Consider the following 72,089-nt stretch of genomic DNA (forward strand, 5'->3'; position numbering starts at 1 on the left):
CTTAATGTGCTTCTTCTTGAGCCACTCCTTTGTTGCCTTGGCCATGTGTTTTGGGTCATTGTCATGCTGGAATACCCATCCACAACCCATTTTCAATGCCCTGGCTGAGGGAAGGAGGTTCTCACCCAAGATTTGATGATACATGGCCCCGTCCATCGTCCCTTTGATGAGGAGAAGTTGTCCTGTCCCCTTAGCAGAAAAACACCCCCAAAGCATAATGTTTCCACCTCCATGTTTAACGGTGGGCATGGTGATCTTGGGGTCATAGGCAGCATTCCTCCTCCTCCAAACACGGCGAGTTGAGTTGATGCCAAAGAGCTCCATTTTGGTCTCATCTGACCACAACACTTTCACCCAGTTGTCCTCTGAATCATTCAGATGTTCATTGGCAAACTTCAGACGGGCATGTATATGTGCTTTCTTGAGCAGGGGGACCTTGCGGGCGCTGCAGGATTTCAGTCCTTCACGGCGTAGTGTGTTACCAATTGTTTTCTTGGTGACTATGGTCCCAGCTGCCTTGAGATCATTGACAAGATCCTCCCGTGTAGTTCTGGGCTGATTCCTCACCATTCTCATGATCATTGCAACTCCACGAGGTGAGATCTTGCATGGAGCCCCAGGCCGAGGGAGATTGACAGTTCTTTTGTGTTTCTTCCATTTGCGAATAATCGCATCAACTGTTGTCACCTTCTCACCAAGCTGCTTGGCAATGGTCTTGTAGCCCATTCCAGCCTTGTGTAGGTCTACAATCTTGTCCCTGACATCCTTGGAGAGCTCTTTGGTCTTGGCCATGGTGGAGAGTTTGGAATCTGATTGATTGATTGCTTCTGTGGACAGGTGTCTTTTATACAGGTAACAAGCTGAGATTAGGAGCACTCCCTTTAAGAGTGTACTCCTAATCTCAGCTCGTTACCTGTATAAAAGACACTTGGGAGCCAGAAATCTTTCTGATTGAGAGGGGGTCAAATACTTATTTCCCTCATTAAAATGCAAATCAATTTATAACATTTTTGACATGTGTTTTTCACACACACACACACACACACACACACACACACACACACACACACACACACACACACACACACACACACCTTGTAGAGAACAAACAGTTGACAGATTGCATCACCCATCATTCTCTTTCCATTCCTCCTCAAAACAAAGTACCATTCTCATCTATCACTGCTGTTCCCATCAAACTGCACCTCTACTGTGTCAATGCTAACCCCAGTAAGACTAGCTGTCGCCATTGGCAGAGAGAGACCGGAGAAGGCAAAGAGGGAACGAGAGACCGGAGAAGGCAGAGAGAGAACGAGAGACCGGAGAAGACAAAGAGAGAACGAGAGAACAGAGAAGATAGAGAGAGAAAGGAGACGGTAGAGAGAGAAAGAATGGAGGTAGAGAGAGAGAGAGAGAAAGAACGGGGTGGAAAAATGGACGCTGAAATGAGGAAGAAAGCACTGTTTTCTGCTTAAAGAAGGTCCTATGTCATCGCCTATGTTATCGTCTACGTTAAGGCTTTTGTCGATGTAAGACGTTCGCTAATTAAGTAACTTCAATTAAGTGTGTGCTGTCAACAAGGGAATTCCCATGGGTAAGAGAGGGAAATGTAAAATGTACTCTCCTCCTCTCCCTCATCACTCGCACGCAAAACAAGTAATTTATTCCCTGTCAAGTGGTAGGACTCTTTGTTTTGGTTCCTCTTTGTTTTCTAGTGGGACCGAGTTTAGTGTCGCACCGCAACCTCAAGTGTGTGGATGTGCGTCAGAGAATGCTGGGAATGTTCCAGAAGCGCCAGCTGCAGGTCAAATAGCTAGAGTCCCCTAGTTGGTTACTGACGTCACAAAATATAATGTTGGCGAACACAGAACTACAGTCCCCTAGCTGGTTACTGACGTCACTAAATACAGTTGAAGTAGGAAGTTTACATACACTTAGGTTGGAGTCATTAAATCTCGTTTTTCAAGCACTCCACACATTTCTTGTTAACAAACTATAGTTTTGGCAAGTCGGTTAGGACATCTACTTTGTGCACGACACAAGTCATTTTTCCAACAATTGTTTACCGACATATTATTTCACTTATAATTCACTGTATCACAATTCCAGTGGGTCAGAAGTTAACATACACTAAGTTGACTGTGCCTTTAAACAGCTTGGAAAATTCCAGAAAATGATGTTATGGCTTTAGAAGCTTCTGATAGGCTAATTGACATAATTTGAGTCAATTGGAGGTGTGCCTGTGGATGTATTTCAAGGCCTACCTTCAAACCTCAGTGCCTCTTTACTTGACATCATGGGAAAATCAAAAGAAATCAGCCAAGACCTCCACAAGTCTGGTTCATCCTTGGGAGCAATTTCCAAACATATGAAGGTACCACGTTCATCTGTACAAACAATAGTACGCAAGTATAAACATCATGGGATCACGCAGCCGTCATACCGCTCAGGAAGGAGATGCATTCTGTCTCCTAGAGATGAACGTACTTTGGTGCGAAAAGTGCAAATCAATCCCAGAACAACAGCAAAGGACCTTGTGAAGATGCTGGAGGAAACAGGTACAAAAGTATCTATATCCACAGTAAAACGAGTCCTATATCGACATAACCTGAAAGGCCGCAAGCAAGGAAGAAGCCACTGCTCCAAAACCGCCATAAAAAAGCCAGACTACACATGAGGACAAAGATCGTACTTTTTGGAGAAATATCGTCTGGTCTGATGAAACAAAAATAGAACTGTTTGTCCATAATGACCATCATTATGTTTGGAGGAAAAAGGGGGAGGCTTGCAAGCCGAAGAACACCATCCCAACCGTGAAGCACGGGGGTGGCAGCATCATGTTGTGGTGGTGCTTTGCTGCAGGAGGGACTGGTGCACTTCACAAAATAGATGCATCATGAGGAAAGAAAATGATGTGGATATATTGAAGCAACATCTCAAGACATCAGTCAGGAAGTTAGTTGCAAATGGGTCTTCCAATGACCCCAAGCATACATCCAAAATTGTGGTAAAATGGCTTAAGGACAACAAAGTCAAGGTATTGGAGTGGCCATCACAAAGCCCTGACCTCAATCCTACAGAAAATTTGTGGGCAGAACTGAAAAAGTGTGTGCGAGCAAGGAGGCCTACAAACCTGACTCAGTTACACCAGCTCTGTCAGGAGGAATGGGCCAAAATTCATCCAATTATTGTGGGAAGCTTGTGGAAGGCTACCTGAAACATTTGACCCAAGTTAAACAATTTAAAGGCAATGCTACTAAATAGTAATTGAGTGTATGTAAACTTCTGACCCACTGGGAATGTGATGAAAGAAATAAAAGCTGAAATAAATCATTCTCTCTACTATTATTCTGACATTTCACATTCTTAAATAAAGTGGTGATCCTAACTGACCAAAGACAGGGAATTTTTTTATAGGAATTAAATGTCAGGAATTGTGAAAAACTGAGTTTAAATGTATTTGGCTAAGATGTATGTAAACTTCCGACTTCAACCGCTTGACATTGGAGAACAGAGAACTAGAGTCCCCTGATTGGTTACTTCAGATTGTCAGGAAGAGAAGAGGTTGAGAGATAAACGGTAAAGGGATGAGGGAGAAAAGGATGAGTAAAAGTGGGACTGTTTATTCTGACAAGATTATTTGTCAAAGAGTAGCTTTGAGAGGCAAGACACACGTCACACACAGAGTGTGTGTGTGTGTGTATGTGTGTGTGTGTGTGTGTGTGTGTGTGTGTGTGTGTGTGTGTGTGTGTGTGGTAACTAGAGACAGGTGATCAATCTTCCTCCACTTCACAGACGGAGAATGTGGTTCCCATTAGTGTCTGTGGAACTACTGAAAATGCACTACTGGCATTGAACTTAGAGAGACAGAGGAAAAGAGAGGAGGGAGAGAAAGAGAGCGAGAGGGAGGAGAGAGACGGAATGGAGAGATGGAAATAGAATGAATGAAAAAGACACTGCAGGAACGAGAGAGAGAGAGAGAGGAAGAGAGAGAGCGAGAGAGAGAGCGAGAGAGAGAGAGAGAGAGAGAGAGAGAGAGAGAGAGAGAGAGAAGGGAGGATACCTTTCAGGAGAAGACAAGATGACAGGACTGATGAAGACAACAAAAATGAATAAAGAGCAAGTGAGCAAAAAAACTAAGGAAAAGAAGGTTGCATAATTTAGACATGAGCGCTCCAGCTTGATCCCCTTTCCCTCCCTCATCTGAACCCTCATCCTCCCTCCTCTCCTCCCTTATCTGAACCCCGGTCCTCCACCCCTCCTCTCTCCCTTATCTGAACCCCGGTCCTCCACCCCTCTTCTCTCCCTCATCTGAACCCTGGTCCTCCACCCCTCCTCTCTCCCTCATCCTCCACCCCTCCTCTCCCCCTCCTCTCTCTCCTCCCTCCTCCCTCCTCCTCTCTCCCCCTCCTCCCCTCCCCTCTCCTCCCCTCCTCCCTCCTCCCCCTCCTCCCTTCCCCTCTCCTCCCCTCCTCTCTCCTCCTTCCTCCTTCCTCCTCCCCCCTCTCTCCTCCTCCCCTCCTCACTCCTCCCCTCCTCTCTCCTCCTTCCTCCTCCCCCTCCTCCCTCCTCTTTCCTCCCCTCCTCTCTCTCCTTCCTCCTCCCCCTCCTCCCCTCCTCTCTCCTCCTCCCCTCCTCTCTCAGCCTGTAGACAATGGCTCCATTATAAGGAGGTCTGGATGGATGCTACTATTTATTTTCTGAGGGTGCATCCCAAATGGCACACTATCCCCTATGTAGTCCACTAATTTTGACCAGGGTCCTATGGGGCAGTGGTCACACTAGTGCACTACATAGGGAATAGTGTGCCATTTGGGATGGACCCAGACCCTTCGTTAGAGAAATGAAAACAATTATAGAGCCAGAATCAGTCCATCTCTGTGTGTGTGTGTGTGTGTGTGTGTGTGTGTGTGTGTGTGTGTGTGTGTGTGTGTGTGTGTGTGTGTGTGTGTGTGTGTGTGTGTGTGTGTGTGTGTGTGTGTATGTGTGTGTGTGTTTGTGCTAACAGCCTACTGCTACAAGGTATGATGGGGGGGAGGAGGAAAAGAAAGTGCTTGAGTGAGACAGGAAAGCAGACAGAATAGAGACGTGGAAAGTATAGAATATTATAGTAGGAGACAGACAGACAGACAGACAGACAGACAGACAGACAGACAGACAGACAGACAGACAGACAGACAGACAGACAGACAGACAGACAGACAGACAGACAGACAGACAGACAGACAGACAGACAGACAGGCACACAGGACAGACAGACAGACAGACAGACAGACAGACAGACAGACAGACAGACAGACAGACAGACAGACAGACAGACAGACAGACAGACAGACAGACAGACAGACAGACAGACAGACAGACAGACAGACAGACAGACAGACAGACAGACAGACAGACAGACCCCAGGAAGGAGAGTAGCAGTTGTTGTTCTGTTCTATGATGTTACCTGAGTTTAAATGTGGGTCTAACATCAGATATTATAGATCACATCAAATGTTATTAGTCACATGCGCCAAATACAACAGGTGTTGACCTTACAGTGAAATGCTGAATACAACAGGTGTAGTAGACCTTACAGTGAAATGCTGAATACAACAGGTGTAGTAGACCTTACAGTGAAATGCTTACTGACAAGCCCTTAATTAACCAACAATGCAGTTTTAAGAAAATACCTACAAAATAAAATTACAAAAAAGTAAGAGATAAGAAAAACTAATAATTATAGATCAGAGATATATAACCTATCCCTAACTAATAGATATTATAGATGAGAGTTATATAAAAACTGTTCACTGCTCTGGCACCCCAATGGTGGAACAAGCTCCCTTACGACACCAGGACAGCGGAGTCAATCACCACCTTCTGGAGACACCTGAAACCCCACCTCTTTAAGGAATACCTGGGATAGGATAAAGTAATCCTTCTAACACCCCCCCCCCCCCAAAAAAAAAGATTTAGATGCACTATTGTAAAGTGGTTGTTCCACTGGATATCATAAGGTGAACGCACCAATTTGTAAGTCGCTCTGGATAAGAGTGTCTGCTAACTGACGTAAATGTACATGTAAATATAGCCTATCCCTAATTAACAGATATTATAGATCAGATATTATAGATCAGAGATATATAGCCTATCCCTAACTAATAGATATTATAGATCAGAGATATATAGCCTATCCCTAACTAATAGATATTATAGATCAGAGATATATAGCCTATCCCTAACTAATAGATATTATAGATCAGAGTTATATAGCCTATCCCTAACTAATAGATATTATAGATCAGATATTATAGAGAGATATATAGCCTATCCCTAACTAATAAATATTATAGATCAGATATTATAGATCAGAGATATATAGCCTATCCCTAACTAATAGATATTATAGATCAGATATTATAGATCAGAGATATATAGCCTATCCCTAACTTACAGATCTAGGATCAGATATTATAGATCAGAGATATATAGCCTATCCCTAACTAACAGATATTATAGATCAGAGATATATAGCCTATCCCTAACTAATAGATATTATAGATCAGAGATATATAGCCTATCCCTAACTAACAGATATTATAGATCAGAGATATATAGCCTATCCCTAACTAACAGATATTATAGATCAGAGATATATAGCCTATCCCTAACTAATAGATATTATAGATCAGAGATATATAGCCTATCCCTAACTAATAGATATTATAGATCAGAGATATATAGCCTATCCCTAACTAATAGATATTATAGATCAGAGATATATAGCCTATCCCTAACTAATAGATATTATAGATCAGATATTATAGAGAGATATATAGCCTATCCCTAACTAATAGATATTATAGATCAGAGATATATAGCCTATCCCTAACTAATAGATATTATAGATCAGAGATATATAGCCTATCCCTAACTAATAGATATTATAGATCAGAGATATATAGCCTATCCCTAACTAATAGATATTATAGATCAGAGATATATAGCCTATCCCTAACTAATAGATATTATAGATCAGAGATATATAGCCTATCCCTAACTAATAGATATTATAGATCAGAGATATATAGCCTATCCCTAACTAATAGATATTATAGATCAGATATTATAGAGAGATATATAGCCTATCCCTAACTAATAGATATTATAGATCAGAGATATATAGCCTATCCCTAACTAATAGATATTATAGATCAGAGATATATAGCCTATCCCTAACTAATAGATATTATAGATCAGATATTATAGAGAGATATATAGCCTATCCCTAACTAATAGATATTATAGATCAGAGATATATAGCCTATCCCTAACTAATAGATATTATAGATCAGAGATATATAGCCTATCCCTAACTAATAGATATTATAGATCAGAGATATATAGCCTATCCCTAACTAATAGATATTATAGATCAGAGATATATAGCCTATCCCTAACTAATAGATATTATAGATCAGAGATATATAGCCTATCCCTAACTAATAGATATTATAGATCAGAGATATATAGCCTATCCCTAACTAATAGATATTATAGATCAGAGATATATAGCCTATCCCTAACTAATAGATATTATAGATCAGAGATATATAGCATATCCCTAACTTACAGATCTAGGATATTATTTGAGCCCTCTAATGGTCCAGGGTGAGATTATAGGGTTAGATTATCTGATCATAGATCTGTGGTTAGGTAATAGCTACAGCTACTTCTATATGATGCTACAGCTCTACCGCTGTGCTCTACTGACACCTATAGGAAAATAGGGGAATTACACCAGAGATCACCTGAAAGACAATTAACAAGGTACTGTGGGCAGAGATCTCTCTCTCTCAATTTAAGGGGCTTTATTGGCATGGGAAACATATGTTAACGTTGCCAAAACAAGTGAAATATATAAACAAAAGTGAAATAAACAAAAATGAACAGTAAACATTACACTCACAGAAGTTCCAAAATAATAAAGACATTTCAAATGTCATATGTCTATATGCAGTGTTGTAACGATGTGCAAATGGTTGAAGTACAAAAGGGAAAATAAATAAACATAAATATGGGTTGTATTTACAATGGTGTTTGTTCTTCACTGGTTGACCTTTTCTTGTGGTAACAGGTCACATATCTTGCTACTGTGATATTTCACCCAATAGATACGGGAGTTTATCAAAATTGGATTTGATTTTGAATTCTTTGTGGGTCTGTGTAATCTGATGGAAATATGTGGCTCTAATATGGTGTCTAGGAAGAGGGAGAGCAACGCCCTGCTACAACTCAACTACCCGTGGAGTGAAAGAGGGATGGGACTGTAGGTGGAGGTATAGGACTGTAGGTGGAGGTATAGAGGTATGGGACTGTAGGTGGAGGTATAGAGGTATGGGACTGTAGGTGGAGGTAAAGAGGTATGGGACTGTAGGTGGAGGTATAGAGGTATGGGACTGTAGGTGGAGGTATAGAGGTATGGGACTGTAGGTGGAGGTATAGAGGGATGGGACTGTAGGTGGAGGTATGGGACTGTAGGTGGAGGTATGGGACTGTAGGTGGAGGTATAGAGGTATGGGACTGTAGGTGGAGGTATAGAGGTATGGGACTGTAGGTGGAGGTATAGAGGTTTGGGACTGTAGGTGGAGCTATGGGACTGTAGGTGGAGGTATAGAGGTATGGGACTGTAGGTGGCGGTAAAGAGGTATGGGACTGTAGGTGGAGGGATAGAGGTATGGGACTGTAGGTGGAGGTATAGAGGTATGGGACTGCAGGTGGAGGTATAGAGGTATGGGACTGTAGGTGGAGGTATAGAGGTATGGGACTGTAGGTGGAGGTATAGAGGTGTGGGACTGCAGGTGGAGGTATAGAGGTATGGGACTGTAGGTGGAGGTATAGAGGTATGGGACTGTAGGTGGAGGTATAGAGGTATGGGACTGTAGGTGGAGGTATAGAGGTATGGGACTGTAGGTGGAGGTAGAGGTATGGGACTGCAGGTGGAGGTATAGAGGTATGGGACTGTAGGTGGAGGTATAGAGGTATAGGACTGCAGGTGGAGGTATAGAGGTATGGGACTGTAGGTGGAGGTATATAGGTATGGGACTGTAGGTGGAGGTATGGGACTGTAGGTGGAGGTATAGAGGTATGGGACTGTAGGTGGAGGTATAGAGGTATGGGACTGCAGGTGGAGGTATAGAGGTATTGGACTGTAGGTGGAGGTATAGAGGTATGGGACTGTAGGTGGAGGTATAGAGGTATGGGACTTCAGGTGGAGGTATAGAGGTATGGGACTGTAGGTGGAGGTATAGAGGTATAGAACTGCAGGTGGAGGTATAGAGGTATGGGACTGTAGGTGGAGGTATATAGGTATGGGACTGTAGGTGGAGGTATAGAGGTATGGGACTGTAGGTGGAGGTATGGGACTGTAGGTGGAGGTATAGAGGTATGGACTGTAGGTGGAGGTATAGAGGAATGGGACTGTAGGTGGAGGTATAGAGGTATGGGACTGTAGGTGGAGGTATAGAGGTATGGGACTGCAGGTGGAGGTATAGAGGAATGGGACTGCAGGTGGAGGTATAGAGGTATGGGACTGCAGGTGGAGGTATGGGACTGTAGGTGGAGGTATGGGACTGTAGGTGGAGGTATAGAGGTATGGGACTGTAGGTGGCGGTAAAGAGGTATGGGACTGTATGTGGAGGTATGGGACTGTAGGTGGAGGTTTGGGACTGTAGGTGGAGGTATGGGACTGTAGGTGGAGGTATGGGACTGTAGGTGGAGGTAAAGAGGTATGGGACTGTAGGTGGAGGTATAGAGGTTTGGGACTGTAGGTGGAGGTTTGGGACTGTAGGTGGAGGTATGGGACTGTAGGTGGAGGTATGGGACTGTAGGTGGAGGTATGGGACTGTAGGTGGAGGTATGGGACTGTAGGTGGAGGTATGGGACTGTAGGTGGAGGTATATAGGTGGAGGTATGGGACTGCAGGTGGAGGTATATAGGTATGGGACTGTAGGTGGAGGTATAGAGGTATGGGACTGTAGGTGGAGGTATAGAGGTATGGGACTGTAGGTGGAGGTATAGAGGTATGGGATTGTAGGTGGAGGTATAGAGGTATGTGATTGTAGGTGGAGGTATAGAGGTATTGGACTGTAGGTGGAGGTATAGAGGTATGGGACTTCAGGTGGAGGTATAGGACTTCAGGTGGAGGTATAGAGGTATGGGACTGTAGGTGGAGGTATAGAGGTATAGGACTGCAGGTGGAGGTATAGAGGTATAGGACTGCAGGTGGAGGTATAGAGGTATGGGACTGTAGGTGGAGGTATATAGGTATGGGACTGTAGGTGGAGGTATAGAGGTATGGGACTGTAGGTGGAGGTATGGGACTGTAGGTGGAGGTATAGAGGTATGGGACTGTAGGTGGAGGTATAGAGGTATGGGACTGTAGGTGGAGGTATAGAGGTGTGGGACTGTAGGTGGAGGTATAGAGGTATGGGACTGTAGGTGGAGGTAAAGAGGTATGGGACTGTAGGTGGAGGTATGGGACTGTAGGTGGAGGTATAGAGGTATGGACTGTAGGTGGAGGTATAGAGGAATGGGACTGTAGGTGGAGGTATAGAGGTATGGGACTGTAGGTGGAGGTATAGAGGTATGGGACTGCAGGTGGAGGTATAGAGGTATGGGACTGTAGTGGAGGTAAAGATGTATGGGACTGTAGGTGGAGGTAAAGAGGTATGGGACTGTAGGTGGAGGTATAGAGGTATGGGACTGTAGGTGGAGGTATAGAGGTATGGGACTGTAGGTGGAGTGAAAGAGGGATGGGACTGCAGGTGGAGGTATGGGACTGTAGGTGGAGGTATGGGACTGTAGGTGGAGGTATGGGACTGTAGGTGGAGGTATGGGACTGTAGGTGGAGGTATAGAGGTATGGGACTGTAGGTGGCGGTAAAGAGGTATGGGACTGTAGGTGGAGGTATGGGACTGTAGGTGGAGGTTTTGGACTGTAGGTGGAGGTATGGGACTGTAGGTGGAGGTATGGGACTGTAGGTGGAGGTAAAGAGGTATGGGACTGTAGGTGGAGGTATAGAGGTTTGGGACTGTAGGTGGAGGTATGGGACTGTAGGTGGAGGTATGGGACTGTAGGTGGAGGTATGGGACTGTAGGTGGAGGTATGGGACTGTAGGTGGAGGTATGGGACTGTAGGTGGAGGTATGGGACTGTAGGTGGCGGTATATAGGTGGAGGTATGGGACTGCAGGTGGAGGTATATAGGTATGGGACTGTAGGTGGAGGTATAGAGGAATGGGACTGTAGGTGGAGGTATAGAGGTATGGGACTGTAGGTGGAGGTATTGGACTGTAGGTGGAGGTATAGAGGTATGGGACTGCTGGTGGAGGTATAGAGGTATGGGACTGCTGGTGGAGGTATAGAGGTATGGGACTGTAGGTGGAGGTATAGAGGTATGGGACTGTAGGTGGAGGTATAGAGGTATGGGACTGTAGGTGGAGGTATTGGACTGTAGGTGGAGGTATAGAGGTATGGGACTGTAGGTGGAGGTATAGAGGTATGGGACTGTAGGTGGAGGTATAGCGGTATGGTACTGCAGGTGGAGGTATAGAGGTATGGGACTGTAGGTGGAGGTATATAGGTATGGGACTGTAGGTGGAGGTATGGGACTGTAGGTGGAGGTATAGAGGTATGGGACTGTAGGTGGAGGTATAGAGGTGTGGGACTGCAGGTGGAGGTATAGAGGTATGGGACTGTAGGTGTAGGTAAAGAGGTATGGGACTGTAGGTGGAGGTAAAGAGGTATGGGACTGTAGGTGGAGGTAATGAGGTATGGGACTGTAGGTGGAGGTAAAGAGGTATGGGACTGTAGGTGGAGGTATAGAGGTTTGGGACTGTAGGTGGAGGTATGGGACTGTAGGTGGAGGTATGGGACTGTAGGTGGAGGTATGGGACTGTAGGTGGAGGTATAGAGGTATGGGACTGTAGGTGGCGGTAAAGAGGTATGGGACTGTAGGTGGAGGGATAGAGGTATGGGACTGTAGGTGGAGGGATAGAGGTATGGGACTGTAGGTGGAGGTATAGAGGTATGGGACTGCAGGTGGAGGTATATAGGTATGGGACTGTAGGTGGAGGTATAGAGGAATGGGACTGTAGGTGGAGGTATAGAGGTATGGGACTGTAGGTGGAGGTATAGAGGTATGGGACTGTAGGTGGAGGTATTGGACTGTAGGTGGAGGTATAGAGGTATGGGACTGTAGGTGGAGGTATAGAGGTATGGGACTGCTGGTGGAGGTATAGAGGTATGGGACTGTAGGTGGAGGTATAGAGGTATGGTACTGCAGGTGGAGGTATAGAGGTATTGGACTGTAGGTGGAGGTATAGAGGTATGGGACTGTAGGTGGAGGTATAGAGGTATAGGACTGCAGGTGGAGGTATATAGGTATGGGACTGTAGGTGGAGGTATGGGACTGTAGGTGGAGGTATAGAGGTATGGGACTGTAGGTGGAGGTATAGAGGTATGGGACTGTAGGTGGAGGTATAGAGGTATGGGACTGTAGGTGGAGGTATAGAGGTATGGGACTGTAGGTGGAGGTATAGAGGTATGGGACTGTAGGTGGAGGTATAGAGGTATGGGACTGTAGGTGGAGGTATAGAGGTATGGGACTGTAGGTGGAGGTATAGATGTATGGGACTGCAGGTGGAGGTATAGAGGTATGGGACTGTAGGTGGAGGTGAAGAGGTATGGGATTGTAGGTGGAGGTATAGAGGAATGGGACTGCAGGTGGAGGTATAGAGGTATGGGACTGTAGGTGGAGGTATAGAGGTATGGGACTGTAGGTGGAGGTATAGAGGTATGGGACTGCAGGTGGAGGTATAGAGGTATGGGACTGTAGGTGGAGGTGAAGAGGTATGGGATTGTAGGTGGAGGTATAGAGGAATGGGACTGCAGGTGGAGGTATAGAGGTATGGGACTGCAGGTGGAGGTATAGAGGTATGGGACTGCAGGTGGAGGTATAGAGGTATGGGACTGTAGGTGGAGGTAAAGAGGTATGGGACTGTAGGTGGAGGTATAGAGGTATGGGACTGTAGGTGGAGGTATAGAGGTATGGGACTGTAGGTGGAGGTATAGAGGTATGGGACTGTAGGTGGAGGTATAGAGGTATGGGACTGCAGGTGGAGGTATAGAGGTATGGGACTGTAGGTGGAGGTATAGAGGTATGGGACTGCAGGTGGAGGTATAGAGGTATGGGACTGTAGGTGGAGGTAAAGAGGTATGGGACTGTAGGTGGAGGTATAGAGGTATGGAACTGTAGGTGTGAGTAAGGATGACAAAGGCAGAGAATGACCGTTTACAGGGAATTTATTCTGTCGCACGGTAAGTTTGGGGAAAAGGGGCTGGACGGAACCAAAGCAAAGAAAGTAAACATCAAAGTCCCCTCTCCTACCTTACCTGCCTACTCACTACTTACCTATCTAGCACCACCTGGTGCACTAACCAAAATACAGGGGGTGGTCCGCCCAGGTCTTACCTGCCTACCCACTACTGACCTATCTAGCACCACCTGGTGCACTAACCAAAATACAGGGGGTGGTCCGCCCAGGTCTTACCTAGTGTGTATAGACAGTAAATACTACGGGTATATGTATGCCCGCGGGCCTCTTGCCTAAGCACTCCCTAGGTGCCTTCCCCTTCCCCCCGGGAACAAATGAAACAGAATAACAAATTTAAGTAAACAATGTCAATCATCAAAACACTGCATCCTACTTACACACACAGAGGACTTACTAGTTAGCTCTCTCTCTCTCTCAACAACCAACACAAGATATCAAAGAAGCTTGCTCTGATCCACAACCAATACAGGATATAACCCTCAGCCATCAGCCTTGTCTCTCAGCAATCATCTAGTCTCTCCTGAGCAACTGAACACAGGACCAGCTTGCTTAGGGGACTCTTCTCCAGGTTCATCTCTCTGTAGGTGATGGCTTTGTTATGGAAGGTTTGGGAATCGCTTCCTTTTAGGTAGTTGTAGAATTTAACGGCTCTTTTCTGGATTTTGCTAATTAGTGTTTCGGCCTAATTCTGCTCTGCATTATTTGGTGATTTACGTTGTACACGGAGGATATTTTTGTAGAATTCTGCATGCAGAGTCTCAATTTGGTGTTAGTCCCATTTTGTGGAACACGTCTGTTCCAGCTGCTCTAGGGTCCGCAGTGCTGGGTAATACCTAGAGACAAACACACAGGGTTAGCAGAATCCGTACTGGCCTGCTCCAGTTGTTGGAGGTTCTGCAGCGCTGGGTAGTACTTAGAGAAAGGAGGGCAGGGGAGAGAGGAGTTAACACACAAATAAAAAGTCTGACTCCAACATTAAAATACAAACCTAAAGGGAGGCACAGCAGGAGAGAGTTTTAAAAACACCAGTGAACTGCACCAGACTTCCTCCGTCTCGCCTCCCTGCCTACCTCCCTCCCTGCCTGCCTGCCTGCCTCCCTCCCTCCCTCCCTCCCTCCCTCCCTCCCTCCCTCCCTCCCTCCCTTCCTTCCTCCCTTCCTTCCCTCCCTCCCTCCCTGCCTTCCTCCCTCCCTCCCTCCCTTCCTTCCTTCCTCCCTCCCTTCCTTCCCTCCATCCCTCCCTCCATCCCTCCCTGCCTGCCTTCCTCCATGTAGTTTAATCCCCATCTATCCTTTAACAAAGCAGAAGATACCGCTCTAAAACGACAGTAGAAAAAGGAAAAAAGATTTATAAACACACACAGCATTTCTCACTCACTCACACACAGCATTCCTCACTCACACACACACACAGCATTCCTCACTCACACACACACACACACAGCATTCCTCACTCACACACACACACACAGCATTCCTCACTCACACACACACACACAGCATTCCTCACTCACACAAAGCATTCCTCACTCACACACACAAAGCATTCCTCACACACACACAGCATTCCTCACACACACACACAGCATTCCTCACTCACACACAAAGCATTCCTCACTCTCACACACAAAGCATTCCTCACTCTCACACATACAGCATTCCTCACTCTCACACATACAGCATTCCTCACTCACACACACAAAGCATTCCTCACTCACACACACAAAGCATTCCTCACTCACACACACAAAGCATTCCTCACTCACACACACAAAGCATTCCTCACTTACACACACAAAGCATTCCTCACTTACACACACAGCATTCCTCACTCACACACATACACAGCATTCCTCACTCACACACACACAGCATGCCTCACTCACACACAGCATTCCTCAATCACACACACAGCATTCCTCAATCACACACAGCATTCTCACTCACACACACACAGCACTCCTCACTCACACACAAAGGATTCCTCACTGACACACACACAGCAGTCCTCATTCACACACACACACACACACACACAGCATTCCTCACTCACTCACACACAGCATTCCTCACTCACTCACACACAGCATTCCTCACTCACAAAGCATTCCTCACTCACACAGCATTCCTCACTCACACACACACAGTATTTCTCACTCACACACACACAGCATTCCTCACTCACACACACACAGCATTCCTCACTAACACAAACAGCATGCCTCACTCACACACAGCATTCCTCAATCACACACACAGCATTCCTCAATCACACACAGCATTCCTCACTCACACACACACAGTATTTCTCACTCACACACACACAGCATTCCTCACTCACACATACACAGCATTCCTCACTCACAAACACACAGCATGCCTCACTCACACACAGCATTCCTCAATCACACACACAGCATTCCTCAATCACACACAGCATTCTCACTCACACACACACAGCACTCCTCACTCACACACAAAGGATTCCTCACTGACACACACACAGCAGTCCTCATTCACACACACACACACACACACACACACACACACAGCATTCCTCACTCACTCACACACAGCATTCCTCACTCACTCACACACAGCATTCCTCACTCACTCACACACAGCATTCCTCACTCACAAAGCATTCCTCACTCACACAGCATTCCTCACTCACACTCACACAGCATTCCTCACTCACACACACACAGCATTCCTCACTAACACAAACAGCATTCCTCACTCACACACACAGCATTCCTCACTCACACACACACAGCATTCCTCACTCACACACACACAGCATTCCTCACTCACACACACACAGCATTCCTCACTCACCCACACAGCATTCCTCACTCACCCACACAGCATTCCTCACTCACCCACACAGCATTCCTCACTCACCCACACAGCATTCCTCACTCACCCACACAGCATTCCTCACTCACCCACACAGCATTCCTCACTCACACACAGCATTCCTCACTCACACACACAGCATTCCTCACTCACACACACAGCATTCCTCACTCACACACACAGCATTCCTTACTCACTCACACACAGCATTCCTTACTCACTCACACACAGCATTCCTCACTTACACACACAGCATTCCTCACTCAAACACACAGCATTCCTCACTCACTCCCACACAGCATTCCTCACTCACTCACACACAGCATTCGTCACTCACTCACACACAGCATTCCTCACTCATGCACACACACAGCATTCCTCACTCACGCACACACACAGCATTCCTCACTCACTCACTGTCACGACTCCCGCCGAAGTCGACCCCTCTCCTTGTTCGGGCGGTGTTCGGCTGTCGACGTCACCGGCTTACTAGTTGCCACCGATCGATGTTTCACCGTTCGTTTGGTTTTGTCTTTATTGTGTACACCTGTTTTGAGTTTCCCTAATTATGTTCATTATTTAAACCTCTGCATTTCCTGTTTGTCTTGTCGGTGATTGTTTGTCCGTTTAGTGTAGTTGGAGGTGTTTTCTCCAGACTATGTATTTTTAAGAGAAGATGGATTTAATAATTTTAGTAAACATGTTTTGGTTTACCTTCATCCCTGTGTCCTGCGCCTGACTCCTCCACTTCTCTAAGAAGATCCGTTACACTCACACACACACAGCATTCCTCACTCACACACACACAGCATTCCTCACTCACACACACACAGCATTCCTCACTCACACACACATCATTCCTCACTCACACACACACACATCATTCCTCACTCACACACACACACATCATTCCTCACTCACACACACACACATCATTCCTCACTCACACACACACACATCATTCCTCACTCACTCACTCACACACACAGCATTCCTCACTCACTCACACACAGCATTCCTCACTCACACACACACACAGCATTCCTCACTCACTCACACACAGCATTCCTCACTCACTCACACACAGCATTCCTCACTCACACACACACACATCATTCCTCACTCACACACACACACATCATTCCTCACTCACACACACACACATCATTCCTCACTCACACACACACAGCATTCCTCACTCACTCACACACAGCATTCCTCACTCACTCACACACATCATTCCTCACTCACACACACACACATCATTCCTCACTCACACACACACACAGCATTCCTCACTCACACACACACACAGCATTCCTCACTCACACACACACAGCATTCCTCACTCACTCACACACAGCATTCCTCACTCACACACACACATCATTCCTCACTCACACACACACACATCATTCCTCACTCACACACACATACACATCATTCCTCACTCACACACACACACAGCATTCCTCACTCACACACACACACATCATTCCTCACTCACACACACACACATCATTCCTCACTCACACACACACACATCATTCCTCACTCACACACACACACACACATCATTCCTCACTCACTCACACACACAGCATTCCTCACTCACTCACACACAGCATTCCTCACTCACTCACACACAGCATTCCTCACTCACTCACACACAGCATTCCTCACTCACTCACACACAGCATTCCTCACTCACACACACACACATCATTCCTCACTCACACACACACACATCATTCCTCACTCACACACACACACAGCATTCCTCACTCACACACACACAGCATTCCTCACTCACTCACACACAGCATTCCTCACTCACTCACACACACGCATTCCTCACTCACACACACACATCATTCCTCACTCACACACACACACAGCATTCCTCACTCACACACACACACAGCATTCCTCACTCACACACACACAGCATTCCTCACTCATTCCTCACTCACTCACACACACATCATTCCTCACTCACTCACACACACAGCATTCCTCACTCACACACACACAGCATTTCTCACTCACTCACACACAGCATTCCTCACTCACTCACACACAGGATTCCTCACTCACTCACACATCATTCCTCACTCACACACACACACAGCATTCCTCACTCACACACACACACAGCATTCCTCACTCACACACACACACACAGCATTCCTAACTCACACACACACATCATTCCTCACTCACACACACACACATCATTCCTCACTCACACACACACACATCATTCCTCACTCACACACACACACACATCATTCCTCACTCACACACACACACATCATTCCTCACTCACACACACACACATCATTCCTCACTCACACACACACACATCATTCCTCACTCACACACACAGCATTCCTCACTCACACACACACAGCATTCCTCACTCACACACACACACACAGCATTCCTCACTCACACACACACACACAGCATTCCTCACTCACACACACACACAGCATTCCTCACTCACACACACACAGCATTCCTCACTCACACACACACAGCATTCCTCACTCACACACACACAGCATTCCTCACTCACACACACACAGCATTCCTCACTCACTCACACACAGCATTCCTCACTCACTCACACAGCATTCCTCACTCACACATCATTCCTCACTCACACATCATTCCTCACTCACACACACACACACACACACATCATTCCTCACTCACACACACACAGCATTCCTCACTCACACACACACAGCATTCCTCAATCACTCACACACACAGCATTCCTCACTCACTCACACACACAGCATTCCTCACTCACTCACACACACAGCATTCCTCACTCACTCACACACACAGCATTCCTCACTCACTCACACACACAGCATTCCTCACTCTCACACACACACAGCATTCCTCACTCACACACACACAGCATTCCTCACTCACACACACACAGCATTCCTCACTCACACACACACACATCATTCCTCACACACACACACACACACATCATTCCTCACTCACACACACACACACACATCATTCCTCACTCACACACACACACACATCATTCCTCACTCACACACACACACATCATTCCTCACTCACACACACAGCATTCCTCACTCACACACACAGCATTCCTCACTCACACACACACACACACACAGCATTCCTCACTCACTCACTCACACACACAGCATTCCTCACTCTCACACACACACAGCATTCCTCACTCACTCACACACACATCATTCCTCACTCACACACACACACATCATTCCTCACTCACACACACACACATCATTCCTCACTCACACACACACACATCATTCCTCACTCGCACACACACACATCATTCCTCACTCACACACACACACATCATTACTCACTCACACACACACACATCATTCCTCACTCACTCACACACAGCATTCCTCACTCACTCACACACATCATTCCTCACTCACACACACACACAGCATTCCTCACTCACACACACACACAGCATTCCTCACTCACACACACACAGCATTCCTCACTCACTCACACACAGCATTCCTCACTCACTCACACACAGCATTCCTCACTCACTCACACACAGCATTCCTCACACACACACACACACATCATTCCTCACTCACACACACACACATCATTCCTCACTCACACACACACACATCATTCCTCACTCACACACACAGCATTCCTCACTCACACACACAGCATTCCTCACTCACACACACACACACACACACAGCATTCCTCACTCACACACACACACACAGCATTCCTCACTCACACACACATACACAGCATTCCTCACTCACACACACACACACACACACAGCATTCCTCACTCACACACACAGCATTCCTCACTCACTCACACACACAGCATTCCTCACTCACTCACACACACAGCATTCCTCACTCACACACACACAGCATTCCTCACTCACACACACACAGCATTCCTCACTCACTCACACAGCATTCCTCACTCACACATCATTCCTCACTCACACACACACACACACACACACACATCATTCCTCACTCACACACACACAGCATTCCTCACTCACACACACACATCATTCCTCACTCACACACACACACACACATCATTCCTCACTCACACACACACAGCATTCCTCACTCACACACACACAGCATTCCTCACTCACACACACACAGCATTCCTCACTCACACACACAGCATTCCTCACTCACTCACACACACAGCATTCCTCACTCACTCACACACACAGCATTCCTCACTCACTCACACACAGCATTCCTCACTCACTCACACACAGCATTCCTCACTCACACACACACAGCATTCCTCACTCACACACACAATGTGGATTGTCCGACCTCTCTCTGCTCAGTGTGCTGTTGGCCATGCACCAAACAAAGAAAAACACAAGTCACAAAACAACAAGTCAAGCTCAGGACAGAGAGAGAGGAAGGGGGAGAGAGAGAGAGAGAGAAGGAGAGAGAGAGGGAGCGAGAGGAAGGGGGAGAGAGAGAGGAAGGGGGGAGAGAGAGAGAGGAGAGAGAGAGAGAGAGGAAGGGGGATAGAGAGATGATGATGTGATCCAGGAACAGGGTTGGAGAAGGTAGCTCTCCAGGAACAGGGTTAGAGAGCCCTGATGTACATGTTGGAGAAGGTAGCTCTCCAGGAACAGGGTTGGAGAAGGTAGCTCTCCAGGAACAGGGTTGGAGAAGGTAGCTCTCCAGGAACAGGGTTGGAGAAGGTAGCTCTCCAGGAACAGGGTCGGAGAAGGTAGCTCTCCAGGAACAGGGTTGGAGAGCCCTGATGTAGATGTTGGAGAAGGTAGTTCTCCAGGAACAGGGTTGGAGAAGGTAGTTCTCCAGGAACAGGGTTGGAGAGCCCTGATGTACATGTTGGAGAAGCACAACAATACCTTTTCAGCTTCATACGTTCCTGTAGTTTGTTGTACATCTCCAACACTGAAAGACAGAAGAGACAGACAGGAGAAGAGGTGAATTAGGTGGATATCTGCAAATGTCTTCCAGCAACCAGAATATTTAACTCCTCGGAGTAACATTGGATGGATGGTCAGTTATCATGGTCCAGTCATATTGACAAAGTTGTTGTGAAGATGGGGGAGAGGTATTTCTGTTATAAAAATATGTTCTGCATTTTTTGACACAATGATCAACTGAACTAGTTGTTCAGACTCTTGATCTTGTCCCATCTTGATTACTGTCTGGTAATATGGTCAAAGTGTATTTGTCACGTGCGCCGAATACAACAATACCTTACAGCGAAATGTTTACTTACAGGCTCTAACCAATAGTGCAAAAAAGGTATTAGGTCAAGTGTATCAATGAAAGACCTAGCAAAAAACTGCAGCTGACTCAGAACAGAGCAGCACGCCTTGCCCTTCACTGAACACACAGAACTAACATCGACAACAACATGGTAGTCTGATGGATGAGGACAAATTGACTTTTTCTCTTCTAGTCTTTTTAAGAAACATTTGTGTGTTGAAGAGGCCCAACCACTTGTATAATCTACTAGCATACACTTCAACCAGACATACTTTTATAGTATATATATATATATATATATATATATATATATATATATATATATATATATATATATATATATAATGTGTGTGTGTGTGTTACTGGATTTGGCTTTTTCAGCAATACCTGTTGCTGACAGGTGTATAAAATCGAGCACACAGCCATGCAATCTCCATAGTCAAAAACATTGGCAGTAGAATGGGCCGTACTGAAGAGCGCAGTGACTTTCAACGTAGAGCCGTTATAGGACGCCACCCCTTTTCAACATGTCAGTTCATCAAATTTCTGCCCCATTAGAACTGCCCCCGGTCAACTAAGTGCTGTCATTGTGGCAGTTGAAACGTCTAGGAGCAACAACGGCTCAGCAGCGAAGTGGTAGGCCACACAAGCTCAAAGAACAGGACTGCCGAGTGCTGAAGCGCATAAAATTTGTCTGCCCTCGGTTGCAACACTCACTACCGAGTTCTAAGCTGCCTCTGGAAGCAATGTCAGCCCAAGAACTGTTCGTCGGGAACTTCATCAAATGGGTTTCCATGGCCGAGCAGCCGCACACAGGCCTAAGATCACCATGCGCAATGCCAAGCATCGGCTGGAGTGGTGTAAAGCTCACCGCCATTGGACATCAGAGCAGTGGAAACGCGTTCCCTGGAGTGATGAATCACGCATCACCATCTCGCATTCCGACAACCAATCTGGGTTTGGCGGATGCCAGGAGAACGCTACCTGCTCCAATGCATAGTGCCAACTGTAAAGTTTGGTGGAGGAATAATGGTCTGGGGTTGTTTTTCATGGTTCGGGCGCCTGAGTTCCAGTGAAGGGAAATCTTAACGCTACAGCACACAATGACTTTCTAGACGTTTCTGTGCTTCCAAATATGTGGCAACAGTTTGGGGATGGCCCTTTCCTGTTTCAGTATGACAATGCTCACATGCACAAAGTGAGGTCCATACAGAAATGGTTTGTCGATATCGGTTTGGAAGAACTTGACTAGCCTGCATAGATCCCTGACCTCAACCCCATCAAACACCTTTGGTATGAATAGGAACGCCGACTGCGAGCCAGGCCTAATCGCCCAACATCAGTGCCCGACCTCTCTAATGCTCTTGTGGCTGAATGGAAGCGAGTCCCCACAGCAATATTCCAAAATCTAGTAGAAAGCCTTCCCAGAAGAGAGGAGGCTGTTATAGCAGCAATGTTCCTACATCTAGTGGAAAGCCTTCCCAGAAGAGTGGAGGCTGTTATAGCAGCAATGTACCAACATCTAGTGGAAAGCCTTCCCAGAAGAGTGGAGGCTGTTATAGCAGCAAAAGGGGGGACCAACTCCATATTAATGACCATGATTTTAGAACGAGATGTTGGATGAGCAGGTGTCCACATACTTTTGTTCATATAGGGGCTTCTTCACAGTACCAAAAACAGATTTAATGCATCGCTCAGTTACTGTATGTATAGAGACTTGTCATCATGCAACGCTCTGCCACCAGAGGTTACTCAGGAAAAGTTCAGCTTTAAAAAAACATCTCGTACCACAGCGCCTCTCCTCTTTCGAAACATTTTACTGTAAGGTATATAATAATATGAATTTAATGTAATATCTTAAGTTGTTCTTGTCTTCGACTTTTCTATACTTTGTCATGTATTTGTGCATTTCATGTGGACCCAGGAAGAGTAGCTGCTGCATGTTCAGTATCTAATGAACCCCAGGAAAAGTAGCTGCTGCATGTTCAGTATCTAATGAACCCCAGGAAGAGTAGCTGCTGCATGTTCAGTAGTTCATGAACCCAGGAAGAGTAGCTGCTGCATGTTCAGTAGTTAATGAACCCCAGGAAAAGTAGCTGCTGCATGTTCAGTAGTTAATGAACCCCAGGAAGAGTAGCTGCTGCATGTTCAGTAGTTCATGAACCCCAGGAAGAGTAGCTGCTGCATGTTCAGTAGTTAATGAACCCCAGGAAGAGTAGCTGCTGCATGTTCAGTAGTTAATGAACCCCAGGAAGAGTAGCTGCTGCATGTTCAGTAGTTAATGAACCCCAGGAAGAGTAGCTGCTGCATATCCAGTATGTAATGAACCCCAGGAAGAGTAGCTGCTGTATGTTCAGTAGCCAGCCATATTGACGTGATCCGTTATTAGCTAGCTAGCCATATTGATGTGATCCGTTATTAGCTAGCCAGCCATATTGACGTGATCCGTTATTAGCTAGCTAGCCACATGGACGTGATCCGTTATTAGCTAGCCAGCCATATTGACGTGATCCGTTATTAGCTAGCTAGCCGTATTGACGTGATCCATTAATAGCTAGCTAGCCATATTGACGTGATCTGTTATTAGCTAGCTAGCCACATTGACGTGGTGATAAAACACTTCATGTTGAAGAGGTGCTAACGTTCCAGTAGCTAACGTCGCTAGGTAGATCTACGTTGGTTAGAGGAAAAAGTACATTAGGTCAACTTACCACAGTTTAGACACAGGTTGAAAGTTTTTACTGGTAACTGACTCAACGACTGGGTCCCGTCCATAGATACAGAACAAAAAGACTGAACGACTGGGTCGCGTCCATAGATACAGAACAAAAACACTGAACGACTGGGTCGCGTCCATAGATACAGAACAAAAAGACTGAACGACTGGGTCACGTCCATAGATACAGAACAAAAAGACTGAACGACTGGGTCGCGTCCATAGATACAGAACAAAAAGACTGAACGACTGGGTCACGTCCATAGATACAGAACAAAAAGACTGAACGACTGGGTCACGTCCATAGATACTGAACGACTGGGTCGCGTCCATAGATACAGCCCAAAAAGACTGAACGACTGGGTCGCGTCTTCAGCAACCCTAGATTTGTGTCGGGACTATATCTTGTTGAAGGATGAAATAGTATGAATAAATTTAATCAAAATAAAGTTTATGAAAATATGTCAATCATTATTTGAATGTGTTGGTAACCCGTTGTATAAAAGTGATAATGCCCTCGAAGCCGGTGTTTGGAGAATATACACTGCTCAAAAAAATAAAGGGAACACTTAAACAACACAATGTAACTCCAAGTCAATCACACTTCTGTGAAATCAAACTGTCCACTTAGGAAGCAACACTGATTGAAAATACATTTCACATGCTGTTGTGCAAATGGAATAGACAACAGGTGTAGGCAATTAGCATGACACCCCCAATAAAGCAGTGGTTCTGCAGGTGGGGACCACAAACCACTTCTCAGTTCCTATGCTTCCTAACTGATGTTTTGGTCACTTTTGAATGCTGGCAGTGCTTTCACTTTAGTGGTAGCATGAGACGGAGTCTACAACCCACACAAGTGGCTCAGGTAGTGCAGCTCATCCATTATGGCACATCAATGCGAGCTGTGGCAAGAAGGTTTGCTGTGTCTGTCAGCGTAGTGTCCAGAGCATGGAGGCGCTACCAGGAGACAGGCCAGTACATCAGGAGACATGGAGGAGGCCGTAGGAGGGCAACAACCCAGCAGCAGGACCGCTACCTCCGCCTTTGTGCAAGGAGGAGCAGGAGGAGCACTGCCAGAGCCCTGCAAAATGACCTCCAGCAGGCCACAAATGTGCATGTGTCTGCTCAAACGGTCAGAAACAGACTCCACAGGTGGGGGTTGTGCTTACAGCCCAACACCGTGCAGGACGTTTGGCATTTGCCAGAGAACACCAAGATTGGCAAATTCGCCACTGGCGCCCTGTGCTCTTCACAGATGAAAGCAGGTTCACACTGAGCACGTGACAGACGTGACAGAGTCTGGAGACGCCGTGGAGAACGTTCTGCTGCCTGCAACATCCTCCAGCATGACCGGTTTGGTAGTGGGTCAGTCATGGTGTGGGGTGGCATATCTTTGGGGGGCCGCACAGTCCTCCATGTGCTCGCCAGAGGTAGCCTGACTGCCATTAGGTACCGAGATGAGATCCTCAGACCTCTTGTGAGACCATATGCTGGTGTGGTTGGCCCTGGGTTCCTCGTAATGCCAGACAATGCTAGACCTCATGTGGCTGGAGTGTGTCAGCAGTTCCTGCAAGAGGAAGGCATTGATGCTATGGACTGGCCCGCCCGTTCCCCAGACCTGAATCCAATTGAGCACATCTGGGACATCATGTCTCGCTCCATCCACCAACGCCACGTTGCACCACAGACTGTCCAGGAGTTGGCGGATGCTTTAGTCCAGGTCTGGGAGGAGATCCCTCAGGAGACCATCCGCCACCTCATCAGGAGCATGCCCAGGCGTTGTAGGGAGGTCATACAGGCACGTGGAGGCCACACACACTACTGAGCCTCATTTTGACTTGTTTTAAGGACATTACATCAAAGTTGGATCAGCCTGTAGTGTGGTTTTCCACTTTAATTTTGAGTGTGACTCCAAATCCAGACCTCCATGGGTTGATAAATTGGATTTCCATTGATTATTTTTGTGTGATTTTGTTGTCAGCACATTCAACTATGTAAAGAAAAAAGTATTTAATAAGATTATTTCTTTCATTCAGATCTAGGATGTGTTGTTTAAGTGTTCCCTTTATTTTTTTGAGCAGTATATTATCACTTAAAAATACCAGTGTGTCATCACAGCAGCAAGATGTGTGACCTGTTTCCACAAGAAAAGGTCAACTAGTGAAGAACAAACACCATTGTAAATACAACCCATATTTATGTTGATTTATTTAACTATTTGCACATCGTTACAACACTATATAGAAATATGACATTTGAAATCTGTTTATTCTTTTGGAACTTCTGTGAGTGTAATTTTTACTGTTCATTTTTTATTGTTTATTTCACATTTGTTTATTATCTATTTTAATTGCTTTGCAATGTAAACATATGTTTCCCATGTCAATAAAACCCTTTGAACTGAAATGAGAGAGAGAGAGATTTTGCAATTGGTTCTGCCTTCTATCCAGCAGGTGGCATCATGGCGCCGTCTCTAATAATAACTTTAGCATAATAGTTCAACTGTTTTTGGTAGTTAGTCCGCTGTTAGTCACTTTGGGGCTAGTTAGCACAGCTAATCGGATGACACTTGTCAGTATTACTCCCAATTTGGAAAATATTAACTGAAAAACAGCGGTTCATAATCACTACAAATGTCGGTTTTGGCCAGAATAACAGTTGTGTGTGTGTGTGTGGTTAACTAGCCAATACAACTAACGTTAGCCAGATAGCTATAACGTTAGTTTCTTCAAGTTTTGAACAAGCTAGCAATCATTGTGGTTGTGAATAATCCAGAAGTTGTTAGTTCAACAGGTCGAAGAGGGAGAGAGAGAGACCTCTGAGTCCAGTCGCTTTTCAACCCTTCCCCAGTTACGGGAAAATACCTTTTCGCAAAAGTGGAGGAATAAAAGTATATGTCCCGATCCATATCAGTTATCCTGTTAGAGCTGCAGAATCCACTGCACTGTTTCAGGCGCCATGTTTATGTCCATGTCGCATCAGTGTGCAGGAGGACATGGGACAGATGACTGTAAGGTTAGTTGAAATGGGTATTTTATTTGTCCCTTTTTCCCCATTTTCTATCACAAAGTATAATAGTTTTATATTATAGCCAGTTGAGGGCGATAATGCAACTTTTTGGATACCAACCGCCGTTAAACCCCACCGAAGAAGAACTGCGCATCAACTAACACAGATATTTCACCGGATGTATAAATGTGAAGCATCCGCTTGGCGTTTCAGTGGCCGGTAGTTAGAGAAGATGGAACGATATGGATTTGGCCTAAATTTTGTAAAATTTCTCATCGATGAAACATTTGATCTCAATACAATATTCTGTTCCAAAAACTGCAACATGTTACGAACAGAGTGGAATACGTTTTGTACATTTTATCCTTTGCAATTGTTATTTTTTTTAAATAGTGTTGTTTAGAAGGAGTGCACAGGCGCACTTCACAGAGTAGGCGTTCCCTAACGGAAATATGCAAATACATGTGCTAGAACGCGCCAATAGAATCTCGCTAGCTCGGGCTTGGCTCCGCCCACTATGACTCATATGTTCCGGTTTGAAACGGCGGGTCTGTGGTCTATCTTGGTCTAGTTATAATATCTGTGTCACTGGCGTGAGGGTCAACGTGCAAAGCGTCTGTAGAAAACAACAGCAGAAGCATGAAGGTAAGAACTGCAAAATAAATATTAAATAAACTATTTAAATAAACATCTCTAAACCCAATTAAAATGTACACATGAACGGCTTGTTTCAATGCAAAGTCACTGAATGCTGTGAATACATTGTCTTGGGATGATTTTGAACTGAGTAGCCTGCGGAATGGTTAGCCGTGCATGATTGCATGGCAGACAGGTTCAAGCCAAGGAACATAGTCCATTTATTGTCATTAGTGCAAAAGGACAAATGAAGCTAACGAGAGTCTCCCTCTTGTTTTGTGCAGTATTACATTATCTGTCTGGTGTAGTCTATCAGGTGGTTACAGGGTTAGTGTTGTAGTCTGTTACAGGGTTAGTGTTGTAGTCTATCAGATGGTTACAGGGTTAGTGTTGTAGTCTGTTACAGGGTTAGTGTTGTAGTCTGTTACAGGGTTAGTGTTGTAGTCTGTTACAGGGTTAGTGTGGTAGTCTGTTACAGGGTTAGTGTGGTAGTCTGTTACAGGGTTAGTGTTGTAGTCTGTTACAGGGTTAGTGTTGTAGTCTGTTACAGGGTTAGTGTTGTAGTCTATCAGATGGTTACAGGGTTAGTGTTGTAGTCTGTTACAGGGTTAGTGTTGTAGTCTGTTACAGGGTTAGTGTTGTAGTCTGTTACAGGGTTAGTGTTGTAGTCTGTTACAGGGTTAGTGTTGTAGTCTGTTACAGGGTTAGTGTTGTAGTCTGTTACAGGGTTAGTGTTGTAGTCTGTTACAGGGTTAGTGTTGTAGTCTGTTACAGGGTTAGTGTTGTAGTCTGTTACAGGGTTAGTGTTGTAGTCTGTTACAGGGTTAGTGTTGTAGTCTATCAGATGGTTACAGGGTTAGTGGTGTAGTCTGTTACAGGGTTAGTGTTGTAGTCTGTTACAGGGTTAGTGTTGTAGTCTGTTACAGGGTTAGTGTTGTAGTCTGTTACAGGGTTAGTGTTGTAGTCTGTTACAGGGTTAGTGTTGTAGTCTGTTACAGGGTTAGTGTTGTAGTCTATCAGGTGGTTACAGGGTTAGTGTTGTAGTCTGTTACAGGGTTAGTGTTGTAGTCTGTTACAGGGTTAGTGTTGTAGTCTGTTACAGGGTTAGTGTGGTAGTCTGTTACAGGGTTAGTGTGGTAGTCTGTTACAGGGTTAGTGTGGTAGTCTGTTACAGGGTTAGTGTGGTAGTCTGTTACAGGGTTAGTGTGGTAGTCTGTTACAGGGTTAGTGTGGTAGTCTGTTACAGGGTTAGTGTGGTAGTCTGTTACAGGGTTAGTGTGGTAGTCTGTTACAGGGTTAGTGTTGTAGTCTGTTACAGGGTTAGTGTTGTAGTCTATCAGATGGTTACAGGGTTAGTGTGGTAGTCTGTTACAGGGTTAGTGTGGTAGTCTGTTACAGGGTTAGTGTGGTAGTCTGTTACAGGGTTAGTGTTGTAGTCTGTTACAGGGTTAGTGTTGTAGTCTATCAGATGGTTACAGGGTTAGTGTGGTAGTCTGTTACAGGGTTAGTGTGGTAGTCTGTTACAGGGTTAGTGTTGTAGTCTGTTACAGGGTTAGTGTTGTAGTCTATCAGATGGTTACAGGGTTAGTGTTGTAGTCTGTTACAGGGTTAGTGTTGTAGTCTGTTACAGGGTTAGTGTTGTAGTCTGTTACAGGGTTAGTGTTGTAGTCTGTTACAGGGTTAGTGTTGTAGTCTGTTACAGGGTTAGTGTTGTAGTCTGTTACAGGGTTAGTGTTGTAGTCTGTTACAGGGTTAGTGTGGTAGTCTGTTACAGGGTTAGTGTTGTAGTCTGTTACAGGGTTAGTGTTGTAGTCTGTTACAGGGTTAGTGTTGTAGTCTGTTACAGGGTTAGTGTTGTAGTCTATCAGATGGTTACAGGGTTAGTGTTGTAGTCTGTTACAGGGTTAGTGTTGTAGTCTGTTACAGGGTTAGTGTTGTAGTCTGTTACAGGGTTAGTGTTGTAGTCTGTTACAGGGTTAGTGTTGTAGTCTGTTACAGGGTTAGTGTTGTAGTCTGTTACAGGGTTAGTGTTGTAGTCTGTTACAGGGTTAGTGTTGTAGTCTGTTACAGGGTTAGTGTTGTAGTCTGTTACAGGGTTAGTGTTGTAGTCTGTTACAGGGTTAGTGTTGTAGTCTGTCAGATGGTTACAGGGTTAGTGTTGTAGTCTATCAGATGGTTACAGGGTTAGTGTTGTAGTCTGTTACAGGGTTAGTGTTGTAGTCTGTTACAGGGTTAGTGTTGTAGTCTATCAGATGGTTACAGGGTTAGTGTTGTAGTCTGTTACAGGGTTAGTGGTGTAGTCTATCAGATGGTGACAGGGTTAGTGTTGTAGTCTGTTACAGGGTTAGTGTTGTAGTCTGTTACAGGGTTAGTGTTGTAGTCTGTTACAGGGTTAGTGTTGTAGTCTATCAGATGGTTACAGGGTTAGTGTTGTAGTCTGTTACAGGGTTAGTGTTGTAGTCTATCAGTTGGTTACAGGGTTAGTGTTGTAGTCTATCAGTTGGTTACAGGGTTAGTGTTGTAGTCTATCAGGTGGTTACAGGGTTAGTGTTGTAGTCTATCAGGTGGTTACAGGGTTAGTGTTGTAGTCTATCAGGTGGTTACAGGGTTAGTGTTGTAGTCTATCAGATGGTTACAGGGTTAGAGTTAGTGTGCCATGTAGCCTCTGTAGGTCTATATATCAGATGGTTACAGGCTTTGGACCTTTGTCTCTTCTCTCCTCTGTCTCTTCTTCTCTCCTCTGTCTCTTCTTCTCTCCTCTGTCTCTTCTTCTCTCCTCTGTCTCTTCTTCTCTCCTCTGTCTCTTCTTCTCTCCTCTGTCTCTTCTTCTCTCCTCTGTCTCTTCTTCTCTCCTCTGTCTCTTCTTCTCTCCTCTGTCTCTTCTTCTCTCCTCTGTCTCTTCTTCTCTCCTCTGTCTCTTCTTCTCTCCTCTGTCTCTTCTTCTCTCCTCTGTCTCTTCTTCTCTCCTCTGTCTCTTCTTCTCTCCTCTGTCTCTTCTTCTCTCCTCTGTCTCTTCTTCTCTCCTCTGTCTCTTCTCTCCCAGCCCCAACAGAAGTTGTTAAACTCAGTAGACTGCTGTGTAGACGAGGCCCTGGAAGGTATTGTCTCCAGCTCTGGATGTCTCTCTCTGCTGAGGGGCCACAGAGTGGTGGTCAGGGCTGACCTGGAGGCCCTCAAGGGCCGGGTGGCCTTGCTGTCTGGAGGGGGGTCTGGACACGAGCCAGCACACGCAGGTAGGACACTCCTATACCTGTATACACACATTCAGACACCAATGTTGCAAAACCAGGGGAAGCCCTGACTGGGACTCGAACCTGATTCCAGCTGCTGTCAACCCAACCATTCTTGATGTCTCTAGACGTGGGTTTGTATGCTCGCGCACACACACACACACACACACACACACACACACACACACACACACACACACACACACACACACACACACACACACACACACTCTACTGAGGGTCCACGGGGTGGTGGTCAGGGCTGGCCTGGAGGTCCTCAGGGGACGAGTGGCCCTGCTCTCTAGAGGGGGGGCCTGGGCACGAGCCAGCACACACAAGTAGTTTGTCTCTGTCTCTCTCCCCCTCTCTCTCTCCCCCTCTCTCTCTGTCTCTGATCCCCTCTCCCTCTCTCCCTCTCCCCCTCTCTGTGTCTCTGATCCTCTCCCCGTCCCCCTTCTTCCTCCCCCCTCTCTCTCTGTCTCTGTGTCTCTGATCCTCTCCCCTCTCTCCCCCCCTCTCTCTCTGTCTCTGTCTCTTATCCCCCCTCTCCCCCTCCCCCTTCTTCCTCCCCCCTCTCTCTCTGTCTCTGTGTCTCTGATCCTCTCCCCTCTCTCCCCCCCTCTCTCTCTGTCTGTCTCTTATCCCCCCTCTCCCCCTCCTTCCTCCCCCCCTCTGTCTCTGTGTCTCTGATCCTCTCCCTCCCCCCCTCTCTCTCGTTCTCCCCCCCAGGGTATATAGGCAGTGGTATGCTCTCAGCAGCTGTTGCAGGTGGTGTCTTTGCCTCCCCTCCCCCGGCCAGTGTTCTAGCGGCCATTTTGTCTCTACGTGACGCGGGCGTGTCTGGGGTTCTACTCGTCGTTAAGAACTACACCGGAGACCGCCTCAACTTCGGCCTGGCTGCGGAACAGGCCCGTAACCGCGGCGTGGCGGTGGAAATGGTGATTGTGGCGGACGACTGTGCGTTTGATCAGCCCAGTAAGGCAGGGAGGAGGGGCCTGTGTGGGACGGTGTTCGTTCACAAGGTAATGGATAATAGAACAGCGTCATCTCTTTCTGACCATTGTTATAATTAACAGAAGTATAGCATTTTATGTTTAGATGTAGGATTTGAAACACTGACTCGACGTTAACCCCGATCATCTAGGACTGTTTTGATGTTAACACATCATTAAAAGAAAGTCATTGATCTCTTTTCATCTCGCTCAGCTTGCTGGGGCTCTGGCTGAAGAAGGTTGTCCATTGGACGAGATTGTCTCCAAGGTGACAGAGGCAGTGAAGGGCATTGGTGAGATCTACACACACACACTCACAAGTGTTTCAGCCAGTCAGCTTCTCTTTTCTCTTATCTGTGTCTGTCAGTTTCCTCCTTTTGGTATTCTCAGTGATTTTATGTTTCTACTGTAGGTACTCTGGGTGTCAGCTTGTCTCCCTGCAGTGTTCCAGGCTGTCTGCCCTCCTTTCAACTGCCTGCTGGAGAGATGGAGCTGGGACTGGGTGAGAGAGGGAGGGGGAGCTGGGACTGGGGGAGGGAGGGAGAGCTGGGACTGGGTGAGAGAGGGAGGGGGAGCTGGGACTGGGGGAGGGAGGGAGAGCTGGGACTGGGTGAGAGAGGGAGGGGGAGGGAGAGCTGGGACTGGGTGAGAGAGGGAGGGAGAGCTGGGACTGGGTGAGAGAGGGAGGGGGAGGGAGAGCTGGGACTGGGGGAGAGAGGGAGGGAGAGCTGGGACTGGGTGAGAGAGGGAGGGGGAGGGAGAGGGAGGGAGAGCTGGGACTGGGGGAGAGAGGGAGGGAGAGCTGGGACTGGGTGAGAGAGGGAGGGAGAGCTGGGACTGGGGGGGGGGGGGGAGGGAGAGGGAGAGCTGGGACTGGGTGAGAGAGGGGAGAGCTGGGACTGGGTGAGAGAGGGAGGGGGAGGGAGAGCTGGGACTGGGTGAGAGAGGGAGGGAGAGCTGGGACTGGGTGAGAGAGGGAGGGAGAGCTGGGACTGGGGGAGGGAGGGAGGGGGAGCTGGGACTGGGGGAGGGAAGGGAGGGAGGAGAGCTGGGACTGGGGAAGGGAGGGAGGGAGGTAGGGAGAGCTGGGACTGGGGGAGGGAGTGAGAGGGAGGGAGGGAGGAGGGAGAGCTGGGACTGGGGGAGGGAGGGAGAGCTGGACTGGGGGAGGGAGGGAGAGCTGGGACTGGGGGTGGGAGGGAGAGCTGGGACTGGGGGAGGGAGGAGAGCTGGGACTGGGTGAGAGAGGGAGGGAGAGCTGGGACTGGGTGAAGAGAGGGAGGGAGAGCTGGGACTGGGGGAGGGAGGGAGGAGGGAGAGCTGGGACTGGGGAAGGGAGGGAGGGAGAGCTGGGACTGGGGGAGGGAGGGAGGGAGAGCTGGGACTGGGGAAGGGAGGGAGGGAGAGCTGGGACTGGGGGAGGTAGGGAGGGAGAGCTGGGACTGGGGAAGGGAGGGAGGGAGAGCTGGGACTGGGGAAGGGAGGGAGAGCTGGGACTGGGAAAGGGAGGGAGGGAGAGCTGGGACTGGGGAAGGGAGGAAGGGAGGGAGCGAGAGCTGGGACTGGGGAAGGGAGGGAGGGAGGTAGGGAGAGCTGGGACTGGGGGAGGGAGGGAGGTAGGTAGGGAGAGCTGGGACTGGGGAAGGGAGGAAGGGAGGGAGCGAGAGCTGGGACTGGGGGAGGGAGGGAGAGCTGGGACTGGGGGAGGAGGGAGAGCTGGGACTGGGGGAGGTAGGGAGAGCTGGGACTGGGGGAGGGAGGCGGGAGGGAGAGAGAGCTGGGACTGGATAAATAAGATGTTTGGAATAGATAACTTCTATGGGGGAAAGGGCAGTTAGTTATTAAGACAATGTTGTCTTTCTCCTCAGGTATCCATGGTGAGCCTGGCATTAAGAGGTCAAAGGTCAGTGTAATACAGTTAGTTTACAGTATAGGCTGTGTGTTCCAATTGGCACTCTATCTGGTCAAAAGTAGTACACTTTTTTTTATTTTATTTTTATTTAATTTAACCTTTTTAACCAGGCAACTCAGTTTAGAACAAATTCTTATTTACAATGACAGCCTACCCCGGCCAAACCCAATTGTGCGCCGCCCTATGGGACTCCCAATCCCGGTCTGTTGTGATACAGCCTGGAATCTAACCGGGGTCTGTAGTGAGGCCTCAAGCACTGAGATGCAGTGCCTTAGACCGCTGAGCCACTCGGGAGCCCAGATATGTAGTGACAGAGTGTTGTATTGAATTGGTTTCCTCAGACGTCATTGTTGGTTTGCCACGATGACCTCTTTTAGGTGACCTCGGCGGATGAGGTGGTGAAGACCATGGTAGACCATATGACCAACCCTGCCAGCCAATCACATCTGTCGCTCAAGTCAGGTACAAGGTCCACCACACTTAATCAGTGCAAAGTTAAACGGTGTCCCCCCCCCTCCTTTAAACGGTGTGTCCCCCCCTCCTTTAAACGGTGTGTCCCCCCCTCCTTTAAACGGTGTGTCCCCCCCCTCCTTTGAACGGTGTGTCCCCCCCCTCCTTTGAATGGTGTGTCCCCCCCTCCTTTGAATGGTGTGTCCCCCCCTCCTTTGAATGGTGTGTCCCCCCCTCCTTTGAACGGTGTGTCCCCCCCTCCTTTGAACGGTGTGTCCCCCCCCTCCTTTGAACGGTGTGTCCCCCCCCTCCTTTGAACGGTGTGTCCCCCCCTCCTTTGAACGGTGTGTCCCCCCCCCTCCTTTGAACGGTGTGTCCCCCCCCCTCCTTTGAACGGTGTCCCCCCCCCCTCCTTTGAACGGTGTCCCCCCCCCTTCCTTTGAACGGTGTGTCCCCCCCCCTCCTTTGAACGGTGTGTCCCCCCCCTCCTTTGAACGGTGTGTCCCCCCCCCCTCCTTTGAACGGTGTCCCCCCCCCCTCCTTTGAACGGTGTCCCCCCCCCCTCCTTTGAACGGTGTCCCCCCCCCCTCCTTTGAACGGTGTGTCCCCCCCCTCCTTTGAACGGTGTGTCCCCCCCCCCTCCTTTGAACGGTGTGTCCCCCCCCCCCTCCTTTGAACGGTGTGTCCCCCCCCCTCCTTTGAACGGTGTGTCCCCCCCCCCTCCTTTGAACGGTGTGTCCCCCCCCCTCCTTTGAACGGTGTGTCCCCCCCCCTCCTTTGAACGGTGTGTCCCCCCCCCCTCCTTTGAACGGTGTGTCCCCCCCCCCTCCTTTGAACGGTGTGTCCCCCCCCCTCCTTTGAACGGTGTGTCCCCCCCCCCTCCTTTGAACGGTGTGTCCCCCCCCCCCTCCTTTGAACGGTGTGTCCCCCCCCCCTCCTTTGAACGGTGTGTCCCCCCCCCCCTCCTTTGAACGGTGTGTCCCCCCCCCCTCCTTTGAACGGTGTGTCCCCCCCCTCCTTTGAACGGTGTGTCCCCCCCTCCTTTGAACGGTGTGTCCCCCCCTCCTTTGAACGGTGTGTCCCCCCCTCCTTTGAACGGTGTGTCCCCCCCTCCTTTGAACGGTGTGTCCCCCCTCCTTTGAACGGTGTGTCCCCCCCTCCTTTGAACGGTGTGTGTCCCCCCCTCCTTTGAACGGTGTGTGTCCCCCCCTCCTTTGAACGGTGTGTGTCCCCCCCTCCTTTGAACGGTGTGTGTCCCCCCCCCTCCTTTGAACGGTGTGTGTCCCCCCCCCTCCTTTGAACGGTGTGTGTCCCCCCCCCTCCTTTGAACGGTGTGTGTCCCCCCCCCTCCTTTGAACGGTGTGTGTCCCCCCCCTCCTTTGAACGGTGTGTGTCCCCCCCCCTCCTTTGAACGGTGTGTGTCCCCCCCCTCCTTTGAACGGTGTGTGTCCCCCCCCTCCTTTGAACGGTGTGTGTCCCCCCCCTCCTTTGAACGGTGTGTGTCCCCCCCCTCCTTTGAACGGTGTGTGTCCCCCCCTCCTTTGAACGGTGTGTGTCCCCCCCCTCCTTTGAACGGTGTGTGTCCCCCCCCTCCTTTGAACGGTGTGTGTCCCCCCCCTCCTTTGAACGGTGTGTGTCCCCCCCCTCCTTTGAACGGTGTGTGTCCCCCCCCTCCTTTGAACGGTGTGTGTCCCCCCCTCCTTTGAACGGTGTGTGTCCCCCCCTCCTTTGAACGGTGTGTGTCCCCCCCCTCCTTTGAACGGTGTGTGTCCCCCCCTCCTCCTTTGAACGGTGTGTGTCCCCCCCTCCTCCTTTGAACGGTGTGTGTCCCCCCCTCCTCCTTTGAACGGGTGTGTCCCCCCCCCTCCTTTGAACGGTGTGTCCCCCCCCCTCCTTTGAACGGTGTGTCCCCCCCCTCCTTTGAACGGTGTGTCCCCCCCCTCCTTTGAACGGTGTGTCCCCCCCCTCCTTTGAACGGTGTGTGTCCCCCCCTCCTTTGAACGGTGTGTGTCCCCCCCCTCCTTTGAACGGTGTGTGTCCCCCCCCTCCTTTGAACGGTGTGTGTCCCCCCCCTCCTTTGAACGGTGTGTGTCCCCCCCCTCCTTTGAACGGTGTGTGTTCCCCCCCCCCCTCCTTTGAACGGTGTGTTCCCGTCCCCCCTCCTTTGAACGGTGTGTTCCCGTCCCCCCTCCTTTGAACGGTGTGTTCCCGTCCCCCCTCCTTTGAACGGTGTGTCCCGTCCCCCCTCCTTTGAACGGTGTGTCCCGTCCCCCCTCCTTTGAACGGTGTGTCCCGTCCCCCCTCCTTTGAACGGTGTGTCCCGTCCCCCCTCCTTTGAACGGTGTGTCCCGTCCCCCCTCCTTTGAACGGTGTGTCCCGTCCCCCCTCCTTTGAACGGTGTGTCCCGTCCCCCCTCCTTTGAACGGCGTGTCCCGTCCCCCCTCCTTTGAACGGCGTGTCCCGTCCCCCCTCCTTTGAACGGCGTGTCCCCCCCCCCCTCCTTTTGAACGGCGTGTCCCCCCCCCCTCCTTTTGAACGGCGTGTCCCCCCTCCTTTTGAACGGCGTGTCCCCCCTCCTTTTGAACGGCGTGTCCCCCCTCCTTTTGAACGGCGTGTCCCCCCTCCTTTTGAACGGCGTGTCCCCCCCTCCTTTTTAATGGCGTCCCGTCTCTCTCTCTGGTACAGGTGACAGTGTGGTTCTGTGCGTGAACAACCTTGGAGCTCTGTCTTGTCTAGAGATGGCTGTTGTTACTAGATCTGCTATCCACTACCTGGGTAAGACTCAGGGCTAAAAACTATTAAAACTAACTGTTATCGTCACTAACGATGTATAATATTGCATTACATTGTGAAAAGCTAATTGTTAACCTCACATCGTTATTCGTTACCTTGTTTACATTCTCTGTGGAATCTCTTTTTTTGCCATGGTTACAGAGGGTCGTGGGGTGCGGGTTGCCCGGGTGATGTCGGGGTCGTTTATGACATCACTGGAGATGGCGGGAGTGTCTCTGTCAATGATGAGAGCAGACCAGGAGATACTCCGACTGTTTGGTGAGAACACAGTCACCTTGTCGCACTGGGTGGTTGAGAACACAGTCGCACTGGGTGGTTGAGAACACAGTCGCACTGGGTGGTTGAGAACACAGTCGCACTGGGTGGTTGAGAACACAGTCGCACTGGGTGGTTGAGAACACAGTCGCACTGGGTGGTTGAGAACACAGTCGCACTGGGTGGTTGAGAACACAGTCGCACTGGGTGGTTGAGAACACAGTCGCACTGGGTGGTTGAGAACACAGTCGCACTGGGTGGTTGAGAACACAGTCGCGCTGGGTGGTTGAGAAGACAGTCGCGCTGGGTGGTTGAGAAGACAGTCGCGCTGGGTGGTTGAGAACACAGTCGCGCTGGGTGGTTGAGAACACAGTCGCGCTGGGTGGTTGAGAACACAGTCGCGCTGGGTGGTTGAGAACACAGTCGCACTGGGTGGTTGAGAACACAGTCGCACTGGGTGGTTGAGAACACAGTCGCACTGGGTGGTTGAGAACACAGTCGCACTGGGTGGTTGAGAACACAGTCGCACTGGGTGGTTGAGAACACAGTCGCACTGGGTGGTTGAGAACACAGTCCCACTGGGTGGTTGAGAACACACACACGGAGAATCTCAATTGGTTTTGCTCGCCTCATCTCCTCCATCCTCTCTCGCCTCTTTTTGAAAAAGGTCATAGTTGAAATGAGGAGCTGAGGCGAGGAGGGAACGAATACGCTGGTGTGAAATGAGACTTCTCCACTCGCGCGTCATCGTGCAAATTAATTTACGGAGGAGGAATCCCCAAATAAATGTGGAAAGAGAGGAACTAATAAAGCTAGTCGTGGAAGACATTTTATAGAGGGAAAGGAGACGTGGTAATAGTTTTTAAATGTTCTGATGCTTTTCTCCGTGGAGAAAACAACAGCTGATTGGATTATAAAAGGCCTTGCTGTTCTGAAGAGGAGGGGAAGAGACGAGGACTGGACTCCTCAACCACTTAACGGTTTCCAGGGTGTCAAGGAGGGGACAGACTATTGTCCAATTGAGAATCCCCCCCACACACACACTGCCGATTTTTGTGTATATATAGTGGCCAACCTCTTCAAAGTTAGGAGCGTTTGTCACAAATTAAGTGGGAAACTGTCACCAAAGTCAGCCCAGAATGAAAGTTCTTTCGAACATGACAGTACCTGTGTGTTTGTTTCGCTGTCCTGGTCCACCCAGGCCGCAGGTAAGGTCAAGGATAGCAGGGTTCGGTACACAAATCTGGTTCTCGGTAGGTCCAGGTCTAAACGCCAACAGGTAAGTCCAAAACAGTCCAGCTCGTACACGGTAAATCCAGCCAATGTACATTGTCTCTTTCTCTATGGTTCATAGATCCTTCCCGCCCTCTCTCTCTCTTCCTGGTTTTTCTTGACCTTTTATCTGTGGGTCGGCTCCACCTTCTGAGGGTTCCCCTTGCTTCTGGGAATTGTAGTTTTGGCAGTCGGCCATTTTGTGATCTGTAGTTCTGATCGGGGTGGCCATTTTAGTGATCGGGCAGAGCCCGTTTATTAGTTCTGCCCTCACATATCTGCCATTTATCACTCGACCCCCTTCTTTGCCACAATATACACACACAAACCTATCGCCATGTAACACTGGCTTGTCATCTCCCTCCCTCCATCTCTCTCTCCCCATCTCTCTCCCTCCCTCCCTCCCTCCAACTCTCTCTCCCCATCTCTCTCTCTCCCTCCTTCTCTCTCCCTCTCTCTCTCCCCCCATCTCTCTCCCTCCCTCTCTCAGATGCCAAGACCACAGCCCCTGCCTGGCCCAACCTCAGTACTGTGTGTATCAGTGGGAGGAGCTACATTCTGGACCCTCCAGCGAAAGACATGCAAGAGACCTCGCACACAGAAGGTACGGTTAGGACAACACTCACCTCATACAGAAGGTACGGTTAGGACAACACTCACCTCATACAGAAGGTACGGTTAGGACAACACTCACCTCATACAGAAGGTACGGTTAGGACAACACTCACCTCATACAGAAGGTACGGTTAGGACAACACTCACCTCATACAGAAGGTACGGTTAGGACAACACTCACCTCATACAGAAGGTACGGTTAGGACAACACTCACCTCATACAGAAGGTACGGTTAGGACAACACTCACCTCATACAGAAGGTACGGTTAGGACAACACTCACCTCATACAGAAGGTACGGTTAGGACAACACTCACCTCATACAGAAGGTACGGTTAGGACAACACTCACCTCATACAGAAGGTACGGTTAGGACAACACTCACCTCATACAGAAGGTACGGTTAGGACAACACTCACCTCATACAGAAGGTACGGTTAGGACAACACACACCTCATACAGAAGGTACGGTTTGGACAACACACACACACTCACCTGACACCTCATACAGAAGGTACGGTTAGGACAACACTCACCTCATACAGAAGGTACGGTTAGGACAACACTCACACTCAGCTGACACCTCATACAGAAGGTACGGTTAGGACAACACTCACCTCATACAGAAGGTACGGTTAGGACAACACTCACCTCATACAGAAGGTACGGTTAGGACAACACACACCTCATACAGAAGGTACAGTTAGGACAACACTCACCTCATACAGAAGGTACGGTTAGGACAACACTCACCTCATACAGAAGGTACGGTTAGGACAACACACACCTCATACAGAAGGTACGGTTAGGACAACACTCACCTCATACAGAAGGTACGGTTAGGACAACACTCACCTCATACAGAAGGTACGGTTAGGACAACACTCACCTCATACAGAAGGTACGGTTAGGACAACACTCACCTCATACAGAAGGTACGGTTAGGACAACACTCACCTCATACAGAAGGTACGGTTAGGACAACACTCACCTCATACAGAAGGTACGGTTAGGACAACACTCACCTCATACAGAAGGTACGGTTAGGACAACACTCACCTCATACAGAAGGTACGGTTAGGACAACACTCACCTCATACAGAAGGTACGGTTAGGACAACACTCACCTCATACAGAAGGTACGGTTAGGACAACACTCACCTCATACAGAAGGTACGGTTAGGACAACACTCACCTCATACAGAAGGTACGGTTAGGACAACACTCACCTCATACAGAAGGTACGGTTAGGACAACACTCACCTCATACAGAAGGTACGGTTAGGACAACACTCACCTCATACAGAAGGTACGGTTAGGACAACACTCACCTCATACAGAAGGTACGGTTAGGACAACACTCACCTCATACAGAAGGTACGGTTAGGACAACACTCACCTCATACAGAAGGTACGGTTAGGACAACACTCACCTCATACAGAAGGTACGGTTAGGACAACACTCACCTCATACAGAAGGTACGGTTAGGACAACACTCACCTCATACAGAAGGTACGGTTAGGACAACACTCACCTCATACAGAAGGTACGGTTAGGACAACACTCACCTCATACAGAAGGTACGGTTAGGACAACACTCACCTCATACAGAAGGTACGGTTAGGACAACACTCACCTCATACAGAAGGTACGGTTAGGACAACACTCACCTCATACAGAAGGTACGGTTAGGACAACACTCACCTCATACAGAAGGTACGGTTAGGACAACACTCACCTCATACAGAAGGTACGGTTAGGACAACACGCACCTCATACAGAAAGTAGCCTACAGCTAGGACCTGTTGGAATAATATCATGCCTAGGCTGAAGCTCAGTGGACTAACAGTCTTGGACCATGCAGGATACCTGGGTTTAGCTCACTGGGCTAACAGTCGTTGGGCCATGCAGGATACCTGGGTTTAGCTCAGTGGACTAACAGTCTTGGGGCCATGCAGGATACCTGGGTTTAGCTCAGTGGACTAACAGTCGTTGGGCCATGCAGGATACCTGGGTTTAGCTCAGTGGGCCAACAGTCTTGGGGCCATGCAGGATACCTGGGTTTAGCTCAGTGGACTAACAGTCTTGGGCCATGCAGGATACCTGGGTTTAGCTCACTGGGATAACAGTCTTGGGGCCATGCAGGATACCTGGGTTTAGCTCAGTGGACTAACAGTCTTGGGGCCATGCAGGATACCTGGGTTTAGCTCAGTGGACTAACAGTCTTGGGCCATGCAGGGGACCTGGGTTTAGCTCAGTGGACTAACAGTCTTGGGCCATGCAGGATACCTGGGTTTAGCTCAGTGGACTAACAGTCTTGGGCCATGCAGGGGACCTGGGTTTAGCTCAGTGGACTAACAGTCTTGGGCCATGCAGGATACCTGGGTTTAGCTCAGTGGACTAACAGTCTTGGGCCATGCAGGGGACCTGGGTTTAGCTCAGTGGACTAACAGTCTTGGGGCCATGCAGGATACCTGGGTTTAGCTCACTGGGATAACAGTCTTGGGGCCATGCAGGGGACCTGGGTTACAATCCAGTCAGTCATATTGTTCCCTCACTTTTTTTAAATGTCATTTTTGATCGTGTGTGTGTGTGTGTGTGTGTGTCAGGTCCTCTGTGTTATGATGCGTAAGGCTCTGTGCTCTTCCCTCCTTCAACGCACCAACTGTCTCACACACACACACACACACACACACACACACACACACACACACACACACACACACACACACACACAGAGACACACACACACACACACACACACAGCTGTAAATGAATATCTTTCTATGTGTCAGGTCCTCTCAGTGATGTGATGAGGAAGGCTCTGGAAGCAGTGTGCTCTTCCCTCCTTCAACGCCAAGAGGAACTAAACTCACTGGACAGGGCATCCGGGGACGGAGATTGCGGGAACACTCATGCCCAAGCTGCCAAAGGTGAAGACATTCATTGCGTACTTGTAGATCCACTATGGAACATTTGTGAACAGTATTCATTTGATAGGATATTTCCTATCCCCACCCCTCCTTTCTCTGTCTCTCAGCCATTCAGGAGTGGCTTCAGAGTCACATTGTTCCTGGGTGCCCGGGGCAACTACTGTCCACTCTCGCCGGATTGGTGCAGGAGAGAATGGGCGGGTCTTCAGGAGCGGTCAGTGATGATACATTTACATATTTTCATAATTGGGTTTGGTTGTCAGTTTTTCATTTGTAATATATGACATGGGTCTGCTTCTCTCTCTCTCTCTCTCTCTCTCTCTCTCTCTGTCTCTCTCTCGCTCGCTCTCTTTCTCCTCTCTCTCGCTTGCTCACTCTTTCTCCTCTCTCTCTCACTCACTCACTCACTCACACACTCACTCTCTCTCACACTCACTCACTCACACCTCCAGTTATACAGTTTGTTCCTGACAGCAGCTGCTGCTCTTCTGAAGGACGGCGGCGACCCCGCAGCATGGGCCAACGCTATGCAAGCTGGGACAGACGCTATGAGATGGTGTGTGTGTGTGTGTGTTCTTGTAATTTCAATTCACTTCTGTAATTTAATTATACTAAATAATAATACATAGATTTTATGTGGCGCTTTTTTAAAAGTTGCTTGAATTGTCTATATATATATTTTTATTTTATTTATTTATTTATTCTAAAGCAGGTTTGTCTGTCTGACAGGTATGGAGGAGCTGATCCTGGAGACAGGACTATGGTAATAGAAACTAAGGGCGTTTTCACAGTTATCTTTAAATTAATTTTCTTTGCACACAAACATCATCATCGCTCTCTCTTGAGGGGTTATAACAGGTGTTATAGCAGTAGTCTAGTGTGAGGGGTTATGTCAGTGGTCTAGTGTGAGGGGTTATAACAGGTGTTATAGCAGTAGTCTAGTGTGAGGGGTTATAACAGGTGTTATGTCAGTAGTCTAGTGTGAGGGTTATGTCAGTAGTCTAGTGTGAGGGGTTATAACAGTAGTCTAGTGTGAGGGGTTATAACAGTAGTCTAGTGTGAGGGGTTATAACAGTAGTCTAGTGTGAGGGGTTATAACAGTAGTCTAGTGTGAGGGGTTATAACAGTAGTCTAGTGTGAGGGGTTATAACAGTAGTCTAGTGTGAGGGGTTATAACAGTAGTCTAGTGTGAGGGGTTATAACAGTAGTCTAGTGTGAGGGGTTATAACAGTAGTCTAGTGTGAGGGGTTATAACAGTAGTCTAGTGTGAGGGGTTATGGTAGTAGTCTAGTGTGAGGGGTTATAACAGTAGTCTAGTGTGAGGGGCTATAACAGTAGTCTAGTGTGAGGGGTTATAACAGTAGTCTAGTGTGAGGGGTTATGGCAGTAGTCTAGTGTGAGGGGTTATGGCAGTAGTCTAGTGTGAGGGGTTATGGCAGTAGTCTAGTGTGAGGGGTTATGGCAGTAGTCTAGTGTGAGGGGTTATAGCAGGGGTTATAACAGGTGTTATAACAGTATTCAGTGTGAGGGGTTATAGCAGTATTCTAGTGTGAGAGGTTATGTCACTAGTCTAGTGTGAGGGGTTATGACAGGTGTTATAGCAGTAGTCTAGTGTGAGGGGTTATAACAGGTGTTATGTCAGTAGTCTAGTGTGAGGGGTTATGGCAGTAGTCTAGTGTGAGGGGTTATGGCAGTAGTCTAGTGTGAGGGGTTATAACAGTAGTCTAGTGTGAGGGGTTATAACAGGTGTTATAGCAGTAGTCTAGTGTGAGGGGTTATGTCAGTAGTCTAGTGTGAGGGGTTATGTCAGTAGTCTAGTGTGAGGGGTTATAACAGTAGTCTAGTGTGAGGGGTTATAACAGTAGTCTAGTGTGAGGGGTTATAACAGTAGTCTAGTGTGAGGGGTTATGTCAGTAGTCTAGTGTGAGGGGTTATGTCAGTAGTCTAGTGTGAGGGGTTATGTCAGTAGTCTAGTGTGAGGTGCAGGAATAATGACAAGCGAACCTGGGGAGCTTTGTGTTCACATTGTCCGAAAAAAGGGAACCAGACCACGGAATTCAAGTGAACCGAAGTCAGACCACTTTTGAGATGATCTCAGCACGGTTCGGGGGCTTCTTTTGATTGGTTTGACTTCCTTTTGGATTGTTATTAACACTTATTAACAGTTCACAACAATTGTCTGAAAGGGACCAAGGGGGGAAATCACCCTGAGGATATGGTTAAAAGAAGATGGGGGAATATGCTTCTATGTAACTGTATGATTGGGCTATTTTTATTTTTTTTGTTTTGTATTTTTGTAAAAGTATCTTAACTGTCTCTTGTCCAGTTGGATGCTCTGTGTCCAGCAGTGGAGGAACTGAGGAGACTAACAACATCGCCTCCTGGTGGTCACATGGCCATTCTGCAGGCTGCTGTGGAGGTACAGTACTACACCTTAGACCCAACTCTTCAATTCCACCATATCGCGTAGACAACCCTGTTCCTGGAGTGCTGCATGTACTGCAGGTATTTTATTCCAGCTAGGCGCCACACCAACCTGACCAACCGAGCTAATTGATCAGTTCAATGATTGCCTGAATTCAACACACCTGGGCCCTAATTTATCAATCATGCTTAGGCACAGATGTATGAGTTAGCCATGCGTGGGATCATTACCATGCAAAGTGTGAAATGGATTAATATTAGCGTTTGCTTGAGAGTGTGTGTGTTCATGTACACAGTGCCAAGTGGTGGACTAAGGGAATTGCTTGTCAAGCGTAGAATGGGGAAAATACATGTTGAATTTTTGAGAGTAATAATTTAAATTAGTAAGTAATAATTAGTTATATTTTATTGTAGTTCCATTGTGACTTCATGCAGAAAAGTACAGCAAATTAGGCCTTAACAAGTGGCGCAGCGGTATAAGGCACTGCATCGCAATGCTTGAGTCGTCACTACAGACCCAGGTTCGATCCCATGCTGTGTCACAGCCAGCCATGCTCGGGAAAACCATGAGGCGGCGCACAATTGGCCCAGCGTCGTCCGTGTTAGGGGAGGATTTGGCCGGGATTTCCTTTTCCCATTGCGCTCTAGCGACTCCTTGTGGTGGGCCGGGCGCCTGCAAGCTGACTTCGGTCACCAGCTAGACTGTGTTTCCTCCGACACATTGGTGGGTTAAGTGGGCAGTGTGTCAAGCAGCAGTACGGCTCGGTTGGGTCGTGTTTCGGAGGACGCACGGCTCTCGACCTTCACCTCTCCCGAGTCCGTACGGGAGTTGCAGCGATGGGACAAGACTGTAACTACCAATTGGATATCACGAAACTGTGGAGAAAAAGGGATAAAAGTACAAAAAAACCAACAACAAAAAGTACATTGTTAAATTAGAGGCATGTGTGAAAGGTAAACCATTGTGTAAGACTATAAAGTACTGAGATAATGGTAAATCCTATGGCTGACCTGCTCTTGTTGGAAGATTTGAAACACTGCATTTAGCAGAGTGGTTTTTAAAGACAGGTGGGACTTTCTTTTTTTTTTAACAGAAAGTACAGATTGGCTCATCAGATATCGTTTTCCAAGGTAAAGATATAAGACCTACGTTAAAAGGGCAAACGCAACATGCTATTCCCGGAACACGTCCTCGGGTTTTTGGCAACGGGCACTTTTTAGCATGAGCTTGCCGATCGGCATCTCACAGCCCCTCGACGAGCCAATGTTTCGGCTGCAATCATCAGCTAAACGAACAGTAACGCGTAAGTTTCCACCGTCGCACAACCGGTTGAAGTCAAGAGGGCTTTCTTTGCCACGATGTCATCAATGGGTTGCCATGATGTCATCAATGGGTTCCCAAATATGAACAGAGCAGTAGACAGCCCCCCCACATCGCCATAAAAGCACCATCCCAAAAGTATTTCTACTACACTAAACAAAAATATAAACGTAACATAAAGTGTTGGTCCCATGTTTCATGAGCTGAAATAAAAGATACCAGAAAGGTTCCGTACTCACAAAAATATAATTTCTCTCAAATTTTGTTAACAAGTTTGTTTACATCCCTGTTCGTGAGCATTTCTCCTTTGCCAAGATAATCCATCCACCTGACAGGTGTGGCATATCAACAAGCTGATTAAACAGCATGATCATTACACAGGTGCACCTTGTTCTGGGGACAATAAAAGGCCACTCTAAAATGTGCAGTTTTGTCACACAACACAATGTCACAGATGTCTCAAGTTTTGAGGGAGCGTGCGATTGACATGCTGACTGCAGGAATTTCCACCGGAGCTGTTTCCAGAGAATTGAATGTTCATTTCTCGACCATATGCTGCCTCCGTCATTTTAGAGAATTTGGCACTATGTCCACTATGTCCAACCAGCCTCACAACCACAGGCCACGTGTACAGCGTTGTGTGGGCAAGTGGTTTGTTGACGTCAGTGTTGTGAACAGAGTGCCCCATAGTGACGGTGGGGTTATGGTATGGGCAGGCATAAGCTACGGACAACGAACACAATTGCATTTTATCGATGGCAATTTGAATGGACAGAAATACCGTGATGAGATCCTGAGATCCATTTTAGTTAAGGTATCTGTGACCAACAGATGCGTATCTGTATTCCCAGTCATGTGAAAATCCATAGATTAGGGCCTAATTTATTTAAATTGACAGATTTTTTTTTTTCCTCATATGACTCATATTTGCCACTGAGGGGATTTGGGGTAGACGTGTTTTGCACCGGGTGAAAATGAATTGCATTGGTTTTGGAATCGGTCTGCCTTCCGGGCCAAGTGCACCGTGCAAAACCCACAGCGAAGTCGGCTAAAAACGAATTGTGATGTAATAAAGCACGTGGACTAAATACTAGGATTCTATCACATGCGAAAGTGATTTGCTTTTGATAAAAACGCTTTATATGCCTTCCCCAATGAAAACTGGTTTGAAAATTCGAACATATACACTGCTCAAAAAAATAAAGGGAACACTTAAACAACACAATGTAACTCCAAGTCAATCACACTTCTGTGAAATCAAACTGTCCACTTAGGAAGCAACACTGATTGACAATATATTTCACATGCTGTTGTGCAAATGGAATAGACAACAGGTGGAAATTATAGGCAATTAGCAAGACACACCCAATAAAGGAGTGGTTCAGCAGGTGGGGACCACAGACCACTTCTCAGTTCCTATGCTTCCTGGCTGATGTTTTGGTCACTTTTGAATGCTGGCGGTGCTTTCACTCTAGTGGTAGCATGAGACGGAGTCTACAAGCCACACAAGTGGCTCAGGTAGTGCAGCTCATTCAGGATGGCACATCAATGCGAGCTGTGGCAAGAAGGTTTGCTGTGTCTGTCAGCGTAGTGTCCAGAGCATGGAGGCGCTACCAGGAGACTGGCCAGTACATCAGGAGACGTGGAGGAGGCCGTAGGAGGGCAACAACCCAGCAGCAGGACCGCTACCTCCGCCTTTGTGCAAGGAGGAGCAGGAGAAGCACTGCCAGAGCCCTGCAAAATGACCTCCAGCAGGCCACAAATGTGCATGTGTCTGCTCAAACGGTCAGAAACAGACTCCATGAGGGTGGTATGAGGGCCCGACGTCCACAGGTGGGGGTTGTGCTTACAGCCCAACACCGTGCAGGACGTTTGGCATTTGCCAGAGAACACCAAGATTGGCAAATTCGCCACTGGCGCCCTGTGCTCTTCACAGATGAAAGCAGGTTCACACTGAGCATGTGACAGACGTGACAGAGTCTGGAGACGCCGTGGAGAACGTTCTGCTGCCTGCAACATCCTCCAGCATGACCGGTTTGGCGGTGGGTCAGTCATGGTGTGGGGTGGCATTTCTTTGGGGGGCCGCACAGCCCTCCATGTGCTCGCCAGAGGTAGCCTGACTGCCATTAGGTACCGAGACGAGATCCTCAGACCCCTTGTGAGACCATATGCTGGTGCGGTTGGCCCTGGGTTCCTCCTAATGCAAGACAATGCTAGACCTCTTGTGGCTGGAGTGTGTCAGCACTTCCTTCAAGAGGAAGGCATTGATGCTATGGACTGGCCCGCCCGTTCCCCAGACCTGAATCCAATTGAGCACATCTGGGACATCATGTCTCGCTCCATCCACCAACGCCACGTTTCACCACAGACTGTCCAGGAGTTGGCGGATGCTTTAGTCCAGGTCTTGGAGGAGATCCCTCAGGAGACCATCCGCCACTTCATCAGGAGCATGCCCAGGCGTTGTAGGGAGGTCATACAGGCACGTGGAGGCCACACACACTACTGAGCCTCATTTTGACTTGTTTTAAGGACATTACATCAAAGTTGGATCAGCCTGTAGTGTGGTTTTCCACTTTAATTTTGAGTGTGACTCCAAATCCAGACCTCCATGGGTTGATAAATTGGATTTCCATTGATTATTTTTGTGATTTTGTTGTCAGCACATTCAACTATGTAAAGAAAAAAGTATTTAATAAGATTATTTCTTTCATTCAGATCTAGGATGTGTTGTTTAAGTGTTCCCTTTATTTTTTTGAGCAGTATATTTTATGGAAAAGAGGTGTATGTTTCTGGACGATGAACCATGCTGCCTTGTTGACAACATGACCGAATGGCCGCAGATTACTGTTCCAATTGAGACGGGGCTCCTCCCTCACAGCGTTTCCCCGGTCACAACACAGCCCGCCTAAAGCAACTTGAATTGTCCTAATGGTCCTCTCTTTGTAGCTACAGTGCCTTCAGAAAAGTATTCTCACCCCTTGACTTTTTCCATATTTTGTTATTACAAAGTGGGATTAAAATGGATTTAATTGTCATTTTAATTGTTTTCCTCTGGGATTCTGCCTCTGCTTAGTTACATTCCATTTATTTTTTTATCCTGGAATACTCCCCAGTCCTTAATGATTACAAGCATACCCATAACATGATGCAGCCACCACTATACATGAACATATGGAGAGTGAGACTCAGTAATGTGTTGTATTGGATTTCCCCCAAACATAACACTTTGTATTCAGGAAAAAAAGTAAATTACTTTGCCACATTTTTTGCAGTGTTACTTTAGTGCCATGATGCAAACCGGATGCATGTCTTGGAATATTTATTATCTGTACAGGCTTCCATCTTTTCACTCTGTCATTTAGGTTAGTATTATGGAGTAACTACAATGTTGATCCATCCTCAGTTTTCTCCAGCCATTAAACTCTATAACTGTTTTAAAGTCACCATTTGCCTCATGGTGAAACCCCTGAGCGGTTTCCTTCCTCTCCGGCAACTGAGTTAGGAAGGACGCCTGTATCTTTGTAGTGACTGGGTGTATTGATACACCATCCAAAGTGTAATTAATAACTTCACCATGCTCAAAGGGATATTCAATGTCTGCTTTAAATATTTTACTCATCTACCAATAAGTGCCCTTCTTTGTGAGGATTGGAAAACCTCCCTGGTCTTTGTGGATGAATCTGTGTTTGAAATTCACTGCTTGGCTGGGGGACCTAACAGATAATTGTATGTGTGAGGTACAGAGATGAGGTAGTCATTCAAAAATCATGTTAAACACTATTATTGCCCACAGAGTGAATCCATACAACTTATTATGTGACTTGTTAAGCACATTTTTACACCTGAACTCATTTAGACTTGCTATAACAAAGGGGTTGAATACTTATTGACTCAAGACATTTTAGCTAAACCTTTTGAAAAACATAATTTCACTTTGTGTGTGTGTGTGTGAAGGCCAGTGACACAATCTCAATGTAATCCATTTTTAATTCTGGCTGTAACATAACAAAATGTGGAAAAAGTCAGGGGTTTTTGAAGAATACTTTCTGAATGCCCTGTATGTTTTTATATTTACTAAGTCAAGCGGCAACTGATTGAGCCAAATAAAACCTTTTGCTTGTGTTCAATATCTGACACCTGCACCTCTATTCAATATCTGAACAGTTAGTTTGTTTTTCTTAGCCTACAACGGCACAACCAAAAAAAGCTATTTCATGGTACGGCGATGTGTATATATTCCCCACGGGATTTAAAAGGAGGATTTTGACCATGTCGTTTATTAGGGGATGTTTCGAAATGCAAGTAGCCAAGGTCGAGCACTGAGACTGAGAACAATTGGTATTTATCTCCTACCGCATCAACTTTGGTATTTGTCCCCTATCGGTGTGCGTATGATGCTCGTAGGATTGTTTTGATAAATCCAAATTTTTCTATGTCTACGAACATTTTTAAGTTCCGTTCATAAGTAGTATTTTACAATAGTTTTCGACTCAATATTGATAAATATGAAGTGGCAGCGGCCCTCCTGAACCAGGGTTGTCTACCCCCTGATGTAAACCTTTATTTATTTTTTTCTTAGTTCTTTCAGATCAGCAATCACTGAAAAAAAGGATGGGTGTTTGTGTTTAACGTCCTGTCTCCACTCTCCTCCTTTTCTCTCCCTCGTTCTGTCTCTCCTTAGAAAGCTGAACTGGGGGCGGAGTCTACCCGTGACCTCACAGCCAGGGCGGGGAGAGCCAGCTACATCGCCACAGTACGCGTGACCCTTCCTGACCCTGGTGCCGTGGCGATAGCTGCCATCTTGAGAGCGGTGTTCGAAGCCCTGGGAGGACAGAAGTGACGTCAGACGGACAGACACACGTTGTCGTCATCGTTACAGCTGTTAGACATGGTGATCTGTTTGAAAATGTGATATTAGATATTGTGAAAAGGAAGATATTATATTATATAGCATATTATCCATGACATAGAATCATGAATCTGACAAGGGATGATTTCATCATGTAATCTGATAACTGGAGTCTTAACCAGTGAATCATGGCAATGAGGAATGGAAGGGCAAGCGACTCTGTAAGTGAGTCTAAAGTAGATTGTAAATGAGCCATGAACTGAAAGGGTCCAATCACGATGAGAAGAATCTCACACTGAGTCCCCAATCCATTTCATGCGGATGAAATTACCGAACTCATGGAAAACATGAAATGCCCGGAACAATTTTATAAAAGCAGACAGACGATTTGTTCGTTTGACTATGGTGTGATTTTTTTGTGTCGGTAAAATTAATTAATGGGAGAAATGGCGGTGGAAGCGCTTTTTTTTTTATGTGCAAATATTGATGTAATAACCATCATATGGAAGTAAAGTTGGAGTCACGCGATGATCTGCTGTGTGGTCCTCCCACTACGACTCAGGAAACCATGCAGTTTATTAGACTACAGATGTAATAATTGATCAATTTCACAGGGTGGTGAATGTGCAAGGTGAGATTATTTTGGTGACATGATAGATCTGGCCTTGACTAACACAATGAATGATAACTGGCCTTGGCTAACAAAATGAATGATAGATCTGGCCTTGGCTAACACAATGAATGATAGATCTGGCCTTGAATAACACAATGAATGATAACTGGCCTTGGCTAACACAATGAATGATAACTGGCCTTGGCTAACAAAATGAATGATAGATCTGGCCTTGACTAACACAATGAATGATAACTGGCCTTGGCTAACAAAATGAATGATAGATCTGGCCTTGGCTAACACAATGAATGATAACTGGCCTTGACTAACACAATGAACGATAACTGGCCTTGGCTAACAAAATGAATGATAGATCTGGCCTTGGCTAACACAATGAATGATAACTGGCCTTGGCTAACACAATGAATGATAGATCTGGCCTTGACTAACACAATGAATGATAGATCTGGCCTTGGCTAACACAATGAATGATAGATCTGGCCTTGGCTAACACAATGAATGATAGATCTGGCCTTGACTAACACAATGAATGATAGATCTGGCCTTGAATAACACAATGAATGATAACTGGCCTTGACTAACACAATGAATGATAGATCTGGCCTTGACTAACACAATGAATGATAGATCTGGCCTTGACTAACACAATGAATGATAGATCTGGCCTTGAATAACACAATGAATGATAACTGGCCTTGACTAACACAATGAATGATAGATCTGGCCTTGACTAACACAATGAATGATAGATCTGGCCTTGACTAACACAATGAATGATAGATCTGGCCTTGACTAACACAATGAATGATAGATCTGGCCTTGACTAACACAATGAATGATAGATCTGGCCTTGAATAACACAATGAATGATAACTGGCCTTGACTAACACAATGAATGATAGATCTGGCCTTGACTAACACAATGAATGATAGATCTGGCCTTGGCTAACAAAATGAATGATAACTGGCCTTGGCTAACAAAATGAATGATAGATCTGGCCTTGACTAACACAATGAATGATAACTGGCCTTGGCTAACACAATGAATGAGAACGCATAACCTGAACCACACAGCTAACCTTAAATTAGGACAACAAAAAAAAGCACATTTTTGTTTTCATGAATTTTTACGCTCTAACCCATTTTGATTTTGTGGCTGTGGTAACTAGTGACAACCGAACTTCTGGGAGCTGGAGATCATCCTCTTCTCCACTACAGCTCTGATATGATTCATTATTGTTTCTTCAAGGCCTTTCGTACAGTCACAAATAAAGTAACTGAGTCCACACAGACCAGTGTATCTATCCACTCCTGCAAAATAACACACAACACACCCACACCATATCCTAACTGTCGCTGACCCACACCATATCCTAACTGTCCCTGACCCACACCATATCCTAACTGTCTCTGACCCACACCATATCCTAACTGTCTCTGACCCACACCATATCCTAACTGTCCCTGACCCACACCATATCCTAACTGTCTGACCCACACCATATCCTAACTGTCTCTGACCCACACCATATCCTAACTGTCTCTGACCCACACCATATCCTAACTGTCTCTGACCCACACCATATCCTAACTGTCTCTGACCCACACCATATCCTAACTGTCCCTGACCCACACCATATCCTAACAGTCTCTGACCCACACCATATCCTAACTGTCTCTGACCCACACCATATCCTAACTGTCCCTGACCCACACCATATCCTAACTGTCCCTGACCCACACCATATCCTAACTGTCTCTGACCCACACCATATCCTAACTGTCTCTGACCCACACCATATCCTAACTGTCTGACCCACACCATATCCTAACTGTCCCTGACCCACACCATATCCTAACTGTCTCTGACCCACACCATATCCTAACTGTCCCTGACCCACACCATATCCTAACTGTCTCTAACCCACACCATATCCTAACTGTCTCCTAACTCTGACCCACACCATATCCTAACTGTCCCCGACCCACACCATATCCTAACTGTCTCTGACCCACACCATATCCTAACTGTCTTTGTCCGCAGTGGCTCTCAAACTCAAACTAGATCTGTCGTTCTGCCCCTGAACCCACTGTTCCTAGGCCATCATTGTAAATAAGAATTTGTTCTTAACTGACTTGCCTAGTTAAATAAAGGTAAAATAAAACTCTAGAGATTAACTTTGGAAGGAAGTATTGTAGAGTGGACACCGGTAGTGGCAATAGTCTCATTCGCACTCTTCTCTCTTTTTTTTCTCTCTACACTGCTCTTTCTCTCTGTACCCCTTCCCCCTTGTATTATGTCTCCCTCCAGCCACGTTCCCTCTACAACAGAGCATTATGGAACCTGGTCTAAAGTAGTGCACTACATAGGGAATAGGGCTCTGGTCTAAAGTAGTGCACTACATAGGGAATAGGGTGCCAGCTCAGATGCATGGCGTGTGTTCTGTTCCCAGAGGAAATAAGTTATCGGAAAAACATTTAAATTGTTTTATTCTGACGTTTTCTTCCTGCTAACTGTTCATCAATGGCAAATCAATAGTCAATAAATTGGGTGATCATATTGGCAAAACATCTCATGGGAGACACACAGGAGAGGAGAATAAAATGGAAAGAAGAGAGAGCGGTATGAGGTAGCGTAAAAATCTCTCTCCCTCTTCTCTCACCTTCCCCATCCCCTTCCCCCTCTCGCTATCTCTCCCCTTCCCCCTCTCGCTATCTCTCCCCTTCCCCCTCTCACCCCCCTCTCTCTTTCCTTCCCTCTCTTTCCTTCCCCCTCTCTCTCCTTCCCCCTCTTTCCTTCCCCCTCTCTCTTTCCTTCCCCCTCTCTCTCCTTCCCCCTCTTTCCTTCCCCCTCTCTCTTTCCTTCCCCCTCTCTCTCTCCTTCCCCCTCTCTCCCTCTCTGTACTTCCGCCTCTCTCTCTCCTTCCCTCTCTCTCTCCTCCCCCCTCTCTCCTTCTCTCCTCCCCCCTCTCTCCTTCTCTCCTTCCCCCTCTCTCTCTCCTTCCCCCTCTCCTTCCCCCTCTCTCTCCTTCCCCCTATCTCTCTCCTTCCCCCTCTCTCTCTCTCTCTCTCCTTCCCCCTCTCTCCCTCTCTCTCTCTCCTTCCCTCTCTCTCTCTAGCTAGCCTATTTAGGGTGACTCATTGGGGAGCCCAGAGATAGATGTCTGCTACTCAATGGCTATATTAGCATTTAACTGTTGGTGGGGGAAACAAAAAGCCACTACACAACACTAAACAATACATTCATTGCACTATAACAGTGACAAACGATGCCCACAAACTGTTAGGGCCTACATAAAGCTGTCCCAACAGCAGAGTCCCAACAGCAGTCCCAACACCTTACCACTGCTACACCTGGCTATCAGCGGAACCCTGTCTGGCAGCCAAACACTTCATTCAGCTTCATTTAAAAACATAGCTGATATGGCTGACTTGCTTAAACAAATGTGGTTTCTACTGACAATTGAGATGTACAAACTATGGCATAAGGGGACGACAAGCGGATAAGAGGCAATCCGTAATTTAGATTAATACATTAAGAGCGAGCTAGGACGGACGTAGTCAATATAACTATTTGTTCAGCAATTCAGAACATGGGCCATTCTTACAGTATTCTCCCTGTACACCAAGTCAAAACCATAGGATAAATAAAGGGGTCATATAAGCAGACAATGAAAGCTCTTACAATATTCAATGATTACATTTCTCTATAACAGGCTATAGGCTACATGTGCACCATCAAGTCAGAACAGTGGGCTAAGTTATGAGGGGGAAAGGGACCAAGTTATTAGAGTGAGGCACATGGACTGTTAACAGCTTACTACATAACATACACTTAGTATTACTTTCTTAGCTACAGTATACATATCTCCCTGGCATATTACATCATTTATGCGGCAGCATACAAGACATTTTAGGACTCACTTTGTTGTGCTGTGCTCACTTCAACAGGACGGTGGCACGGTGGTCCTTTTTGTGGGCTCTAGAAAGAGGCCCAAAATGCCAACTTGGAATTCCAAGTTGGATGACCGTTCCGAAATTATTTCCCGTATTTTCCCAGTCAGAGCTGGTTTTATCAGAGTTCCCAATCTGTCTTAGTTGTCTTGAACTCGCTGAAGTCTGAGATTTCCCAGTTCCGAGTTTCCAGTTGTTTTGAACACGTCATTGTGGATTGACAACAGGGCCAATGTATTCAAACATTTCTGTCCCTTTTTTCAACGTTACCCCCTTTTTCGTGATATCCAATTGGTAGTTACGAACTTGTCTCATCGCTGCAACTCCCCGACAGACTCGGCGAAGGTTGAGAGCCAAGCTGCACTGCTGCTTGACACACTGCTCGTTTAAGCCAGCCGCACCGATGTGTCGGGAGGAAACACTGTCGAACTGACAACCGAAGTCAGCTTGCAGGCGCCCAGCCCAGCCCACCACAAGAAGTCGCTAGAGATGAGACATCCCGTGCCGGCCAAGCCTTCCCCTAATCCGGACCTTCTTGGATGTTCTAATGTAAGTCTATGGGGCTTGAATTTCAATCACGGCGCAACTAGAGAACATTATTAACCCTTCCGTATGTTCCACTGGCTGCCTCTCCACCACAGAAAGCACTGAGCTAGACTAAAATACATTACTAACCCTTACGTTCTGTATTTTCCACTGGCTGCCTCTCCACCACAGAAAGCACTGAGCTAGACTAAAATACATTACTAACCCTTACGTTCTGTATTTTCCACTGGCTGCCTCTCCACCACAGAAAGCACTGAGCTAGACTAAAATACATTACTAACCCTTATGTTCTGTATTTTCCACTGGCTGCCTCTCCACCACAGAAAGCACTGAGCTAGACTAAAATACATTACTAACCCTTACGTTCTGTATTTTCCACTGGCTGCCTCTCCACCACAGAAAGCACTGAGCTAGACTAAAATACATTACTAACCCTTACGTTCTGTATTTTCCACTGGCTACCTCTCCACCACAGAAAGCACTGAGCTAGACTAAAATACATTACTAACCCTTACGTTCTGTATTTTCTACTGGCTGCCTCTCCACCACAGAAAGCACTGAGCTAAACTAAAATACATTACTAACCCTTACGTTCTGTATTTTCGGCTGGCTGCTCCACCACCACAGAAAGCATTGAGCTAGACTAAAATACCTGCATTGTGGAGCTGCTTTAATCAAGAAAACAAAAAAGTAGAGCATGTTTGTATGCGGCTTTATTAACTCTGATTTATTTTTTACTTTCTTTACAAACTGATACAGTTGAAGTCGGAAGTTTAAATACACCTTAGCCAAATACATTTAAACTCAGTTTTTCACAATTCCTGACATTTAATCGTTGTGAAAAGTCCCTGTCTTAAGTCAGTTAGGATCAACACTTTATTTTAAGAATGTGAAATGTCAGAATAATAGTAGAGAGAATTATTTATTTCAGCTTTTATTTCTTTCATCACATTCCCAATGGGTCAGAAGTTTACATACACTCAATTAGTATTTGGTAGCATTGCCTTTAAATTGTTTAACTTGGGTAAAAAAGTTTTGGGTATCCTTCCACAACCTTCCCACAATATGTTGGATGAATTTTGGCCCATTCCTCCTGACAGAGCTGGTGTAGCTGAGTCAGATTTGTAGGCCTCCTTGCTCGCACACCCTTTTTCAGTTCTGCCAACAAATTTTCTATAGGATTGAGGTCAGGGTTTTGTGATGGCCAATCCAATACCTTGACTTTGTTGTCCTTAAGCCATTTTGCCACAACTTTGGAAGTATGTTTGGGGTCACTGTCCATTTGCAAGACCCATCTGCGACCAAGCTTTAACTTCCTGACTGATGTCTTGAGATGTTGCTTCAATATATCCACATCATTTTCCTGCCACATGATGCCATCTATTTTGGGGAAGTGCACCAGTCCTTCCTGTAACAAAGCACCCCACAACATGTTGCTGCCACCCCCGTGCTTCACGGTTGGGATGGTGTTCTTCGGCTTGCAACCCTCCCCCTTTTTCCTCCAAACATAACGATGGTCATTATGGCCAAACAATTCTATTTTTGTTTCATCAGACCAGAGGACATTTCTTCAAAAATACGATCTTTGTCCCCATGCACAGTTGCAAACCGTAGTTTGGCTTTTTTATGGTGGTTTTGGAGCAGTGGCCTCTTCCTTGCTGAGCGGCCTTTCAGGTTATGTCGATATAGGACTCGTTTTACTGTGGATATAGATACTTTTGTTCCTGTTTCCTCCAGCATCTTCACAAGGTCCTTTGCTGTTATTCTAGGATTGATTTGCACTTTTTGCACCAAAGTACGTTCATCTCTAGGAGACAGAACGCGTCTCCTTCCTGAGCGGTATGACAGCTGCGTGGTCCCATGGTGTTTATACTTGCGTATTATTGTTTGTACAGATGAATGTGGCACCTTCAGGCGTTTGGAAATTGCTCCCAAGGATGAACCAGACTTGTGAAGGTCAACAATTGTTTTCTGAGGTCTTGGCTGATTTCTTTTGATTTTACCATGATGTCAAGCAAAGAGGCACTGAGTTTGAAGGTAGACCTTGAAATACATCCACAGGTACACCTCCAATTGTCTCAAATGATGTCAATAAGCCTATCAGTAGATTCTAAAGCCATTACATAATTTTCGGGAATTCCCAAGCTGTTTAAAGGCACAGTCAACTGGAATTGTGATACTGTGAATTATAAGTGAAATAATCCGTCTGTAAACAATTGTTGGAAAAATGACTTGTGTCATGCACAAAGTAGATGTTCTAACCGACTTGCCAAAACTAAGAATGTGTGGAGTGGTTGAAAAAATGAGTTTTAATGACTCCAACCTAAGTGTATGTAAACTTCCGATTTCAACTGTATGTGTATGTATTAATGCCAAAATAACATGCTAAACAGGTGGGGCTCACCTGCCCTGAATAACGGCTGCCGCACGGGTGTAAAACAAAACCCGGCGCAAACCAGCCGGAAGCGTGCCAACCTGACAATATACAATACCCCACACAGACATGGAGGGAACAGAGGGCTAAATACACATAGTAATGATGAGATGAAAACCAGGTGAGAAGGAAAACAAGACAAAACAAATGGAAAATGAAAGGTGGAGCGGCGATGGCTAGAAAACCGGTGACGTCGACCGCCGAACGCCGCCCGAACAAGGAGATGGAACCGACTTCGGCAGACGTCGTGACATACAGCATTCAACCCACATTATTTTATTCATTTAACCTTAATTTAACAAGTCAGTTAAGAACAAATTATTATTTACAATGACAATGAAGATCTTGCAACCTTTCGGTTACTAGTCCAACGCTCTAACCACGAGGCTACCTGCCGCCCCTACGCTCTAACCACTAGGCTACCTGCCGCCCCCACGCTCTAACCACTAGGCTACCTGCCGCCCCTACGCTCTAACCACTAGGCTACCTGCCGCCCCTACGCTCTAACCACTAGGCTACCTGCCGCCCCTACGCTCTAACGACTAGGCTACCTGCCGCCCCTACTCTCTAACCACTAGGCTACCTGCCGCCTCCACGCTCTAACCACTAGGCTACCTGCCGCCCCTACTCTCTAACCACTAGGCTACCTGCCGCCTCCACGCTCTAACCACTAGGCTACCTGCCGCCCCTACGCTCTAACCACTAGGCTACCTGCTGCCCCTACGCTCTAACCACTAGGCTACCTGCCGCCCCTACTCTCTAGCCACTAGGCTACCTGCCGCCCCTACTCTCTAGCCACTAGGCTACCTGCCACCCCCACGCTCTAACCACTAGGCTACCTGCCGCCCCTCCGCTCTAACCACTAGGCTACCTGCCGCCTCCACGCTCTGACCACTAGGCTACCTGCCGCCCCCACGCTCTAACCACTAGGCTACCTGCCGCCCCCACGCTCTAACCACTAGGCTACCTGCCGCCCCCACGCTCTAACCACTAGGCTACCTGCCGCCCCCACGCTCTAACCACTAGGCTACCTGCCGCCTCTACACTCTAACCACTAGCCTACCTGCCGCCCCTACGCTCTAACCACTAGGCTACCTGCCGCCCCTACGCTCTAACCACTAGGCTACCTGCCGCCCCCACGCTCTAACCACTAGGCTACCTGCCGCCCCTACGCTCTAACCACTAGGCTACCTGCCGCCCCTACGCTCTAACCACTAGGCTACCTGCCGCACCTCCGCTCTAACCACTAGGCTACCTGCCGCCCCTCCGCTCTAACCACTAGGCTACCTGCCGCCCCTCCACTCTAACCACTAGACTACCTGCCGCCCCATGCATTTATGCATTTATTGTAAAAAATTAAATAAAATTAAATACTCTGCGTCCGTCCTAATTTTCCTTCTTCACACCTTTTTTGTCTTGTTTTCTTTCTCTGAGGATGTGTTTCACATGGGTCAGCAGCTTATTCTTCTGGATGAATATTTTACCACAGACTGAGCAGCCATGATATTTCTCTCCTGTGTGAGTCCGTTTGTGCATGGTTAGGTGATGTTTGAGACTGAAGATTTTTCCACAGTCACCACAGCTATATGGTTTCTCTCCTGTGTGAATCCGTTTATGGTTCCTTAGGTTCCCCTTGATACTGAAGCTTTTACCACAGTCTCCACAGCTAAATGTTTTCTCTCCTGTGTGGATCCAACGATGGGTTGGGATCCAATGGTGGGTTGGGATCCAATGGTGGGTTGGGATCCAATGGTGGGTTGGGATCCAATGGTGGGTTGGGATCCAACGGTGGGTTGGGATCCAACGGTGGGTTGGGATCCAACGGTGGGTTGGGATCCAATGGTGGGTTGGGATCCAACGATGGGTTGGGATCCAATGATGGGTTGGGATCCAATGGTGCAGTCAAGTCCTACTAGGTAGCTAATTACGGCTGAGTTGTGGCTGGAAACATTGTTTTGATTATCTGGAGGGTCACAGGGATTTTCGAGACACTTTAAGTGGGTCACAGTGCCAAAAGGTTTGATATCCACTGGTTTAGAGTCACTCTCTCTGTTCTCCAGTCTGGGTTTGGGGAAGAGTCAAGGACCAATGTGGGTCCTCCTGATCACATTCACTTGTAACCCTCTCACCAGGCTTGAATATGACTCTCACAATATTAACATATGTAGAGTATCTCAGCAGCATGGGATGTTAGGTGAGAAGGACATCTCCAATAAGAATTCCTATTGTAAACTATCTAGGGTTATGACAATAGGGTATTAACTTCAGATTAAATGATTATAGGTTTCTGTTATTGAATCAGGATAAACCATCCCATGCATTAAATTAAATTGAAACAATCAATGACTCCACCAAGGCAATATACATAACGTTCCATATGTGTATTAAAACATTTTCAAACACAAATACATTTTCAGACACAACATGAAAAGAAATAAAAAATAATCCCCAATGAGTCCAAATTATTTCAAGTTTGCTTAAATAAGTTGGCGCGCGTTGGAACTCCAAAAAAAAATGACGACACCCAAAAATATCCTGAAGCACCTCACGTTGTGGTTACTCACTACTTGGTAGATATTCTCTCAGCGAAGTATGGCAGTTCCATGCAGGTTTCCTCACAAAGTCCAAGGCAAGCACAGCTACCCATGCAGACAGTACTCCTTAGCCGTAACCGATATCCCCATGGCAACACGAACTCGTTAAGCTTCCCAAGCAATTATCTCCCGGTGTCACACGATGCTAGGCTAACCTCAAGGCTGGCAAATACCTCCACGACGAGACGGTAGCTTCAGTCTTTACTTAGTTTTAACAAAATTATAACAACTCTTTTATTAAATAAAACATGTATTTCCCTTCATGTCTTAGTAGCTATAGGTTTTGTTCTAGTTCTGTCGTCTTCTTTTCTAATTTTTCTTCACCAACCGTCCTGAGGTAAAACGTCCATCCTTTCATCAACATCTTTTTTCCCCAGGCCTCCCGTTAACCAGGTCAACTCCCATTGGCCACAACTTAACAAACAACCTTATTGGTCAAAACGTAAACTTCAAAGTAAAACAAACTATTCACTTATACATTAAATAAATATTTTTTCAAAAAGCATAATGCATTAACAACATTACAGTTTAGGAGCAATTCAATCATCTTTTAAATATAATACCAATTAATTATAACAAGTAAACTCAATACCTGGTTCAAACAAGGGTATTACACACTTTTCACACAGGAAGGAGGTAATTTGAACTCCATGACATCAGCCTCAAGCCCTTGAAGCTGCTCTTCCTACTGACTGGTCCTGACTTCCTCCTGTTCCTCTTTATTCTGTGTGGGCTCTGGATTCTCCTGCCCCAGACTGGGGCTCCATTCCTGCTCACAGTGCTGCTGCTCAGGGGGGAACCTCCTCTTTAGAGACAGAGAGCGAGAACTGGCAGCAGTCTGGAGGGAAGGAGAGGAGGAGCAAAGGTTAGCTATACAGCCTTTAGACATCACGGTTGGTGTCAATTCAAATTTAAAATCAGTGAATTCAAGAAGTCAAACTCCTAATTCAATAATACACTGCTAACGTGATGACATCACAAGGCCTCAAAAATGTAAACAAAACAAGTACTGGAGACGAGGAACTTTTTAAAACGCTATTTACCCATCACTGGTTTTCACTGCATTTCTAAGTACTTTTTTTTAGATTAGCTAAAACTGCAGCAAGAGATAGGAAATTGGTCTACAATGCTGGCTATATCATTATTAGTAATGTTGACGTCTCTGGAGTGATATTTGGCTGTGTGCAGGTCAGGCTAACACGGGTACAAGACGTAGCTAGCCATAATAAGGTTTGTTTTTTTGAGAAAAGTCAGCTAACCTTGTTGTTAGCCACCTAGGTATACAGTGTCTTCAGAAAGTATCCACACCCCTTGACTTTTTCCACGTTTTGTTGTGTTACACGTTAAAATTAAAATGTAGTCGATAGTCATCTTTGATCTACACAAAATACTCTGTAATGTCAAAGTGGAAGAAAAATTCTAACATTTAAAGAAATAAAATACGAATATATCTTGATTAGATAAGTATTCACCCCCCTGAAGTAATACATGTTGCATTTGTCAGTGATTACAGCTCTGAGTCTTCCTGGATAAGTCTCTTAAGAGCTTTGCACACCTGGATTTTACAATATTTGCCCGTTATTCTTTTTACAATTCTTCAAGCTCTGTCAAGTTGGTTGTTCATAATTTCTAGAAAGCCATTTTCAAGTCTTGCCATAGATTTTCAAGCCGATTTAAGTCAAACTGGGCCACACAGGAACATTTAATGTTGTTTTGGTAAGGTAAGCAACTCCAGTGTAGAATTGGCCTTGTGTTTTAGGTTATTGAATTAATCTCACAGTGTCTGTTGAAAAACAGACTGAACCAGGTTTCCCTCTAAGATTTTTCCTGTGCTTAGCTCTATTCTGTTTATTTTTATCCTAAAAAATCTCCTTAGTCCTTGCTGATGACAAGCATACCCATAACATGATGCAGCCACCCTACCATGCTTCGAAAGTGGTACTCAGTGATGTGTTGTGTTGGATTTGCCCCAAACATAACACTTTGTATTCAGGACAAAAAGTACATTTCTTTGCCACAATTTTTTTGCAGTATTACTTATGTGCCTTGTTGTAAACAGGATGCATGTTTTCGAAGAAAAACAATTCTGTACAAGATTCCTTCTTTTCACTCTGTCATTTAGATTAGTATTGTGGAGTAACTGATTTACAATGTTGTTGATCTATCCATATTTATTTTATTTATTTATAGGGGACAATGCACATTAATCAACATCACGATTACAATAATGCAACCTTCATGTAAATGTGCCGGGTTAGTGAAAAGCTAATTTGCCTTTCTAGTCCTTTGGGTGGGTAAGGGCCTTTACACAGCCACTATACACATACTCACTAAAACAATACAAAATACCAATACATAACATCCAATAATGTATCATTCTAACAACAACACTATCATCAACTGTCGTCTTACATATGAGGAACCACGGATAACTCATGTGTACAGGTTTGGATCGATTTGAGCCATGTTTTCAATTTAAATGTAAAAGTACAATAGTCAGTGCAGCTTCTCTAGTCCAATGGCATTGCATTCCAGTATATTGTAGCTCTAACAGAGAAGACCGATTGGCTGATTTTACTTTGTTGAAAAGGGACAACATAATCCTCTCTAGTTACTGCCCTTGGAGGTGCTTTCCTTGAGTATGATATGCCGGCATAGGGGTGGAGGGGCAAGACCATGCAGGATCTTAAAGACAAGGTTTGCATCTACATACTGCTTAAAGCTATCCAGACTTAAATCAATTATGTTTGTAAAATATATGACAATGGTGGTAAATGTTTGGTTTGTTATCAAAAATCTTAAGTGGTTGTTTGTAGAGTGATTCAATTGGTTTCAGAATAGCAGCTCCTGCTTGTGATCAGCATGTGAGGCAACATCTCAGATCTGAGAAGATCACAGCATGCAGGAGGCAGGAAGGTCCACCTTCACATGTTTCTTAAATGTCAAGAGTCCAAAATGACATAGAGAGACCTGAAGTTAGATACAACTTTCAGATTCTCCCCATTAACAAGAACTGGTTGGGAAGAATCAATGGATTTCTTAGAGGAATACATTTTTACATTTTAGTCATTTAGCAGACACTCTTATCCATAGCAACTTCCAGTAGTGAATGCATACATTTTCTTTTTTCTTTTTTTGTACTGGGAATCAAACCCACAACCCTGGCATTGCACACACCATGCTGGTGTTGCAAACACCATGCTCTACCAACTGAGCCACAGGGAAGACTGACAAATCACTTTGCCATTTCCTTTCGCTTCATTGATCCCTCTAAGAAAGAACTCTGATTTTGCTCTTTTTAAAAATATATATTCTTAACCATGTTATTTCTCAGTGCTGTACATATATGTCTGTTATCATTCTGACCAGACTTCAGTGCTTTTTTTCCCCAAAGAAAGCTCCTGTTCTCTCATGTGCCTCCAGAGGTCCTCGTTGAGCCACGGTAGAGAGGTTTTCCGTCTTGGTTTACGTTGACATTTTCCTAGTAAAAGAGAGGTATCCACTTTGTCAATGGCTGTATCCAGACTCTGAGTCTTCATTGCTTAATTGGGGCTATGTGGGACGCTAGCGTGCCACCCGTGGTGCACCCTATCAACAGCAGGTGCATTTCAAGAGCGGCAAATTTGAAACCAAATAAATGTCAAAATTCTAATTTTTCAAACATACACTCTTTGAAAGATAAACATCTCCTTAATCTAACCACGTTGTCCGATTTCAAAAAGGCTTTACAGCGAAAGCAAAACATTAGATAATGTCAGCAGAGTACCAAGCCAGAAATAATCAGACACCCATTTTTCAAGCTAGCATATAATGTCACATAAACCCAGAAGACAGCTAAATGCAGCACTAACCTTTTACAAACTTCATCAGATGACACACCTAGGACATCATGTTACACACAGCATGCATTCTTTTGTTCAATAAAGGTCATATTTATATATAAAAACAGCATTTTACATCGGCGTCTGAGTTGACTAACTATTTTCCCCTCAAATGCGTCCCGGGAAACAGCGCATAATTCCATTAATTACTATTCGAAAACAATTTTTTAAATGTATATTGTCAATCTAACATTTATAGATGAATATCTCTTGAGAACACCTGTCATACCAGATTTTAAATTAACTTTACTGGGTAATCACACTTTGCGATAAAAGGAGATGCGATACTCAGAAAATGAGCCTGGAATACTAGCGCCGCGCCATCTTGGAACAATCGCATGTCACATCTCATCTTGTATAATATTGTCAATAATCGCCTACCTTTAGTTGTCTTCATCAGAAAGCACTTCCAGGAATCCCAGGTCCACAACAGATGTATTTTCGGTCGAAAAAGTCCATAATTCATGTTCCATTAGCCTGCTGTTGGTAGCGTGTCCTAGGGCTATCTCCAAATCTTCCGACGTTCGCGGGACAGAAGTTTAGGAAAATGTACTTTTCCCCTAATCTAGGTTCATTCAAACATGTCAAACGTTGGAAAACATTAATCTTCAGGGCCTGTAACACCAAGAGAGCCAATAAGATTCGACGGGGACGATTGCAGAGTGTTTTGAAACATTTCCAAAGGTGGGGGTAGACAGGGCCGCCGACGTCATAATGGTGATGGCCCATCCCCTGTGACCAATTTCCAACGCGTCTCATTCACTGAGTTTCGACTGTATAAGGCTCAAACCACTGTGAAAAGACTGGGGACATCTAGTGGAAGCAATAGGAAGTGCTCAGTGAACCATTGCTCACGGTGTGATTAATAGGCAAAGTGATGAAGTCGAGTCCACAATTCAGAATTACACTTCCTGTTTCAATCGGTCTCGGGGTTTTGACTGCCATATGAGTTCTGTTATACTCACAGACACCATTCAAACAGTTTTAGAAACTTTAGGGTGTTTTCTATCCATATATAATAAGTATATGCATGTCCTAGCTTCTGAGTTTGATTAGTAGGCCGTTGAAAATGGGAACAAATTTTTTTCTAAATGCGCTGTGGCGCCCCCTATCCTAGGCTATCCCCAAGATTAACATATCAGACCAGGCAATTTCACTTATAGCTGCATCGTAGTTACTCTGCTCACTTTTCAGGATTTTTTTTATCGTACTGTTGCACATTAATATGGTTCTTTCTAACAACCAATGTAACATTGTGGGTCAGATATGCCAGTTAGTAAGTTAGTGGACTTAGTTATTCGATCAGGTCTGTTAGTAAACACCAGATCAATTTGAGTCTGGGGATGACTGTGTTACTCTGGTTGGTCCTTGTATTATTTGAGTCAGGTTGAAATAATCGGTTTGAGGATTTTTATCCCGCAAATGTTGTTTTCCCAGTTTATATTGAAATCGCCCATGAAGATGATCACATTCTTTAAGCATGGCATTTTAGATGGTCATAAAACAAGGTATCAGATGTTGTTGGTTGATATAATCCAATAATAGTGAGAGACATATGAAGTGAGAGGAAGTCATTCTGCTCCATACATTCAAGGTCATTGGCATGTTTCCATATGATACAATTGCATTTAAAGTTATATTTCATGTACATACGCAATCCACACCCTCTGCCCTATCCCCTGTCCCTCCTGAATATGGAATATCCAGGGACGTTAAAGGCAGAAGTAGAAGAAGATTTCTTCAGCCATGTCTCAGAGAAACAGGGGGAAAAAATGAAGATTAGAGTCATTCAATAAATGTTCTACCTGATCACTATTAGAAATAATGCTACGAATATTCAGATGACCTCCCAATATTCCTCTAGGCTTGGAACGATGGTCCCAGAGCATTTTAACCTGATTAACGGTTTGGAAACGTTTTATGGTACAATGTTTTCTAATAACTGGGTTAAAGGAACTGAGTTTCTGTCTCAAAGGTGGGTTTTGTTTGGGACATGTATCAAGAGTTGGCAGTAAAATAAATGTATCTGCAGATTGCTAATTCTCTTGAAAAGCCACGTTAGTGACAGAGGTTATGCTCACATACAATAAGTCCTTCTCTGAACCCGGTAAAAAAGACTACTCACATATAGATTATTTCAATCATTCATGTTCCACCATTCATCAATGATTTTGGTCTGGATGGCTAATTAGGGGGACTTGTCTCCACTTTTCCCAGAGTTACATCCTCCATATCAGCCTTTTTTTTCTGCAGGTGACCTAACTCCAGACTCTGATGGGTAGCTTAGTACCCTGGGCCGCTGGGTACCCTGGGCCGCTGGGTGCCCTGGGCCGCTGGGTGCCCTGGGCCGCTGGGTGCCCTGGGCCGCTGGGTACCCTGGGCCGCTTGGGTGTTTAGTTGATTCCGGATTGTTTGAATGAAGGGCAGCATTGTTGTTTGGCTGCCTTCTTTTGTGTTCCGCAGAGAGTTGCACTGCCTTCGAGCGGTCCCTAATTAACCTTTTTGTCACTGGTCTCAGTAGCCACTTTTTCCACAGCTTCATTACTGGCATTTTTCCTCTTCTTCTTCTTGGTTTTCTTGTAATGAGAGGTCACTGTTGTAGACTCTGGCTCACCAGGTACCAACTCCAATGTTTCATTCACTCCGTCTTTGTCCTTGGGAGCCGAGGAGTTTATCCTCTTTAATCTCAGTCTCACGTTCAGTCATTTCAGCTGTGATATGTGATACGTCTGCCCTACTCATGGGGACAGGATTGTTGTCCTGCACATAGTGTGAAAACATTTCCTCTATGCACCTTTATGTTGTCCAGTATAGTAGGACTGTACTCTACCATCTCCTGACCCCCTCTAGTGTGGGATTGTGTCTGCCAGTCCTGTCAACACGCAGAACCTTGTCCGTCATAAAATCCTTTGACCCATTGAGGGCCCGTCTTTACAGACCGTGTTATAGGAATGGTGGGGGCTTCTTCAACCAATACAAAACCATCTCCATTGGAGCAGTTTGTAAGTTCACCTTTGCATCTTATCATGCGCCTCATCACCCTCTCCCCACCACCTTACATCCAGCTTTAGCCAGAAACTCAGTCACAACACTATCATCTGCTGATTAAGGTCTTTCATTGTAACTTGAATTGAGTTCTGGTCAGCCATGCGCAGCTTCAAACTGAATAGACTATTCTCTATGATCACAACATGTTATTCCTCTGATCAGAAGCTTTGCCCTTGCTTTTTTACTGAGAAGATATACACGCCAGAGTGCATGTACTCTCTGTACTAACCTCAAGTGGTTTGGATGAATTTCCTGTAGAGCTCCTCCTCCTTAATGAGGTTGGCTATGGCCTCCTCTGTCAGGATTTCTCTCTCCATGATAAAAAGAGGTAAAACAGTCTCCTTTGGGGAATTTCCACCCACAACCTTGCTCCAGTTCTCATTTTCCTTGACATGAGTTTTTGCATCGCTGGAAATAGCCACAACTACAGCAGCCATTTTAATTGTAGTGTTAAAAATATATATCAACAAAACTATGGCATTATCACAACCATTAAATTCTGTAACTGTTTTAAAGTCAACATTGGCCTCGTGGTGAAGTCCCTGAGCGGTTACCTTCGTGTCCGTTAACTGAGTTAGGAAGGACGCCTGTATCTTTGTAGTGACTGGGTGTATCCAAAGCCTAATTAATAACTTCACAATGCTCAAAGGGATATTCAGCTTCTGCTTTTTATTTTACATGGGAAAAAAACTCTTTTTTTTTTTTTTTGCGGTTGAATCAGTGCTTAAAATGCACTAACGTCTAAACTTTCACGAGAGATTGAAGTTCACTCAACATTCTAGAGCAGCGGTCATCAACTTTGGATTGCGATCTACTGGTCGATCTCCAAGGCGATAAAGTCTTGTGCTCCTTTTTTTTAAATGATTTTTTTAGGGCTGTTGCCGATAGTTGCATCCGATTCAGCTGACCAGAGCTGCCCTGAGCTGTTCTGAGCTGTTCTGAGCTGTTCTGAGCTGCCCTGAGCTGTTCTGAGCTGTTCTGAGCTGCCCTGAGCTGCTCTGAGCTGTTCTGAGCTGTTCTGAGCTGCCCTGAGATGTTCTGAGCTGTTCTGAGCTGCCCTGAGCTGTTCTGAGCTGTTCTGAGCTGTTCTGAGCTGCCCTGAGCTGCCCTGAGCTGCTCTGAGCTGTTCTGAGCTGTTCTGTTCTGAGCTGTTCTGAGCTGTTCTGAGCTGCCCTGAGCTGCCCTGAGCTGTTCTGAGCTATTCTGAGCTGTTCTGAGCTATTCTGAGCTGTTCTGAGCTGCCATGAGCTGTTCTGAGCTGTTCTGAGCTGCCATGAGCTGTTCTGAGCTGTTCTGAGCTGCCCTGAGCTGTTCTGAGCTGTTCTGAGCTGCCCTGAGCTGTTCTGAGCTGTTCTGAGCTGCCCTGAGCTGTTCTGTTCTGAGCTGTTCTGAGCTGTTCTGAGCTGTTCTGAGCTGTTCTGAGCTGTTCTGAGCTGCCCTGAGCTGCTCTGAGCTGCTCTGAGCTGTTCTGTTCTGAGCTGTTCTGAGCTGTTCTGAGCTGCCCTGAGCTGTTCTGAGCTGTTCTGTTCTGAGCTGTTCTGAGCTGTTCTGAGCTGTTCTGAGCTGCCCTGAGCTGTTCTGAGCTGTTCTGTTCTGAGCTGTTCTGAGCTGTTCTGAACTGTTCTGAGCTACAAACTCTGCCTTCCCGGCGGACCCAGAGAGCAAACCAAGTAAGTTTAACACTGGCCAATCGGATGTCTCAGATTACCGGGTGTGCAGTAAAGTAGCAGGCATAAAAGGCGGCTCCGGTAAAATGGATACTGTGAGATTTCAAAACGTTTAAAACCATAACTAGAGAGAGACTGTAAACGCAGACAGAAAAGAGATGTTTTTATGAGTGACTTCATGTTTAATACGTTTTTACTCAGCGTTGTCAACACTTCTATTCAACCCTTTTATGAGCCATAAAATGTGTGTTCTTCCTATTTCCACTCAGCGCTACAACAAGCACTGCAGCAGCAATGAACGAGTAGGGAAGTGTATCTATGGGCTTGAGTTGTTGTTATTATTAGCCGCTTGGGTCTTTTTTCATATCAAGGAATATTTCACTTCCTCTGTTCATAGGAGTAACAACATGAATTTGTGCACGGGGCATAATTAATGCAACGAGACTTGAGTTTTCGCCATCAGCTGAAAGACGGTGTCCCTTTTTGGTCAGTGTCAGTGGAGGAAAGGGAGAGAGGAGGGATGTTGAGAGACGGACCCTCAGTCCGCTGCTCTCTCCCTCCACCAGAGAATGTGAGCAGAGCGAGCAGTGGAGCGTGCTCAATTTGACTGGAGCATCGCCCCCGGACCAGCATGCATCTGTAGTCTACTTGTGTGCTGCTATAGCCCCTTTGCTTTAGCTACTGTCATGGAGTTCACTAAATATTTTCATGAAGATGCTGATAAAACACACAGTTGCTAAATCAAGGTGACTTACAAAGATGAGGACCAGGAGCAACAGAGGGAGAGTGGTGATGTAGTGATGTAGTGGTGATGTAGTGATGATGTAGTGGTGATGTAGTGATGATGTAGTGGTGATGTAGTGGTGATGTAGTGGTGATGTAGTGGTGATGTAGGGATGTAGTGATGATGTAGTGGTGATGTAGTGATGTAGTGATGAGGTGATGTAGTGATGTAGTGATGATGTAGTGATGTAGTGATGATATAGTGGTGATGTAGTGATGAGGTGATGTAGTGATGTAGTAGTGATGTAGTGATGTAGTGGTGGTGTAGTGATGTGGTGATGTAGTGATGTAGTGGTGATGTAGTGATGTAGTGGTGTAGTAGTGGTGTAGTGGTGATGTAGTAGTGATGTGGTGATGTAGTGATGTGGTCATGTGGTCATGTAGTGATGTGGTGATGTGGTGATGTAGTGGTGATGTAGTGATGTAGTGGTGATGTGGTGATGTAGTGGTGATGTGGTGATGATGTGGTGATGTAGTGGTGATGTGGTGATGTAGTGATGTAGTGATGTAGTGGTGATGTAGTGAAGTGGTGATGTAGTGATGTGGTGATGTGGGGAGCGGGTAGTCGCGGGTAGTCGCACTTCGCTTCGCTCCACAGGTAATATTACATTTCATTACATTACAACGGTTTGATTTGTTTGATCTGAGCAATTTTTTCTTAGCTAGCTACATAGCCGTCTTTGTATCAAAGATAATTGTGTAGTTTAGAGTAATTATCGAGGTTAGCTAGCCAGCCAGCTGTTTTCGTCCTCCTAACTTAGTCAACACTGCTAGCTAGCCAACCATTCAACTTCTACCGACTAGCAGCACTGTAGAAACTATTACATTACAACGGAACGACTTGATTAGTGTAGTGCTAGCTAGCTACACAGTTGTCTTTGCTGTCTTTGTATCTAAGATAATTGTGTAGTTTAGAGTAATTATCGAGGTTAGCTAGCCAGCCGCGACGCGACGCGACGCCGTTGTCCAGACTCCAGACTTAGTCAACACACCTCGTCATCATCAAACCCACTGCTAGCTAGCCAACCTTTACTGACTAGCAGCACTGTAGAAACTAATACATTACAATGGAACGATTTGACTAGTGCAGTGTTAGTTGTCTTTGTCATAGTTTGATAATTGTGTAGTTTAGAGTAATTATCGAGGTTAGCTAGCCAGCTATTTTCGTCCCCTGCGACGCCATTTTTGCAAACCTAGCCAACTATTACCGACGAGCAGCATTGTAGAAACTAAATACATTACAAAGGAACGTCTTGATTAGTGCTATGTTAGCTAGCTACATAGTCGATTTTGTATCATGATAAGGTGTAGTACTGAAACTATCGAGGTTACCTAGCCAGCTACACGTTCAAACAAAGTCAACAACGCAGCCACTGCTAGCTAGCCTACTTCACCAGCCAGCTGTACTGTATCATCTTCGTCATTTTAGTCAATAAAATTTTTGCAACGTAAGCTTAACTTTCTGAACATTCGAGAAGTGTAGTCCACTTGTCATTCCAATCTCCTTTGCATTAGCGTAGCCTCTTCTGTAGCCTGTCAACTATGTGTCTGTCTATCCCTGTTCTCTCCCCTCTGCACAGGCCACACAA

The 72,089-nt window shown here is 46.3% G+C and overlaps 1 protein-coding gene across 1 annotated transcript; it reads left to right on the forward strand.

Moving 5' to 3' along the window:
- Positions 1–27,796: 27,796 nt before the first annotated feature.
- Positions 27,797–51,352, forward strand: tkfc (triokinase/FMN cyclase). The gene is made up of 16 exons (XM_014206392.3): positions 27,797–27,921; positions 30,956–31,145; positions 31,872–32,164; positions 32,349–32,427; positions 32,547–32,636; positions 34,003–34,037; positions 34,424–34,508; positions 37,182–37,271; positions 37,431–37,547; positions 39,307–39,420; positions 42,228–42,365; positions 42,473–42,579; positions 42,818–42,921; positions 43,095–43,128; positions 44,692–44,784; positions 50,792–51,352. Exons 1-16 carry the CDS (start codon positions 27,916–27,918, stop codon positions 50,948–50,950), a joined length of 1,734 nt encoding a protein of 577 aa, XP_014061867.1. The 5' UTR covers positions 27,797–27,915; the 3' UTR covers positions 50,951–51,352.
- Positions 51,353–72,089: the final 20,737 nt, after the last annotated feature.

This window comes from Salmo salar, chromosome 07 (assembly GCF_965601325.2).
Source record: "Salmo salar chromosome 07, fSalSal1, whole genome shotgun sequence".
In the NCBI taxonomy this organism is placed as follows: domain Eukaryota; kingdom Metazoa; phylum Chordata; class Actinopteri; order Salmoniformes; family Salmonidae; genus Salmo; species Salmo salar.

Excerpts from the sequence above, each read along its gene's own strand:
- tkfc (XM_014206392.3), top strand. Across the intron at positions 34,038-34,423 it reads CTGGCATTAAGAGGTCAAAG|GTGACCTCGGCGGATGAGGT; the intron begins GTCAGTGTAATA and ends GACCTCTTTTAG. Across the intron at positions 43,129-44,691 it reads ATCCTGGAGACAGGACTATG|TTGGATGCTCTGTGTCCAGC; the intron begins GTAATAGAAACT and ends TCTCTTGTCCAG.